Raw genomic sequence first — 70,106 nt, forward strand, 5'->3', positions numbered from 1 at the left:
ACATGATGAAATCTATTCCTATACTGACTGCCAAAGCAATCATTTTGATAAGAGAAATATTAAGATTAGTGTTGCAAAATTAATTTATAAAATGATGTGTTCAACTGTTACTAATTATTGTACATGGCTCAATTAGTTAAACACTTACTTGCAATTCAACACATCACTTGATAAACTTATCTTGCGAACCAATTCTAGCAAAACCCGGCATCGATCTTTTGATAACATGCTTAATTCGTAAATTTGTGGGACGGGGAATCTTCATCTCATAATAAGGAGGGTGTGATGGATTCATTGGCTATGGCTCGGAGATCCTCTCATGTGACAACTGACAACTAGAGCTTGACCCGGACATTCCAAAGGGAGCGAAACTCCTATAATAATAACGTCGACTGCAACGCTGGTTGCCCCTCCCGTCTCTCTTTTAATAGATGAAAACAAGACGAGACAAAACAAAACACAAGTTCTGTTTTCTCCGCGAGCAAGGTTCAACCAGCATAACCTAAAGCCCCAACACGTCTAAACACAACCTTTGAAAAAATTGGCACCTCAGTCCAAATCGAACAAGTTAATAAATGAACATTAAATCCTCAAACAAGAGGAAAACGAGCAACCGCTATAGACAATAACCCACCTTTTCAGCACGCCATCTTCGGGTGGTTCGCAGTTTAATAATTCTCTCCTGCAATTTTTTTCTTCTTCTTTGGTAAGCATCTTCATGAGTATGTATTGAGACCATTCAACGGCATATATACGAGGAATAGAGCTCAGCCCAGTTCGGGCTCTTCCTACTTGTCGGGGACTGTTAGGGAATCACGATGAAATTGTCATTGGATCATGGGGCGGTTCCTGTTTTATTCAATGAACCTTTCCTCGTTCCGAAAGCACGTGCCCCTCCATTAAACTAAAGGGGAAAAAACAAGCAACATACTTGGTTTAACAATAAATCACGTGTCTTGCTAGTTGTACTCACGATGTGAAAAATTATCTGACAGCACGAGTAGGCGATTCCCTGCTCACGAGCCGGGGGAAATTCTCCATGTATACGGAAAAGAAGGGAGTCATAATTGAGGACTGAGATTTCTTTAATTATGCGATTAGACTTTGTCTTAAAGATTGTCCGTGTCCATGTCTTTTCATATTATCCACTTTGTCATGCTATTGGGTACGAATCTTTCGGCTCTAACAGCGCCTCGCAGCGCAACTTTTCCCCTAACTTATAGAAACCCTAATGCACGACTCGGTAAAGATCGCGCTGCGCCTTTTTGAAGTCCATTGCTTTACCGACCTTCACAGCATACACATGGAGGCGATGCTTTTTAGACTGTTCTCGAGGACTTTTTTTGGGTACTCTCACCGAAAATAGTGGAGTTTGACAAACGCGGTTAACACCCCCTAGACGAGTGATATCCTTTTGATCAAACATATCTATTCGGATCATATTTTGAACGTCAGATTTGAGAACTTTCCTTTTGTAACTCTTTTTCTTTTCTTCTTTTTTTTTGGAAAAAAAAAAAAAAAAAAAAACTCAGGGGGCCACAAATGCAGAAGACCAGCTATTTGGAGGCCCATAGAACATCTAATAAGCTTCGTGAATTGGACCTGAAACAATATGTACGTAGTTCTTGGTATTCGAACAAGCAATATCCAATTTCTATGCCTAGAATTCCCTCACCCACAATGTCAACCCTGAGGGATTCCTGTTTGTAACTTATCGACAGGTGCAATGCTTTACAATCGGAGAATGATTTGAGGATCGTGTTAATTTTGGCTTGAGTCCCATTATTTTTCTCATATTATTACGATGGCATATCGCCCCAAAAATGTTTGTGAAAATTATCTAAGAACCTTGGATAGTAATTGTCTTAATATCAACCCTAAAGTAAATTGGGTTCCAATATCTACTTAGACATCCACCAAGTATCACTAATTGAATTGCATATCTATATATATATATATATGAAAGATCTTGCCAATGAGTACCCCCATGGCACTAGTTAACCATATATATTAAGAAAATGTTTCGATTTCCAATGCATTGATAATACATAATATGAAAATGATGCATTGAAAATCACAAAGTTACCTATATGAAAATTTAATAAGTGCCTAAGGGCACTGGTTGACAAATTCCATTTCCATCAACAAAAGGGCTCATACGTCAACCTACGTGGGCAAGGTCTTGCGTGCTTAATATTTATGTACACATGTTGCGTATGTGGGGAGGTTGATAGCGATGCGAGCGATCAAGAAGTCATGAATGGTGTGATGAGGGGAAGGCTTCGGTTTTGATGGTTGTGTTGATGATTAAATGGACGACTCTTTTCCTCCACTCCACATGTGAATTAATGGAGGTCCATCCACTATCGCACAAAGCTAAAAGAACAACAAATAAAGAACAACACGACATGGACATAGACGCTCCCTCGATAGTAGCTACTCCCCCCACACAAACCCGTTTCTTTTTCTCTCTTCTTTTTCTGCCTTTCCTCTATACATGACCTTCAATCGGCATCCAAAGAGATCAGGCCTCTGAGTTGTAAAGCCAATAAATAGGGCTTCCTCCTTCGGCCAAAGAGACTTTTGTTTTGTTTTGTTCTGTTATGTTCTGTTATGTTCTGTTTCGTTTTGTTTTGTTTGTGTTGTTCCACTGCTTTTTTACAAGCATTAGCATAGGTTTAAACATATGCGAAACCATAGACAAGATCCGAATTTGGTCATGTAACAATGATTGGAGAGGGAAGGTAATACGGAGTCCCGTCCATTCTTTCCGGGTTTTTATCCTATGATTTTAAACATATGATATCGAGATTGAAGTCGGCACAGTTGGATGAGTTGTTCTTTTTAAGATGCTAGTTTAAAGTTTGGGTATCACAAATAGTTTAAAAGTAGAAACATGTGGCTTTTGGATAGATTAAAGTACGCACGCTTCATGTTTAGCCTGAGTAGGATGGATAAGATGAAAGTAGGATCTTTCCCACTCTAGCTGTACTAGAGAACTAGAAAAGGAATCTATGCTGAATGTGGATGCATTAGCCCTGACTAAATGCTGAAGATTTAAATCCTTCAAGGGTTGAATGTAAGATATGATAAAGAAGGATATTATATTTAAATGATGCAGCTAATAGCCCAGATCGATTAATCTGAACGGTGGTTCGGGCAGGTCTACGTCCAAGAGCAGAAATCTTGCCAATCAAAGAGACAAAATATTGATCTCCCCCGTTTCATGTGGGCGTTGGCATGATGCTCATAAGATTTTCTTTTTTCACTCGCCTTTTCCTTTTGAAGCTTTTCCTTTCTTTTTGTGATGAAATTTGACATGGGATGGGGAAGTTGGGGGACCCCGCTCTGGCTACAGAGTCGGTGCTGCCTTTCGCATTCAGCATGTAATCAAGAGATGATATCTCTGAGGAATTCAGAATCATTCCCTCCTTTGAAGAAAAAGAGAGAGCCTTTAGCACCAGGGCCTATGGATGATACTTTTTGCAGCTATCAAAACCCCACGAGCATATGGCCTGGGCAAGTTAAAAATCAAGTTCAAAAGCTGAATTTTTAATGGGTCCTTTCTAATGTGTTTTGGCCACCTAAAGTCGAAAATTTCTTGCAACCGAACAAAGGTGAGGAATAAGCCTGGACCCTGCTCCCTACACACCCCTAAAGAAACCCTAGTTTCATTATCTTGGGATGTGGAAAGAAACTTTGGCTTTTAGGTTTTATACTTAGGATTCCTAACTTTAAAGACCATTTTGTCCATATATTTAAAAAAGAGAAAGTGCTTGGAAAGTGGCATTGTATACAACTAGCAACTTCAGAAATTTGGGTCGATTTCGTAACTCGTTCAAAATTAATCGGCTCTTTTCATACTATCCCTTAATAATATTCTTATCTCAGCAAAGTTACTTTACTATATAAATAAAAATGGAACATGAACGGTAAAACACCATATAGTCCTTTTTGGTTAAAGACTACGAAACGTGGCACTTTAAAAACAACCCAATTTTTTTTTTGAAAGTCGTCCACATCCATGGCAATTTTGCACGATCAAATAAAAAAGCACCCTTTTGGTCACTTTTGTCACACCTCGTCTTTCTTTGTGGAATGAGATATCTCATTTACTTTTTTAAGTAACACTCATCAAAGTTTTTCGGCCATACTCTTCTTTAGTGCAATTATACCTGCATTATGTCCACCAGTTACCAAAGGTGTCCGAAATTTTTCAACCCTAACTACTGTGATACTAATATTTCCTGGACTCTTTTCAACAGATTAGATTCGATTCTCAAAGCTCATTGCGGACAAAGATTTGCATGTGTCCCACGGTCCCAGCCAAATCACCACTTTTTGCAGCCAATGAGAAGGGGTCACGTCGTCACCGATCCTAATTTTGTTGGCTTCATGGCCACCCTCCAAACGGATTATACTAGTGCAATACCTACAAACTAGTCACTAATTGCGTGTTTTCTTGGAGACAAGACAATTTGTATCCAATGCTCATCTTTTGTAGGTGTTGGAGTCTTGTCGGATCTTCTACATCAATCCCATAATTTCCAAATACTATCGTCGCGCACGCACTTTGACTTTACAACAATTAATCACAGTTCACTAAGCAAAGAATGGACTATATATAGCATATGTCTAGATTTAAGGATGGGTATTTCTCTTCTTTACGACCAACATGCTGAATTTTATATGGTCGATGATGGACTGTGGGGAATGTTGTTCTCATCACCTATTCCCACGTACGAACCGACGGCCATGTTATCTTATTACATGGACACCGTTTTTGTCTTCTTAATTTCCAGCTTTTTTTCTTCCTCCCCCTCCTTCGCTTTTCCTCTTCTACCCTTAATGTGCCGATGGTGTCCCACTCACGAGATGAGTTCATGTATGCAGAACTCGTGGAAAGTAGCAATCCGAGAGGTGGGCTATGCACATCTTTTTTTCTTAATGAGTTATATATAATTTTTCTCGAAGTAGTTGATTACCAAACCGAAGTCCCATTTTGTTCAATGTGATCCTTTTCAGTGGGGAAGAGGGGTGACATTGATTGGCGATATAAGTCCAAATTCCCAGAGGCTCCGCTAAGTCCCACCACGATGGACTAATAAACAAAGGCCACATCACGATCCTCCATCTACTTCCACAGCCGCTTCTTTAGATCAACTGAGTCCCAGATATCAAAATCCTGATAAGGTAGATTGTGGGAGCCATATGATCGATTAAAATAAAATAAAATGAAGTATTTTGTTAAAAAAGTAATTCCGGTTATTCTCAAACCCTTTTTCGTATGAACATAAAGGCAGAACGAGAAACCCATGTGAGTATCTCCCATGGGGTCCTCACTCTTTTAGTCTTCTCCATCAATGGCATATACGATGATGAAGAGAAAACATACTAGATCAAAATCATCGCCATGCATTTCTTACTATGCGGTGGTCCACCCGACCAAGTTCGACATCTGTGCGAATTAATATGCAAAAAAATAAAAACAAACAAACAAAAACTTATGTGACCCATGATGTTCGCCTAGGGCTTAATGTAGATGGCACATATTGCTGAAACGGCGATGACAAGATGGCACGATCATAATTGCCCCAAAAAATGGTTACCTTTCTTCACCACCCAATGAGTAGAGAGGGCCATTTGGGTGGTACTTTGTTACCATGCGCGTGAAGGAAGAGAACAGCACAGGCTGCGTCGGGGATACAGGGCAAAGTGACCACACTGATGCCGGACATTGTCCTTACTGTGCCAAGTGCACAAAAAAATGAAAGAAAGGAGGCTTGAAAAGCCTTGACCTTTTCCTATAATGAGCTTCATTCATCATTGTGTTGTGACTTAAAAATTCAGCTTTCTCTCACTCATGACGTGTTGTGACTTGTGTGAGTTGCCATACCGCTCGGCTCGGCTCGACTCAGCACGACATTAGATTCAAAGATGAGTATAGGGAGGAAATTTCCTGCCCCGTATGGTTGCTATGTAACGAAAATGGCCATTTTAGTACTCCCTCTCTCTCGCTCTCTCTCTCTCTCTCTCTCTCTCTCTCAATATGAGAGGAGAGGTGGAGTTGGGGATTGGATTGGAAAGAATATATCCGAGCGCATATGGATGAAAAGAAGTCATGGGGGGGCGTCACGGGAGGCAATTCGGCCATTTAAATGAGGAGGACATGGAGTTGGTTTTTGATTGGATTGGTTCCCCAAGCCTCCCGCCTTTATTGCGAGCGGGACCAACCAAGAGTCCCCTCCTCGCTCTGTTCACCGAGAGCCATCGCCCACGCAAAATTCCAAAAGCTCCCTCTCTCGCAAAAGCTTATTTTACACGTACCGACGATTCAAATGGAAACAAACGGCAACGCTACAAATTCCTTCGTGGTCGATCACGTGCCATGCACAGAGAAAGAAAGAGAGATGTAACGTTTTGTGGGTCTAAGAAATTTGAATGACATACAGTCTGTTTTATTACACGGGTCGATGGAAACCAATACAAGCACGCATGAAAAGGTCCCAAAACCTTTCTACGTTCGCCAGGGCCGAACGTCGGCCGGTGCCCTCCCTCCCGCCTCATCGCGCGGGCCAGGGGCAGCATGGCCTCAAACCAAAAAAAAAAATAATTAAAAAGAATTAAAGTATTTTTTGTCCGCACGTGTGTCCTTCGCACGTATGGACGAGCACTCAAAAGGGATTTTTCAGTATAAGGTCAGGCCGAACCCTAGGCCATTGGAAAAAAAAGGGGAAGGTGATTCCCGCCGAAAAGAAGAAAAGGCACACCATACAACAATCACTCTTTCTCAGTCTCAAAACTCTAGTAACATCCAAGGAGGAGCCGCATCTTATTCAGCTTTTGAGGAGTAGATGCGGGAGGCTTGACTTTGAATTACTTCACCACCACCACCACCACCATATTTATTTTATATGTATATATGCATGACCTTAGGCTTGCCAACCCGAGGACCGTAAGATGTCTCTTCGCCCCTTTCCCCCTTTTCTCTAAAAACAAAATTCTATACAGTCGTGAAAGGTCCCACGATCCCCCTTCCCCTTCCCCTTTTCATTCCACAATCAATTCAGCCTTTGAATTCAAACCCCCACTTCTTTCACACTCCATCAATCCACCATTTCAAAAGCCACCACCACCTCTCTCCTCCTATGCTTTTCATAACCAAACATCATTAAACAACTCCCCACCTCTTCCCTTGGGAATCAGCAAAGCTATAGCCCCATCAACGTTTATGGCAATGCCCCCTCCTTGAGAGAAACCCAAAAGAAAAAGAATTTAAGAAAAGCTCCAAAAGCACCAACCCCCCTCTCATACGTACATACATACATTATTTACTTATGGTCTCCACATCACTCACTTCATCAACTAGTCAATCTGATCAACCCAAGAAAACCCCTCTCAACAAAAAAAACATTGAGGCTTCTAACTTTCTAGACAGCTTGGGGACCACCCGGTGTCGGGTTTCTCGCTCTCTCTCTCCCTCTTTTTTCTTGCTGGTTTTTCTCTTCCTTGGTTATTCTATTTCCCCCTGCTCGGAGCTTCCTTTGTCAACATCTACCCATAAGCTGTTATTTAATTTCCTCCTTTTATTATCATACGATGGCGATAACGAGGACGAGGATGATGAGTCACTAAACCTCGCCCTTGCCTGAGTCGTCACTCTAAACTGGGGCAGCACTTTTGGGGGCTTCCTCTTGCTACTACTGTGCACCAGTTTTTGCATTAATCGGTAACAGCTGATGATCTTCTCCTGCAAAAAGAATAAAATTGGATATGGACTCGAGTTTTCAGTATCTTTTTCCCCTTTTATTCTTTGTTCAACACTGCCCCAACCATAGTCACGTTCAGAAGCTTACTTTGCTTAGCCCATCGCACCATGATTCCGCGTTCTCGGGATTACGGAGAGACAGACTCGGGATATCACTAGCAGCGGATAGCACGGCTGCCACGGCGATGCAGGACGGTCGATACTCAAGGAAGCTAGTTTCTGTTACATCAGCAATAGGCGCTGATTTCAGTTAGGAAACAAATGATTCATTCCAATTTTTTTTTTTTTTTTTTTTTTTGGGTGGAGGCATTAACAATATGTACTATAGACTGGTACCGGAATTACCTTGGATGTTAGATAAGATTACGTCGGTCGCCCGCGAGATGAGAAACCCAACCCCGGTGCCGGTCGGATCGACCTTCCACGCAAAGAAACTGATGAAGGTGAAGGGTGTTATGGATCGGAGCCTCCAATCCAGGACGCTTAGAACGAGAAGTTCCATCCTGCGGATTGTCCTCGGTTCAAAAACGTATTTGGCACCTTCAGTCTGGTCAAAGAATCGGAATTATTTCCATAAGGAAAAAGTAAACAAGCAGATGAACAAAATAAATAAATTAATGAAAGGGCCCAGCAGTTTCGTCGAGGAAAATAATCAAAGCCTAACTGGGTTAGGTACAATTAAGTCTTTGAGACATGACAAATTGACAAGGACCTGAAGATCCAGAAGAGGAGGAACCAAAGGCTCCTCCATCTTGGCAGCTAATGACAGGCAAGCCACCGAGAGGAGCTGCATCGGCCACCCATTTGGTTGCTGGAACAGAGAATTTCAGAAAGGATCAGTAATAATTCATGGGAAAAATCCAGACTTTGGACAATAATTGCGCATAGGAAATTTTGCAAAAAGTGATGACGAAAGGCTCGTAGGAATATTACAAAAGTCAGCACAGAGCTAAAACGCAAATGCCGTGATAATCAATAGCGAACTAACAAAACGTGAATGTACACGCACGCACCAACATTGCCAGCGCACTAAATGCGCTTGCCACTTTATACCAACAAAAAAAAAAAAAAGATAAATAAATTGTTAAATTATAAAAGACTCACTTTTGCAATTAAAGCAGCCCTACAAAATGAGCATTCAATTTGTCCGTATTATTTAAGGATAACGATTTTTATGAATAAATCATTATTATAACAATGACCCCTGTAGGTTGATGGGGGAAGGAGAGAACAGCCCCACGGGGGCAATTGCGTCATTTCGCCGTTTTTTCCTAAAAGGTCGAGAATAATTACTCGAGGTAATCAAATAATTGTTACACGATTTCCGAAGGGAAAAGAGAGGAGAAAATATGAAGAAAAGAGAAATCAATTATTATTATGGACGCGCCAGTCTAGACGACGCAATATTCACGCAAGCCGCGAGTCTCGAGCTCCCGGCGGGCATCAAAAGGTTCGACGGGAAAAAAGCTTACCGGCAAGCTGCGCGAGTAAAGGAAGCGATCGAAGTAGTTGACGGAGAGGTACGCCGTCAGCGGCCGGAATCCGTAGAAGGCATGCACCTGCGACGGCGAATTCCACGTTAAAACAAAAAGCGCGACGTCATCTAAGAATCCGATTTAACGAGCTCTCGAGCGAGCGCCGTCGGTTTCGCGAGCAGCCATCGGGGCTGATACGCTCCGTCGCCGATCGGATCGCTCAGATCCGCATGCGCCGATTCGTGGTCGTAGGCCTAAAAAAGGCGACGATCGCACGGCCGTGGCATTATCGTAAATATCGCGCGGGCGGCTCGCGTCCGATCGCGAAGACGGGAAGTGACGATCCGTGTCGTTTATCGAAGCCGTACCTTGAGAATCCATGCAACGGACTCCTCCCTCGCGGAGGCGTCGAGCGGCTGCGATCGGAACCGGGCCGCGTAGTCGAACCCGGGCACGAAGCGGTCCTCATCCTCGATGAACCCGGCCACCGACTCGTCGGCGCGCGCCGGGGAGCCCAGCCCCGACGAGGAGCGCTCGGGGGAGCTGTCGTACAGGACCCCGCCGGAGTCCTCCTCACAGAGCAGATCGGAGAAGCAGTCGGAGCAAGAGAATGACATGGTCGGCGGCCGACGCGTCCACGGTTTCTCATTCTCTCGCCATGTCCGGAACGGAGGGGCCGGGGGGACGGCGGCCGGAGCTCCTCGTCGGCGGGGTAGGGGTAGGGGCAAGGGGCTGCGCTCCGGGCGTGCTGCGACGGGGAGGAGGAGGATCGGAGAGGGCGTCCGGCGGACTGGAGTGGAAGTGAGGCTGGGGCGGAGGAGGGAGGCGAGGAGGAGGTTCTTGAATCTATCTGTTTGTCAGGGTATAAATATAAGGCTGTTGATGCATTTGGGATATTTATGTTTGTTTTTTTTATTTTCCCCCCGTATTTTGCGTATATAATTCATTTTTATTTTCATTTATTTATTACTAAGGGCATTGATTTGCCATATCGGGACGGTTCCCTCTCGCTCGCTCGCGGGGAGATGATCTGATTCGCAATCGCCTTAAGTACGGATTTTCAAAAAGTTTATCTCGTTTCGAGGGATTCGAGGGAGCGTGCTTGGTACCGCGACGTGCAGGCGCAGTGCATGCGGGTGGGGCGCAGCTCGTGACAGCCGAATCTATAGGTGACACGTGGTTTTGGGGCGGGGGGGGTCCCCACATTTTTGTACCATCTTGAGTAGACATATCAAAACCCATGCCGTGGCTAATTATATGAATTAATTATATTCGATAAATAGATTTTACATAAATTTAGGTCCAATTATATGAATTAATATTAATGTTAAATGGGTTCATATCTTACTTCCAACCAACTTTTATGATTTTTCTCTGAATCTCACGTTCGTTCACTCTGAGTTCTTGCCTCAACTTTAGTATGAGTTTTCCCATATATGATTATTCAATAGATATCGAGTAGAATATGGATCATTACATTTATATTGTATGAAAATAAGTCGATTTTAGTATGAACATTTTTTACCTGGTTCCAACCAACCCAATGCACCCGTTGGACAAATCCAATTTCGAGGCATCTCGTCGAATTCAAATGTAAACTGAATAAGAGATGATTTTATATCTTTGAAGTTCAAATGCCATAAAATTATTAAATGGGATATGAAATATAATGGATTCCATAAGCAGAAAAAAATGTGTTCATATGAATTTTATAGTATCTAATCATATCATGTTGACATATAAAATAATCGATATATTTAATTAAAGCGTGTCTAAGCTTGAAAGCTAAGCCATTTATAGCATCAGCACGCATAGCTACATGACGTGTAATTCGGTAATGCAAAAAAATTGCCAGCAAATAATTAGAATATATACTCGTTCGATATTGGACAGCGCGACATGCGGGGAGGGAGGAGTCACGTCATGGAGTGATGTGGCTACAACGATCCAGTCCGATGGATCTAGAAGTGGTCGTCGAGCCGGAAGCCTACACAAGGGATACACGAAGGAGTGGTCAGACAGGATTTCTAGGATGGTGAAGGGATAGTAAGGAATGACAAAAATTATACACCGAAAGGGATGGAAACATTTTTGAATTTTATTTATGAAAAATTGAAATTAACTCATAATAGGCGTTCTTTGACGTAAGTGTACTCAGACGAGAGCACTATTGTGTTGGATGATTTCCCATGAAAGTATTCATCTTTATACTAGAGGACAAATGATGAAGTTCGATATGAGGGAGATCAAAGCAAATAATACCTTAAGTGAATTATTGTAGAGGTATCAAGGTCCATGTGCCTCTCTTTTCATAAATTTGTTTATTTAGAAGCACAAGAGAGATATAAAAACAAAGATTGGCAAATCCAAAAGAATTTTATCATGTTCTTAAACTACTTCATAAGTTTTTTTTTTTTTTTTTTTTTTTTTGGTTGAAAAACTACTTCATAAGTTGAGCATTGAAACTTGTGTCATTACTTGTGATGTGCTAAAAATTAGGGAAGAACATATTGGACTGCCTGGATGAGGAAACACCCTAACCGAATTGGACTGGACTGACTAGTTTGGTCCGATTCCTAGGGGCATCAGTCTAATTCCCAATGCTGGATGGGAATCAGAACGACTCTTTTTTTTTTAAATATATTTTTTTATTTCTTAAAATTAGCAATAAACCTTCAAATTGTAATAAATCCAGTATTTTTTCATTTTTTTTCTAAGTAGTCGGTTCCATTGGATCGGACCGAACTAGACCGGTTGGTCTAGTCCGACTCCCGATCTTAGAACTGTCCAATTCGGTCCCCAATCCTAAAAAATAGCAATTGGACTGGATCGATCACCTTTATTAGAAAAAATAATTTCAAGCATAACTAGTATATTTTTCCTTAATCAAGTTCCCAATGTGGGGACTACTCAACAAAATACCATTTTTGAATATTAATAAGAATCCAGGAAGAGGGCAAAAGACCGCTGAGATGATTTTCTACCGCGCCCCGATTCCCACGTCAACACATGGCCGACGTCCAGTCGGGCAGCGATGGCGTAGTTTCCTTTTTGGCCTCTTGCAGTGCGCGCGGTGCGCGCGTCGACCCGGATGCGAAAGGAAAAGAACCTCTGGAAAGTTCCCGCCTCTGCACTGCAGAACAGAACTGGCGGTCGAGCTCAGCATGGTCCCCGCCGGGGGGGCCTAGGGGTAGGGGCCTAGGGCCTCGGGGACGAGCCGGGGAGCGTCGTTAAGGACCCCGCCGCTCTTTCTCTCTCTCTCTCTCTGCGTTTCTCGCTTGGATCTGCTGGCCAACCTTGACATCCGTGACATAACCTGTCCGTCCGGTACGAGAGCTAATTTGGTGATTTCGAGTCGAGTTTTTGTCGCGCTTTGCTCCATAATTGTACTGGCCGGTGGCCAGGTCGATGCCATTAGTGAACGCGTTTGGGGATCTAATCTGTGCGATCCCAAAGTTAAGTCGCTTGACCTGTTCTCATGAAAAGAATCGGTGAATTAATGACCCTTTAGAGTAGCCGACTGGATAGCCAAAGCCCAGCGTATGGGTTGTCTTCCTAGATACTGGGTTATTATCTCTCTCGGCTCTTTTGGATTTACTATGTATTAACGCTCTTGATGTATATGATTAGACTCTCTGTTAGTAATAATATCTAGTTTACTTGTCCAAAAAAAAATTAATGACCCTTGACCCTGACCAACTTAGCTCAAAGTAGATAAACATGTACGGTCACTTTTAGAAATGAATTCATGAGAGGAGACTATTCATGGTGCTGAGCATTCTGTTCATTACAGTTTTTTTTTTGGATTTTAGCTGGAACAAACGTTTGATATTTTTGTGGGTAGATTAGAAAGGGGATCTGGGTAAATATATTTTATTTTAGTATTTTTTGCAATTATTTGGTTATGGCGTAACTAATCAATTCGAGCGAACTCAATCTCGTGTTACTAACATTTACCTGATAAATTATTTTCGGTTGTATGTGTCGTGTCTATATTGAACTGACTTTTTTTGAGTTGATTGATTGAACAGTTCATACAATTCATGTTAGAATTACTTATTTACGAATGGGTTTTCGTTTTTGGTAACATTTTGGGACTTGATTATCAAACTTGTCACGTTTAAAGTAAACTTTTTTGACTGTATATCTTAAACTTGACACAATACAAACATGACTCGTAAGCACGAACTAACACCACTTGCTAACTAGAACGTGACAATTGTCTCAGTAAGGGCATGTCGCACTTAATAAAACAAGTCATGCAAAGAGAGAATATCAATGCGGTTATTCAATGAATTGCCATATTGGGCATCAACTAGAGGCGAGCACTGTGTCTAGTTCAACTCAATTGCCAAACCTAACCAACCAACTCAAGCCCATTTCTAGGAGAATCGGTTCAGTTCCCAATTTCAAGGGCAAAAGTGTTGTCTCTGGTTGAACTAGTTTGGAATCAATCTTATTAGGGAAAAATAAACATCTTTGAGCACATGGAGAATAAAACCATGGTCTTCAACATGAATAGATAATAATATAATCACTCGATCAACGTATATTTTTGTAGTGAAACTATGCAGTGTTTATATTTGTTTATAAATTTATTTATTTTTTGCACTAAACAAAAATCTCAATCGACTAATTCAATTTTTTGGAACCAGAAGTCACGAGGTCAATTCCTAGTTATAGGCCACGAACCAATCGCCCTAGTGTTGACACAATACAATACATCAACTTGTTTACAATGATGAACACACAAAACATGCGTACATACGCTAACCTATATGAACACATCTGACATGTTTTATAGGCGATGTATACATGTTATATCTACAATGTATTATTGAGTTAGGGATTTTTTTTTTCATGCCATAGGACTTATGTAACCCTAAATTCATTTTCTTTTATCCTTTATTTCTTAACATTGGTGCTATTTTAATGTTTTTTTTAAATGAAGAAAAAATATTTGGGTATCGAGTACATGTTAAAATGAGTCTAATCATATTGTGTTAAGAAGACGACCATTTAACTTCATCGTGTTACTTCGTGTTTAAGAGGTTTAAGTAGGTAAACACACTAAGGCCTTTCGACCCAAAAAAAAAAAAAAAAAAATACACACTAAGGCTGACGTATTTATGACATGAATTCATTTAAGGTAAATTGATACTTGCTTAACTAACGAGTCAGGTTGAGAACTGCCATCCTAATCTTATCCACCACACTTATATAGATCAGTTGCCTAAGGCTAGATTCGTACACCGAGAATTTAATTTTCATTCAATTGATGCGTTTGAGTACACTCAAAGACTAAAATTTTCAAATAACGATAAACGGTAAAAATAATTGCAAACTTGTAATCATCGAGAAATAACGACAAAAGCTGAATTCGGTATTAATACCAATTGGCAGGTGGGACAAGTCCAACACAACAGTAGAAGCGAGAAATTGCTTGATTCTATGGAGGGCGATTTTAGGGATTCTCGAGAAATAGATGGCAATTCCTCGATGACCGTCGGATTAAAAAGGTGATAAATCCCGTCTTCTAATCGTAAAAACCTTCAGACTCGTGCAGACGACAGATATCTACACAAAAAAGTCCCGAAAAAATCACAAGGAAGCAAGGTTCGAGGATCTGTCTTTCGGTGGACCATGTAACTGATCTCGAAGCCGATTCATAAAGAAAGAAAAAAAAAAGGGGGGTTGTGCAACATCACAATCCAGAGGACGAAGGGGTCGCGTATTGAATACGGTAGCTTAGCTGGTCAGCTTTCTCCCTGCTGGGGAACATGCCCCGTACCAGATTGAAATCCTTTGACATCCAGCAGTCCGATTTCCAACTGCTGGTCTCTATCTCCACCACCACCAACAAACACTGTTCACAGACACTAGACTACCCTTCAAATGTAAACTTGGCCTAAAAGCTGTCCACAAACGTACCCATGTGGAAGCATTTAAGTTTGGATATTTTCTGCAACGACACTCCGTATTAAGCTGTACTTCAAAGCCTGCATATATATCGTTTTCATGTAATTATATATTAAGGAGAAATTTCAAAAAATCATCTCCAATTTTTGTCCCCATTTCAATTCGCATCCTCAGCTTTGGAATAATTGGCATCTCTAATACAAAATCCACTGGCAAAAAGGACTAATCTACACCTCAAACACATCTAGGCCTTATTAGGAGGACACAACTTCAAAAGGGCAAGGTTGGATTGGAAATGGCAAGTGAAGATGCTACTTGTAAATTTTCCGCCCCAAGGATACAAATTGAGATGTGTGACACGACGGCTTTATTAAAAAATTTCCAAAATTAAATGGACAAATTATATATTTCAAGATATTTCTCTTCATCCATTGCGTTCAATAAAAATCGACAAGAGATAAAACAAAGGAGTGACAACGAATTGATTTGCTTAAATGAAAATTTCACTAGATTTCTGTCCAGGATAAGAAGTAAAATTTCTTATGGACATATGATATTAGATTATGAATCTGGACGTAATTTCTGATCAAAAGCCTATGTCCTATAGGGAGTGTTGGGCTTTGATTATGAGTTATCATTGAAGTTTATCTTAATCAAAGTTAATTTTTTCACACGCATGCTTTCCCTATCAATTGATATTTGAACGATATCTAATCCCCCTCAAAAGGAAATTAAAGGAGCCCAGTGAGCTTCGCGACCATAAGCTGAAGCTCACTAGGAATTAGAAAAATTCAATCATCGTTCATCAAAACAAATCATTCCTTTTTTGGACTATATAATTGAACAATTATTGTCTTGTCAATATGGACGGGCATCCTAAGTTAAACGATGCCGGATGAAAAGGGAAATTAAGGACAAGTCCACATCCTTGGGGAAGTCATCGCATGTTACTGGGTACAATCGGGGCGTGAGATCAAACGCGATCAAGAAAGCAAAAGAATAAAAGTAAATGATTCCTGAAAAGATAGATCCAAGCTGGTCTATTTCGCGAGTGTGCACGATCTGATAAGAGCAAAAGCTCCTTCTCCATAAAGTGGCGTACTCCGGTTTTCCAAATTCAATGATAACGTCTAAGATGCACAGAGCCTAGCATTGCCATCGGACCTTATAGTATATGATTTGCAGCGGCTGAATTCAAGCATCGCATCATCCGCCCACCCGATTCTTTTGTTATTCGAGGCTTGCGTGTCGCAATCGAGCACTTGTGCATGCGGGGTTCAGCAGTTTTGTTTCATCGGTCGGATCAAGCACCGGACCCTGCTAAGAGGGCCCCAACTATATTGAATATCGATTGCCAATTTGACGATGACACGTTCCATCCATCCTTCACAAGACCTCGAAAGGGTGGGTCGCACTGTGCGTGAAAGAAGGGTGACCTCACGACAACGTGTGTAGGATTCAAACGACCAGATTTGACTATGTATCATAATATCTAGTGAGGGGCGTATGTATCATTTGATTATACGATGCAAACACTCACGCCTATCCCCGGGATCAGAAACGGGGATGTGCTGGGGGGGGATTCCATTATCTTATTAGTTGCCAATTGCCATGAGGAGAATGATTATTGGGATATCCTTAAAATCGTCTAATGTGTAAGTAAAGACACATGAACGTTAAGTACACGGGATAAGTTTAAGAACAGCATCGTGCTCTTATTTGACGAATCTTATATTTTTGTTTTGGACCATAGGATTCTGGTATCAGTTCCTATCGCAACTTTGCCCAGACTCTGAAAATTTAACCCCAATCGGACCCCATTGACAAGCTTTACATTTATGGTCGGCGAGCCAAATGATTGAGACATCTTCCCCTCTTTGTTATTGACATTTCAAGGTCTCCGCCATTGAACCCTAGTTTTGAATATTAGGTGGCGAGGCTTTGGCTTTTGATGCATATAATGATTGTCCGAGCTTCAATTTCAATGCGTTTCTTCATCACGCAATGACTAATGACTAATGAGGGCTTTCTCTTTTTTCCTTCTTTTTGTTATCCTCAATCGTGTTCCGCTCTAGCTATGTTTTATAGTGTGGTGGTAGCCTTGATTAGTGGCCGATTAGTTTTATTTGAGCGTGGTAATGCATCTTTTGTTGATAAACCTTAGTGGCTACGAGCCTAAAGATTTGACCGGTGGTGCAATAGGCAAAGGCAGCAATTTCCGAGGAGAAGCTTAGCTAATTAGGGGTGCTTAGTGCTATGTTCCCATTCCTAACCCGGTTTGTTTTTTTGCCATTGATAGATCGAATCCATTCAATTTTCTAGAAAAAGATTACTAATTCTTTAACTTTTGGAGGAATGGCGGGAAAGAATTATTGACCTCACCTATCAAAACCGTGGTCCTTACTAGCATATACATATAACTGTGTGCAATAAATCGACATTCAAAGATAAAGCAAGATCGTTCAATTGAGAAATATTTGAATTAGTAACTAATGGAAAGAAATGATTAACAAAAATACACAACACGAAGAAATTGTACAAACATTTAAGATTACGAAAGAAAATTGAGATTCGAAAATTTGTTAGGAAGGTTGTTGTAGGAAAAAAAAATCCCAATTTTGATATTGGAAACTTGACGGATAAAATAAGATTGTGAAAACTAAGCATTTGTTTGTGGACATAATAGTTGCAAAATAAGTAATTGGAGAATTTTTAAGGGATTATCGGGATCGCTTAATATAACGGGAGACTCTCTTTACTTTATGTAATAGTATGGACAAGGAAATAATATCAACTCAGAAGTTTTTCTTACAAGAAGATCCTACTACTAAGATACTTAAACTTTGGTTACATATGAAAACTCATATTTTTAATATTTGGGACCTACTGAAATTTCAAAAAGTTGGGGTGAATAAGATCCCTATAAATGTCAGCTAAAGTCCCACATGGAGATCTTGTGTGTTGTGCAACAAGTCAATACATTTTAATTGATTCACCACGCATTGATATAAAAGTATTGAGTGAAAAAAAATTGTAAAATTTAATTTGTTCAAAGGTTGAAGGATTATTTTTCAGTTGGGTCCAGGAAGCTTTAATACGAGGGACACGTGTCTCTTCTCTTTTCGTCTCTCCAAGTTTTGGGGCCGAGGCATGCGATGTAGAGACAAGGCCACAATATTGCCTCGTGATCCGTCTCCTTTAGCATCAAACTAGGAGCCCATGAACGCGATTGTCTACTCATGGGATTGCTTTATGGCATCGCTAGAACTCGTGCATTTCTCGTTCCCGCCTTTCGAACTGATGTGGAATCATATGTGGACTCCTCTTCACAGGTGTACAAACTATGAAAAATGGTAAATTGCAGTTTTAAATTGTGTTCTCAAAAGTTAGACTTTTACACCCTGAAATTTGTTTAGCGATTCAAGGATTTTGTATCCTTTGGGTTGAGGGATTTCCTTGTTCTAAACCAAGAGAGGATTCATGGAATGTCAATAGGCATTCCACTCATTTGTGTGTTATAAGCCTCACTTAAATCTATCATCAATAATAATAATAATAATAATAATATGTAATCAAATCACGAGCCTAGGATGCAAAATGAAATGCCAGCAAGATAAAAAAAAATCTTTTAGCCTCAACGTTAATCGGAGAAATTGCGAGGGATAATTGGTGCACTTATGTTAGCAATCACAAAAGAAATGGAGTCATGTGCCATTCGTTGGAAAGATAAGGATGACTAGTCAACAAAGTCCAAACTTGGTAGGGAATTCGGCTCAAATTGATAAAGAAGGAAATAACAATTGTATTGCCTTTCCAATAGTTATTCATGTTTATCCTTATAAATGTATTCTATCTTATTTAAAGATAATTGAAATCCCCTAAGGTGAGAAGTAGAATTGGGGGTTTCCCATCATGAATGCAAGCTTCCAAGGATCCTGTCATTGGTTGACTAAATCACATTAAATCGTTTTCTCCTTCTTCATGCGTGTGATTACAAAGAAAACATTGTATCGAAGCCAAGTTCGAGCATGGTGCCTGTGCTAGCAAAGTCATTATTTGCGGCTTCATTCTACTTTTGATTGAGATAGGCTCTTGATCATCTCCTTTCTACCTTTTATAATGACTAGCTCTTCAGTCACCACTGACGTTGGTTGATCTAGCTCTAATAAGAAGAGCAATAGATTGACATCCTTTTTTTTTTTTAATGGAAGAAACTATCTTCCTTGATATTGGGCAGTTACAATTGCCCTTGGAGGACGATCCAAGTTAGGCCATGTTCATGGTTAGATAAAAGCCTTTTCATCCACCGATCCTTAATATGCCGAATGGCAATAAACTAATAACTTGGTCATGTCATGGATTTCAACTCCATGGATTCACAGATTTACAAAATTCTTGCTTACTCTGAAACGACGCGATCTCTATAGAAGTCTCTTAAAGACATGTATGGCCATGAAAATAATGCCTCTTGAATTTTCGAGTTGTAACAGGAAATTGCTCATACCGAACAAGCTCCTAATCAATCATTTATCGAGCATCTTGGAACTCTGAAAAAGAAATGAGATGAACTTCATCAATATCGTCCACCTGTGGATTCCGTGACCATTTGGCATTTACTCAACTCTCAAAGGAAGAGCAAGATTGGGTCGTCAATTATTGGCCAACATTTCGCCTGAATATGAGGAGCCGAAAAGACAAATCTTTAAGAGCCCGACTCTTCCACCTTTCGCTATTATTTGTGCCCCCATCTAACATGAAGAAACTCGATGGCGTGTTATGAATTCAGACTAAAAGTCCGGGGCAGAGACGACGGAGAGTTCGACTGATACTGTTTACACCAGTCCCAATCACCAAAAGTATTCAAATTAACAATAGTAATAAATCTAACGGTGGGAAAGGAAAAGGCAAGTGTCAAATTCTTAGCTTCATTGCACTCGTTGCAACAAGGATGGTTACGCTCAGGATTGTTGTTGGGAGTGGCATCCTCGTCTAAGTCGAAATAAAGGCAATGCTCTTGAAACTAAAAGTGGTGCTCCTAATTTCGGCCCTGATCTGACTCAGGAACATTGCTTATAACGCTGGTGATGCTTTTGCCTTATCTACATCTTCAAAATTTTATTTTATTGTTGATTCTACAGTGACGGATCATTTGTGCAGCGCGTCTCGATGGATTAAAAATATTTGTGATGCATCTAATTACCCGTCTATTACTGCTGCTAATTATGAGAAGGTTCTTGTTCAAGGAACCGGAACGGTGGAATTTCTTTCTACCAACTCAAATGTTTTATTTGTTCTAGCTTTATCATCTAATTTACTATCTCATTATTAGAGATTTGAATTGTATTGTTGTTTTTTCCATGGTAAGGTTATCTTCCATGACATTTTAACAGGGGAAAAAATTGGTGAGGATCGATTCCAACAAAGGCTGCACATGGTTGATTTACCCAGTGCAAAGTTTTACTGCTGGAAACAATAGAGACGGCTCATCTTTGGGGGTAAACATGACTATCTATTGGAATTCCAAAGCAAATACAATTGTTATTCCGTTTTTAACTATTTGAGCCCGATCTCCAACTAAATTTGAACTATGTCGACTTGTCCGTAACCTTCCAACAAAAACACTTTCCATCAAAGCTTTCTAGCGTGTGATGACCTAGCTAACCTTTGATCGCATCTTCACCCTAGCTTGGTGGGTAGTGTTGAAAAGATCAGGACAACTAGCCAACATAATAGAGTCCAAATTTAGAAGGAGAGTTGGCTCTAATCATTAAAAAAGGAAATAACAACCGTATTTGCCTTTTCAAGAAATATTCCCCAGAAACGTATTATGAAATCCACCAAAGCGATAAGTAAAATCAGGGGTTTCCCATCGTGGGATGTAGATTTTCAACAGTCCTCTTCTTGGTCGATTGGACCACCTTAAATCCTTTTCTCCTTCTTCACATGTCTGGCTTGAGAGTGATACTTGCATATGGGCACGTTGTACGTGCATGTAAGTGTCGAAGCTTGTCAAGGACGCGATGATGAATATAATCTCTATTTACTCGACACTAAAAAGCAAATGTAATTTCTTCCTAATATCAAATATCTACGACATTATTCACGTACTCCTCAGCCTTGACGTAAACACCACGCGATGTCGCATATCAGAGATCTTATGATGGATTCACGTGGCCCTTCCGGAGTGCGTGGGGATGCATAGTCCATCTTTTGAGGACCATGATTTGCAAATTGCACAAAAGGAAAAGACAAGTTTTGTGGGTTCTATATAGGGTGGAGGTCACCACACCATCGGTATGGCACCAGCTGGTTTTTGGATTTTCTTTCTTTTATAAGGAGCCCATCATCGATGGTTGCCTCGAGCGACAAATCCGCCTTCAAATGCTATGAACTTATTCACGTGGATGGTAGAATCGATACGGGAGTATGATTGGGTTATCGCACTCTAAAGTCTAAAGCAATTCGATTGATTTGTAAGTCAAGCACAGCGGCGGTTTACCACTATTTGGGTGAATTTAAACCCCGAAGCACGGTAAAAAATAAATATAAAAATCTGGAATACATAAGCATGGATGTGTGTTTTGGATTCTATTTTTTGGCCAAACCTAGTGGAAAGAGATGTGCAAGTTATGAATAAAAGATGGGCTAAATGCACTAAAAGTCTTAAAACTTATAATGAAAGTGTTATTAAGTCCTAAATTTTTTAAAAAGTACAATTAAGTCCTAAAACTTATCATGAAAGTACAATTGAGTTCTACAGCTTTGAAAAAATGTAATCAAGTTCTAAAATTTATCATGAAAATGTAATTGAGTTCTATAATTTTCAAAAAGTGTTATCACTAGAATGACTTAATTTGATCAATTTGATAAGTTTTAGAACTTGAATATACTTTTTAAAAATTTTAGGACTTTATCGTACTTTTGTAACAAGTTTTATGATTTAAATATACTTTTTGAAAGTTTTAAAATTAAATTGTACTTTCTCAATAAGTTTTAGCAATTTCAATGTACTTATCCCATGAAAGATTGAGCTATTGTATAAAATGGTGTGACCTAACATTGGAATGTGCGTCTCCACTTGGGTCACTTGTCGTGGGCCGGACCTATGTAAAGGTTTCCAACTGCAACACGGGTAGAATAACCAGAGTAAAGGGAAAAGAAACCCGCACACAAGTATGTTGCTCTGCCCAGCTGGGAAGTTTTCGGGTCGGATCCTATGACAAGCCGAATGTTTTTTTCCCCCATCTTTTAGTTACCCATTCTAATTGTTGTCTTGTTAGTATGTTCTCGCTATTTTCTTCTTCTTTTTTGGTCGGTAATAACCAACACCAATATTGACCTGAAAAAACTAAAACAAAATGACAGATAAAATATGTAGATGAAATCAAACAGAAAGTAAAACTAACCATATATGTGGTAATAACTTAAAATGATAAGAAAATTACATGAAAGATTGATACAATGGGACAATTACACTGAACTAGGGAATAAAGATACGAAGGGGTAAGGTTTAGTATAGTAGGGTATGATTTCTCATCCACAATTGTAATCGTTTTGCCTTTATGTGAGAGAACGGCAACCCTTTATAAGATGAATGGCCAAGGTTACTTGTGACCGTACAATATTTGCATAGTGATTTAACAATATCTTGTCTATCATGTTTTACTAAATAGGTTACTTGTGTTGCTACAGTTCTAACAAAGCATTTACTTTTAATAATAATTGACATGATATATAAATATATATTTTTATTATAGGGCTTTATATATATATTATATACATATATTATAGAGCTCCATCTCACAAGCATTTTATTTTCCCTACGGTACATCAAAAGAGGAAAAACGGATGACCATTTAAAATACCCGACCCATTTTCTCTTTTAGAGATGGTTTTGTTTTAAGTTGGCTGCTATGCAATCATAAAATAAATGCAATATACTTATCATGGGCCTTCAAATAAATGTCAATCATATCCGACCAGAAATAACCACGGAAAATTAAAAAAATAATAATAATTTGCAAAGGAGCAAACCAAAGAGAAAAGATGGCGTCGCCCGGGTTCGAACCGGAGACCTTCAGTGTGTTAGACTGACGTGATAACCAACTACACCACGACACCTTCTTGCCGTGTGATCTCAAATTTATTTTATTTATTAAATCATACGATGGAAATTGTTGTTTTTAAGGATGACCTTTTCCCCGGGCATTGCAACCCCCGGAAGTGGCGACGATGCTGACCGTAGCTCGGAATCCGAATCTCCCTCCATTTTCGAGCTGCAACTGCGCCTCCTCCTCAACCTCTCCATCGTTAGTCCTTTCAACGTTCAGGACCCACGTCTCCTATCGACGCTCGAACCCGTCGCCGTTCGCGTCGCTCTTCGCCGGCCCTTCCCATCGTCCCTTCCTCTCTTCTTCGCTGCGACTCCGACCCCCCGCCCACTTCGACGTCCATGTCGTTTCGGGGCGGAAGCACGGTAGGCTTGTTAAGGTTGGCGCCTCGCGAAGGCGCAGGAGAGGCGGGAGCTCGGAGGCGGACGGTCTCGAGAGGGGTGGTAGAGTAATGGGATATGGCAGCGATGATGATGATGAGGCGGAGGAGGAGGAGGATGAGTATGAGGAGGACGAGGACGAGGAGGACGAGGAGATGAATTCGCCGTTCGAGAAGATGACCAGGTGGCACGAGAACAGGCCGCCTGGGTTCGGGGTCGGGAAAGTGTACGACACTTCTGTTGAGGACAAGCTGCTCGAGGAAATGCTCCAGAGCCGGGTGGCTCAGGCTGCTAACATCAATAAGCTCAAGCACAATCCCATCACGCCCATTCCTCCCAAGAAAGATCAGCCTCACCTCAAAGGTCAGGCCTTGATCGGTAAATTCTTTAGTTTTTCTGTGTTGGACTCCTTGAATTTTGTGTTTTTCTTTTCTTTTTCCTTAAGTTGCTCTCTGTCTCTATCTTGTTCTTACGCTCACTTTGACTTCACACTTTTGTCGTGGAACATGGATAGAGAGCCTTGAATGATGTAATTGCTGCTAGAATGGAGAATAGCATATCTACCTTTAGCCCAGAAATGCAAAGGAACTCAGGACAGGGGTGCGTTTACCTATGTGTGTAGTAATGTCAAGGAAAATCGAAATCTTAGATAGTAAAAATAGCAGGGCCTTTTTGAGAAATCAGGTGCTCTTTTCACCGTGCTCTCGGGAATTATGGTGTTTGTCGCCGCTTGAGTTGAGCTGCACAACTTGAAGAGTAGAACTTGACCAGTTTGGTAATGGTCCTGTTGCATCTTGTCGATTTGGTTGCAGTACTCGGTGGACTTTATCAATGTAGAACAGGTGTCTCTCTCAGTCTCTCTCGCTTTCTCTTCAGATTGTGGAATTGGTCACTTCACCCTGATGTAATTGGCCCATGGGACTCTGTGTTCATCATGGATATATCAGATTTCTACCTTTGTTGGTTCTGGTGCAGAATATAATTTAGTTAGTGGTTTTACCTTCAAATTGATAGTTGAAACAGATTTTTGTAGCTTGAGGTCTTCTCTAGTATAGCGTTGCATCTCATTTGAATCTCATTTCCAACGTTGTTGAGTTATTCAGTGACAGAGGCACTTCCAAGCGGAATTCCTGTTCGTCTGGGCAACCTCCCTAAGAAGAAGAATATCCATAGAGATCTAAGATTGGCTTTTAAAGGAGTTGATGGAATCACTGTTATTCATCCAGCTGTCTCTGGAAACAAGAAAACAAGAGATCCTATCTGCACTGGATCCGCCATTGTATATTTTAAGTCTGAGGAGCATGCAATGAGGTACTAATTTTACTGGGAAGGGAATAGAGAGTCATTTCAGCCACATAAATATATAGATTAATATCCTGCTTTATATTAGTTGTGGTGCTATAATTCAATGAAATACCCTTTCCTATTTATCGTTAGACTATACTAGGGTTAGTTATGGTTGTTTTAGTTTAACAATTCCAAGAAAACCATAGGCTGAATATATTTTTCCCCATTTAAGTTTGTTTTCAGTTGCCATCAGTAACAATTTATGTGGCAAACTGCTTTCTATCAGTCTGTGTTTCGTTTTCCTTTTGAATGCTGAATATCTCTTTTCTTGCCAGTTTTGTTCGGACATTTTCTCGGCAGAGCTTAACATTTGGTAAGGTTCAGAGGCAGATCAAATGCGAGATAATGTCTTCACGTCTCCTTATTCATGCAAACACCAAATTGGCCAGTAACACCCTTGTGACTTCTCAAATCAGCATGCCTGATGTGGAAGGGGAGCCAGATTTGCATCCTGAGCCTACTTCAGGTTCTTTGGAGGATCTCACTTCTGAAAAGGAGAATGACTGGAATGATGAGATTGAACTAGATGAACATGAAACTGGAGAGGATATGGAGACTTTTGATGTGTCAGATCTTGAGACTTTCGACACCTTAGAATCAGGGACAAAGATTGTCACTGCTTCATCTTCAACCGAGGAGCAAGAGGAAGCAACACTCACCAGAGTTGCCGGAAAACAAAAAAAACCACAACCAAATCCCAAGAAGTCTCCTGGCAAAGGGAAAGCAGAGAAGGTTTTGAAACCTGAAGTCCCGGGATATGCTAGACGGTAATTTCTTGCGTGTTGCAGTGCAGTGGAGATGAGTTTAATATTTTGTTAGTGTTGCCAGGTGATATAAATGGTTCTACCGACTTCTTGATGCAGGTTAAAGATCCAGGAGAAGGCTGTGCTAACCGGTGTTTTGTCTAAATACGGAAGAAAAGCTGCTTTAACCTCAAATGACAAATCATTAGGTTAAATTGTTTAATCGATGCCCAGAGGGGCAAAATCATTCCATTCTGCATGAAGAAGATTGATGAATGGCTGAGTTATGTGTTTTTTTAGGCCTTTACTTTTTCTGTTTACGCTTGGTTGCTATCCTTCTTCCGGGAAAATTCTAGTCTCACCATATAATCCAAAGTGTAGCAGGGTGACTGTCTGGTTGAGCTCCGGTTATGGTAGTTGGTTGTGCTTGCAAGAGTCCCCATCTTTGCTCATTGCAACTTCCATCTTCATTAGAAAGAAGAGTTTTGATTTATGTCTATTGGAGGTGTCAAAATAGGTCAAAATTTCACTTTTGAAAGAAACAAAAAACTTGTATTTAAATGAGTTGGGCCGTATATGGTTAGCTAAAATTTAAAGAATGGAAGTTATGAATTTAGAGCAGCAAAGTCCAATTAGATATGGGTTTTAATAGGTCTGAACTATATTTAAAGAAAAAGGAATCTGAAGACTGAAAAAAGAACAAACGATAATCCTAATCTTGAAAGAGATAGAGAGATGGGCAGCAGTGTTTCGAGAATGGGATTGCACCGGTTGCCTAAAGACGGTTGCAATAAGAACTGAAGCAGCATCACTTGAACAAGAATTGAGAAAATGAGTCCAACTTCCTAACTAACAAACAAATTGATTAAGCTACTTTAGGCAGCTCAACATATGCATTGGCAGTAAGTCTAGGCACAAATCAAAGCGCGACAAAAGTCAAAGGCCAAAAAGAGCGGGCAGAATAAAGATGGGGATTGAAGAGAACCATCAAAGCAAAAAATAGTGAAATCCGCGATGTGAGAGATATACAAAGCAAACGGAGCCTCTGTCAAATTCGGTAAAGCTATTACTAGATCTTTCTCTGTATGATCTGAGCTTCAATATGGCTGGAGAATTTCAAGTCTTAGGGATATAACTCGTTGGTCAAGCCTGTCCAGACTCTACAAAACTTTGAGAATTGATTTTTTCTTTTTAAAAAAGTTTGATACCATGTTGATGAAGAAGGAGAAGTGATGAAAAGCAATGCAAGAAGATTAAGAAAAAGAAGGAGGAGGAGAATATGGTTTGGATAGGTGGTGTAGAAATCGAATGTTGATTGAGTCGAAAATGAGTGGCTAAAATTATATAAATAAAATAAGTTAAATTGATCAGTTTGGGTTAATCTCAATTTTGATCCACTCAAATCCAAACTATTGACCCATGTGATAGTCTAATGAGCAATGTGCATGACACAAAATTGAAGTCAAAAATAAAAACTATATAATTGCGATTATGACTTCATATACATAAAAAAAACATACTTAAATAATCTTTGAAAACTTTTGTGATGATAATAAAATATTTCTATTCAATTTCCAATTTCTATTTATTATTGAGAAACTGTTATGTGTCTTGAATGAACTTCAATTCCTTTTAAAAAGGGAAAAAAAATCTACTAATTATGACAAATTGCAAATTAATTGTTCAGATCACCACCACACCAAGACATTGACTTGGACTCACAGTTAAGAGTGTGCATCAATTCCAGTTCAACCTCAGAATTGGATTAGACCAAGCTAAACCGACTGCTTCTAGGTAGTTTATGAGGGATCGGTTTGCTTATCGGTTTCATATAATGAATCTAACCAATTGGAACGATCAAGATTTCTTAATTTTTTTTTATTCTAAAGCAAATCCTAATTAATAAATAATCTTTTTATGTTGTGAAACTCCCATTTGTAAGGAATAAAAGAACAACAATAATAATAATAATCATCGATTTTGAAACTGATCTTGAAATCAGATTGGACCAAAGTGGGTGGGCTGATTCTACTTTCATAAATTGGGAATTGGCCCTGCCCAATCGGGTTCCTAAACGGAAATCAACCACTTTGGAACCGACCGCTCTTATTACTCAGATCGCCCGCTCAAATCCACACACAAACCGTCATTCCGGTGATCGGCCGGCAACAGAATCTTCAAATTCAAGAGGCCAGGCGATGTCTCTGTTCTAGCGAAGCTCCGTCTGAGGTCTCGGCTGGCTTTTCGCTCGATCCGAACCGGACTGCGAAAAATCAAACACGCCTCGCTACCTTCTGCGCCCGATCAACTGGCCCATTTCCATCAAACCAAAACCCAGGACCTCGACCCCCGCTGCCTTCTGCGCCCTCCCCATGAACTGCCTGTCCCGCGTGCCTTCCTACACCGCGGCGATATGTAAGAGAGCCGCCCGCTTGATCGGCGGCCGTCCTTTCGTCGAGCGCGCTAGTGCGCCTGCTTGGGGCGGAGCGTTCCGGAATGCTGCTCTCAGAAGCGCGAAGTCGGAGCCGGTGCTGTGCAGGTACGGTGTTCGATGTTATTCCTCTAAGAGAGGCAAGAGAGCCGGGTCCAAGGCGGCGGCGGCGGCGGCGGTCGTCGATCCGGAGAAAGATTCCTTCTTCGTCGTGAGGAAAGGGGACGTCGTCGGTGTTTACAGGAGCTTCCTCGAATGCCAGGCTCAGCTTGGTTCGTCGGTAATAATCGTTTCGCCGCTTCGGTCGCGCTGAAGTTCAATGCATTCCTTCTCGTTAGTTCTTTTTTCTTGGGTTGAGGTTCTTGGGTTCGTGCGCTTTGTGTTGGTTTTGCCGTTTAGTTTTGTTCTGCTGTGTTTTTCTTGATTTTGTCTGTTCACACCATATGCCGTAAGCTTTGTTTAAGAAGTGAATGATCGAGGTGATGTGGTCAGACAATGTGATCGTGATGCTCTTCTCCTCAGTTGCTTCTGTTCTTGCTTTCTATGCACTCGAGCTGAGATGGTTCGTGCTTTCTATCATTGTGTTGTGTTGTTCGGTTCATCCGTGATATTCAAGGAGATTGGCCGCTTTCAGTTACGCATATTACCTGTTGAGTTTTGCTCATCTCATGATATGGGATGAAAATTACATTGTGAAATGCTTATGACTTATTGCACGGTTTCTGTCGGTTCAAATGATTTGGCTGACAGATGCCGGCATAGTATGCGTCTGTTGACATTATGTCTCAAAACTACCCAGTAAATAATGCTTCAGAAATTTTGACACGTTTATGGGTGCAAGTTTTGAACTCATGGTTTGACTTATTTTTTCCCATGACAGGTATGTGATCCTCCTGTCAGTGTTTTCAAAGGTTATAAGATGTCTGCAGACTCCGAGGATTATCTCACCTCCCGTGGGCTTAAAGATGCTATCTACACTATCAATGTTGCTGATTTGAAGGATGATCTTTTTGGAATGCTTACACCTTGTCCTCTTCAGGTGAGATATTCTTGCTTGGTGAAATCGCTAATGGACTAAGCTTGTCTGTCGTTTTTAATTAATGTTATCTTATGGCTTTTTATACCACTTAGGGAAACTATAAGCTTAAACGTCATGCATTTCTCTATGCTTTCTGAGGTGCTTGAGGAATTTTTGCATTTTCTGTCTATGAACCTCCTGAAAGAGCCCTCATGTCATTCATTATTAAAGAACAATGAACTGTATCACTTCAAACAGAATAAATGAATTTTGCCCTTGCATAACTCTCTGATTGCGTTTAGCCCCGAGACCAAGGGACCGTTAGAAATTGAAGGGGTAATGGCACTAATAGTCTTTGAATGTTGCACATAGTTTAATGTCATCTCATCCATACATTTCTATTATGTTCAGTGTTGTCTTTAAACTTTTTAAAATGGTTCAATGTGGTCATTCCGTTAAGATTGTGCTGTTAAGATTATCGACAGAATCGGTTGACGTAGACGTGATATTCTCTTTAATTTTTTACCTACCGTTATTTTTTTTCAATTTTGTCCCCATGTCTTGTCTATTTATTCAATTTAGTCCTGAAATTATTCTTTCATACTCTCTCTCTCAATTGCACCTTGATTAATTCCCAACACAGAATGTTTATTAATTGTGTCAGAACATTTAAATCCAAACATGTTATGTTAATTTAAATGGATTACACAACACAAAACATTTGAAACATGAATTCTTTATGTAAAAATGTTTACTTGTGTTTACATATTGTAAGAATGTCTAAACGTAAATAAACATGTCATGCTAGCACAAGGATCATATTTCAAATTACTTAACTAAATGAGTACAAGCACGTTGTAAAGAGATAAAAGTGTCAATTTATACCTGACATGTTTATAATCATTACGATTGAGCTTATGCGAACACATTAACATGTCCAGTGTGTATGTCTTGTCGAGGGGTTGTGTTGAAAATTACTAGTCTTAGATAAGGGTCGTTGAGGTTTATCTTGTTGAAGATTTGATGATGTTCACCATACTTAAGCTAAGATTGATAGAGAAAAAAAATCAAAATATAATAGTTTAAGAAAGAAATTGGACAAAAAGAATGACAAGTCAGTACTTTCAATGGCCACATCAGCAAATTTAATTCAATTTTTATTGGAAGAACCACGTTGAATAAAAACTAAAAGTTCAGAGATGACATTGGGGAAAAAAGGTACAAAAGAGGTGACAGTAAACATTGAGGAAAAGTTCGAGGACTATTGGTGTCATTATCTTGGTATAGAGTGGAGACTGGAGTCAAATTGAGAACGTGCTAGTAGTAGGCATTTCTAGGGGGATTGGTGCAGCGATCAATTAAGCATGAGGTAGATGAGTGAGGGCCAGAAGTTACCCATAGAGGTCACAAGGCATGCTTTTCAGGATCACTTTTTCGTTCTCTCTCAATGAAATTTTTGTTGAGTGATGATATCATAAGTAGTTTCTTTCTGTTGATCATTCATATCGTTGAGATTTTTGTCATCCCTGGGTGGGTTGAGATCTATCACTGATTGAATTGCTTTTGGTCAGGAGCCTGCTGAATACAGAGGTGAAGATACAGAGACTATTGGACCCAAAGAGACATCCCATGATGCATTGGTAGATAGATGCATTCAGTACATTGATGTGCTTTCTTACTTCTGCATAAATCTCTGGGTTTAGTTGAATTATGAAAATTTCGTATATGGCACTCAGGGTCAGGGGCCATAATCTGAAGATGGGTTGCTATTAGGGAGAGAACCTAGCATAGTTTCTCTCCACCGTTGACTTACTATAATTATTTGAAGATTAAGAGTCTGTGATTCGTAGTAAATCTTTGTCCTTCCTTGCTTTCATTTCTGGCTTATTGAAATGGTCCTTGCAATCTAGCCAGGTAAGTTCATTCAGTAACTGTCTCATTCTTTCAGGAGGAAGAAGTTTCTGTGACTGTTTCAACTGATCCATCTGTAAAGTATGTCAGCTCCAATCTCAATTACGAGGGGGTGCCGACATCTTTAAATTGCGTGAGTACTTGTTCTGATGCACCATATATAGTTTATGTTATGTGGGACATACCTGATAATGTTTCTGGGCTGAGTCCATAACATTCACAAAGCTAGTTTCTTTCCATTCTAGTGGTCTATCAAAATGGCAATAAAATCTAATCGGTTTTTTTAAATGTGTTAGTACTTGTACTGATGCAATGTAATCATTCATAGCAATGTCTTTCGCTAAAATGAAAGTAAAAGTGATAACATTTGCAAGACATGATAATAGTTTCTGTATGCAGAACTCCTGTATTCTTGAATTCGATGGTTCATCAAAAGGTAATCCGGGGAAAGCTGGGGCAGGAGCTGTATTGCGAGCGGAAGATGGAAGTGTGGTATAAATTTAGCTTGTTTGCATAATTTTGCTCATTTGCTCATGCCTCTCTGACTTCATATGTTCATACAGATATGTGTATTGCGTGAAGGTGTGGGTACAGCCACGAATAACGTTGCTGAATATCGAGCTGTTATCTTAGGACTGAAGTATGCCCTGGAGAAGGGGTGTAGAAGTATTCGTGTTCGAGGTGACTCCAAACTCGTCTGCATGCAGGTTGCTATCCTTCAAAGTGCAAATGTCATGCAATTTTCATATTTATCTAACATCTAAGTCGTTAATATTCTTGATGGACTTTGAATCCTTTAAGATAAGTAGGGATTTCCAATAGGTTGTCCTTCTGAATCTCTGAGTCATTGTAGTGGCATGTTGGACTCCTGTGTCTGAAATATAATAAAACGAAACTAAGGAGTGGAATGCCCCACAATTTTAGAATTTGACAGTTTCTCTGGTAGTGCATAAAAAATTCATGTGACAATATGCATGATTCAGAGTAAAATTAAATCACCGTAGTCATAGGCTCTATTATAACTGTTCTTTATTTATTTGGGTCTTAAATAACGTACCTGACGTTGATGCTCTGGGTATCTTTTTCTCATAGTAACAGCATAATTGAACTTTCAAGCACTCTCTTAGAGTAACAGACCATTAGGGTTTTGGGATTTGTTACTTTTCTATTTGCATGTTCTTCTGTTTTATTCCCCTTGTTATTCAGCATATTGGTTGGCAAATTTGGGATGACAGGTTCAAGGCTTATGGAAAGTCAGACACAAGAAGATGTCCGAGCTGTTTCAAGTGGTCAACAAATTGAAGCAGAACTTTCACTCGTTTGAGATCAGCCATGTTCTCAGGGTAACTAATTTTGCTTTTGCATCTTGCAGTTAAGTTCATTCCTCATCTTCTGCGACGCCATCTGCTTAGGACTTTTATATGGCACGCAAGCCATGTATCTTTTTTTATAACCCAATTTAAATTTATTATCATCAATTTGGGTGTTTGATCAATTCCTAAACAATGAATATCATATCAATAGTGATGGAAGTGGCATGTGCAAAACAATAGTATGCACCCTTCAATCAAAGATGATTGCATTATGGATTTACATACCAACCTTTCACAGAATCAATCTGCTATATGCTATTGCGAAAGGCGATTTACTTGCTGCCTTTGATGATCCAGATGTTTATGATTTCTTAAATGTCTGTCAGCCATTTCTTTCAAGCCTGTTTGGTGATAGCAGATTGATTCTCTCTCTCTCTCTCTCTGCACCTTCTTTGCGGCTGCTGAAACTATGACTTGCATCTGAATTTTTTTTACCTCATGGCCAAGATGGCAGAATTCCTTGCTAGAACTCCAAAACATCCTTTATTCTATGTCCAGCTTTAGCTTTTTTCAGTCGCTGTTTCTTGTTGCAATAAGAAAGTGGTTGCTGTTTCTCGTGCTTTATTGGGAAAAAAAAAAGGTTGCTGTTTCTTGTTATTTGGGACCTTGCCCCCTGCTTCGATAGTAATTCAAAGCAGAAATTCATGTGACCTTCCAGAGGTGAAAGCCCTCCAAAAGGCCCTTTTGTGTTGCCCATAAGAACTTTCTGAGATACATATCATACGATGGTTACTTACAAATCTAGTATCATCAACTGCTGCTTTTTGCATTGTGGAAATCTGTCATCTTTAATCTTTTCTACCTTTTTCAAGGGCCTAAATTCTGACGCCGATGCTCAAGCAAACAAGGCGATCCTTCTCGCTGGTGAGATTGACTAGCTAACTTTCCTCTTAAATTTATAATGATGATCTTTTAATTTGGCATGCTTCTTTTGCTGGTGCAGATGGTCAAATTGAAGAGGAATGTGTGGAGATGGTTCAGATGGCTTAAGACTATGGACCATGTTGGGTATATATCTGGATAAAATTGGACTGTGCCATTGTGACACGATTAGTTTTCTTACAATGTTTCCTCTCAGGTGTGTGACTCTGCGGGCGACACTCTTAGAAGGATTTTGCCTCAAGCTCCGGTTTCAGGGCCACATATAATGTGCTGTAATATTCTGTTATTAAGGTGGGTAGATGCCTTGCCATCACGTGCTTGGCACAGCATCAACAATCCAGCAAGCACCAGATGAATCAGAACTAGCTTTTTGGGTTGAAGAAGAAGAAGAAGAAAGACAAGTAGGACGAGAAGAAGACGGTGATGATGAAGGAGGTAAGGATGGAATTTGATTGGGTCTTACCACATTAACTGACAAAATGGAAAACATTGGTCGATATTTCCCTCAAATGGGGATGCTTTGCTGATACAGGAACCGAGCAGACAGAAGTTCTCTTTTTTAAGTTCTCAAAGTAAATTGAAATTTTAATGACCTTGGCCATGGGTGTCCTTATTATTCTTGGGTTGTCCACCCCGATTATGTCAAAACTTTTCGTTCAAGCTTGGAATGCTGATGTGAAATGAACATGTAACATGACCAGTCAATTCGGACTGTGGAGGAGCTCCCCCGATTCGGAGATGAATTACCATGTGATTGTGCAGGTTTCACCATTGAAACCGTGTACCATGAGTAGTAAGGTCTCAATGAAAGAAAATTGCTTTGCTTATGCTCTTCATTGCCCACCATTCTATTCCACCGATGCCGTCAGTGAGCATCGGTCGGCATGGATCACCGCCACTGCCCGCGCATCTTCTTTGCTCCTACCACTCCTTTAAACTGGTGACTCCCTGGCTTTGTACCATGAAAATCATTCTCTTGGCGGGAAAAAAGCATTTCGACGGAAGACATCTTTTAATCACGCACTGCCTAATTTGAACCTAGGCTAGGCGGTCGGCTCAAGCGAACCCAACCTCTCCCAAGAGCGAAAGAAGAGAACGAGAGAATGGGACGTGTCGCCCTAACTCGAGTATTATTACATCGTAATTAGTCAGCAGTGACAGACAGGACAACATTCGTTAGCATGTCCCACGGTATATTCGTTGGAAAAAATATAGGTGGAGGCGTGGCAGGAAGTTATAAAATGCGAAACGCACCGTCGTTTCGTCAAGGAAATGGACCTGAGAAGAACTTGGAAGCCAAGCAAGGCAGTGTTCCTCCGCCCAGGCGAAACGATTCCCGTGGCTTCGACGACCGACTCCGAAATGCGACCCCTGTTCCGGGAAACGACGGTGATCTGAGCGACGGATCAGGAGGAGCTCTGGAGAGCTGAAGCCATGTCGGCGATCCTATCGCGACTCGCCCGGAGCTCCGCCGCCGGCGCGGCCGGATGTCCGCTTCCTTCGGCCGCCGCCGCCGCCGCCTCCGCTTCTCTGCTGCGCCGCCTCTCCTCGCCGCCCCCGCGCCGCGCCGTCGCGGTCGCCCGGTCCGATGTCGCCGCCGACGCGGACGCGGAGGGGGAGGGCGTGCTGGGTCTTCCCGCGGCTTCGGTGGTCATGGCGGCGGATCCGACCGTGCTCCAGCCTCGCGTGGTGGTTTACGACGGCGTCTGCCATCTCTGCCACCGAGGTCCGAACGTCGACACTCGTTTGCCTGTTCATTCGTGACCCTGTGGAAATTCTTTCTCTTGGGGTTGCGATTTTCAAAATGCGCGCCTTCTCTTCTTCCCCGCTTTCTCAACATCCTGCTTTTTTGGTGCTTCGCCGAAAGCGTGTGCGTCCGATTACTCGTTAACTTCATCAAGAACTTGCTCTTGAGGGGACCAATTGTCATCTCATCACGAGTAATAGGATGTGGCCTCGTGCTTTTGTTCTTATTACCGTGTTAATCGTGGGCAATGAGGTTTTTTGTTCGCAATGCTGATGAGGGTGGGAGATTTTGTTGATCATCTGCCGAAACTTTGCCTGAGAGATGCTGTTCAAGTGAGAGATTATGGACATGTTTGGTCCGTTCAAGGAATGGCCTTTTTTGGATTCTGTAGCAGTAGAACTACTCCTTGTGTAGTCTCATTTGTTACTTGATTTGCATTCATCATAGTTCTTTATCTGTCGGTGTCGTGCTTTAGTTTTGCATTTTCTTTTGATGGTTCCAACTGCTTTTGGCTTGTCCTTCACCGATTCTTGGCGCTTGGCTTGGAGGCCTAGTTCGATGATTTAATTAAGTTTCCTTTGTTTGTCTTGATTTTGGACTTTCAGGGGTGAAGTGGGTAATCAAAGCAGACAAACATAGGAAGATTAAATTCTGTTGCCTCCAATCTAAAGCTGCAGAACCGTACATGAGACTCTGTGGTCTCGAAAAAGAGGATGTCCTTCGTCGCTTTCTGTTCGTTGAAGGGCCTGGAGCATACCACGTAGCTTCAACTGGTTAGAGCCCTCTTCCTTTTTATGTACACAATGTAGATTGACTTCTCCTGGTCGAGAGAACTGACTTTGAGTTCCGTTTGTTCTTTGTTGAATGATGAGAGTTCTTTGTGAGTGTTGAAAATTCCAAGTCACAATAATGATCACCAAGTAATGTAGTCGCTCGAGGTTTCTGGTGGGCAAGAGTTGCACATGCTAGGATCACTGTTGGTGAGATGTGAGAAGGTCTAGCACCAAGCAGAGAGGAAGAGAGCAAAACCGTGAATGGTCACTCATGACGTCATATTTCACTTCTTGCTGGAGGTCTTTTTTGTGGTTGTATCCTTGGTGATTCATATCTCTATCTTAGCCTTAGTGTGCATGATTGCTGGGATATTTTACCCCCTTCCCCTTCAGACTTCAGTCTATCACTTTTGCACCTTATGATTCTTGTTTTGTAAAATCTCCATATAGCATGCAAATCCACATCTGTAGCCTTAAGAGATTCTCAGTTTCTTCTAGATGATCTGCTTCTCCTCTATCAAGATACTGTAATTTTCTCCCTGTGCCGTGTCCCTTGGCATGCCCAGTGAAAACTGGCGAGATATTGCTTTGCAGAGTAGATGGATTTGCTGTGGCTCCTGTCTGTCTGTATCTGATCTTTGAAGGTCTATCATCAATCTTATTAGATTTTCACCTAGTAGCTCATAGTTCAACCCATGGATGGGGAAGTTTGGGGTTTCCATCTATGACTTCCAAAAGTTATTTGAATCATCGATTTTCAGTACCTAATTGACAATAGCTTGTGTTTTTGGTCCTGTTCAGGACATATCTCAAGCTGTAATGCCACATGAAAGGATGTGAGGACACAATGAAAACTTTTATGAAATTGTTGGCTTCAGGCTTGTCAGACTTTGCTAACTCTAACAATCCAAAGCATATTGGTTGCATTCCTAGAAAATTGGTTGTCCATGCGAGAACATGGGCAAGAACTTCTGTGAATTTTGCATTTCTCTATGCTATAAATTGTTTTGTCGATATTTGCATCTCCCCAAATGCATGCTGAATGACCAAAAGTTCATTTCTAATTCCTTTGATCTAACTACGATCATGCAGCTGCTTTAAAAGTGATGTCCTACTTGCCGTTGCCATACTCTGCTCTTGGTGCACTACTGATGGTACCGACACCAGTTAGGGATGCAGTTTATGACTATGTTGCCAAAAGGCGATATGATTGGTTTGGAAAGGAAGAAGATTGCTTGGTTCTACGGGAGCAGGATATGCTTGAGCGCTTTATAGACAGGGATGAGATGTTGGATCGAAGTCGATCAGCTTTGTGAATACTTTTGCTTGCCTGGCATTTACTTCATATTCAAGTTCCCACTTGTAAATGGTTTCCATCATCTAGTTCTCTCTCTTGATTGAGTTTCCAATGACAGAACATGACATTGCAACTCAGGAAATTAGACTTAACTTTTTTCTGGTTGGAGTCATGAACAATACAAATAGCATCAGTTAAATTCAATTTTATATCATCTTTATTTATTGTATTATTCCTTCCTCCAGTAGTTAATTTTTGCGCCATACTTTTTGAGTGACCTCAAAAAATTGTAACACCCTTTCCCCCTCTTTGTGAAGGTTTCCCTGATCAGTGCATCTATCATACGAGCCGAGAAATTTAAACACGAAACCTCTTGTTGCTTAGAAGAGGATTACAGGCCGTTTCTTTCTTACATCTTTCGATTGTGAATATGAACCTTAGACTATCTACCGTCTCACAATAATTTTTTTTTTCAAACAATTCAGATAAAATTGGAGAAGGTGTGAGCAGACAAAGAAGCTGCTGTAATTTTTTGTTACCAATAAGTAGGGGTGTGCAACCAAACTAGTTTTACTAGGGAACCAAACTGGACTGCCTTAGTTTCTCAAGCAAATTTAACCCTGTTGTACCTGTTGTTTGTTTTGTTTTCAAATGGTTAAAATTTAAAATAATATTTTTATCAATGAATGAGAAATACAGTTTTATAGTCTTTGTTTTATATTACATGTCTAAATTTATTATCAATTATAATTATATGTGACTATGTGTTCATTGTATGAATTATTGCTTTTGGCAAAAATCTATTTCCGTTGTTCATCTTGTACTTTGAAATCATTTTATTACTCAAATTATTTTGCTGTAAAGAATGAAAAAAAAAAAGAGAACAAAAGAAAAATAGGTTCTTGAGTAGATCTACAATTGATTCCACAGTAAACAAGATAGGTTCCTTTAAAAAACCGGGAACCGATTTTAACATGGTAAGTTCTAGGTTCCAGATTTTAGATTTGGGACCTATCAACCCTGGAACCGATGACCATTACCAATGAGTTCTTTTAACAAGTCACTTTCCTTTCAAGAACAAGAGACTAGCTTCCCCACTACTTGGCCAACCTAAACTTTGAGGCCCATTCAATCTCTGTAACATCTCTGAGGCCCATTCAATCTCTGTAACATCTCTCACTACGAAAGAAATGCTCTCTCAGAATAAACACCAGATACTAGCGAGAGATGAAAAAGGCGAACCTAAATACTACAAAAACTTGGGCAACTCCATTTCAACTGCTATCCTCACCATTCCATTCATTCCAGTCCTTGTCAACATGAGCTTGAGCCCATTTGACTGCTGCCCGAGCAGCTTGTGGTCCTCCAGGAAGCCCTCGTTCGTTTATGGTATCAGCCATGTCGATGAAAGGGATGACCAACAATGTCCCAGGTCCCCCATATTCAGAATGTAGGAAAGTGCTGAAGATCTGCAGAAAAAGATCACATCTTGCATAAGTTGGTGGCATCAGTGCACCTACGAACGGATATACCAATGATGGCAGGATAAGTAAGGGATTGTTATTGCGCATACAATCAGTGGAAGTTGGATTTACATAGACTATTCTGGACATATGGCAGATAACTTGTATCTAAAAAAGTTTATTCTGATTCAAATATAGCTTTCAAAAAACACACGGGCTATGTAAGAAATGAAAATCCACAAGGAAATCTCGACATGATACATGAAGGGTAGACAAGTATAACAGGGAGTGTAGATATATACAAATTCATATATGCCAGAAATTGGACCATATCAACTATTGTAGATCATAGTCCAATTAGAATTCCCAGGTGCATTCAACTGTCAGGAAATGAGATGCTTTGAATTAATTACAAACAGAAAGACATCTTGTTCTTCTCTATTAGAATGCCCAACTAGATTGACTTAAATGGCAATTCATTCCCTAAGCCATTAAAAACTTTTATCTTCCAGAGACATAATGAAGAAACAGACTTAAATGTAGAGTAGCATAGATAGAGGAAGCTCTACTTTTCACGAGGGTAAGTCATTCAAAGAAAATCTTATCAACCGTGCCCGTACGGCATGAAGATCTTCTTTTTCTTTCCTTTTTCTTTCTTTTTTTTTTGGTTTGGGGGTAGCACACAGAAGATGATAGCATTTCTTCAACATGGACAACCTTTAAGAAGCAACGACCTTTCAAGAGGTAGCAAATCGGATTCTACACTGCAACCTAAAGATAGTTTGTCAAAGTAGAATTCGAGACATACAAATTGCATATGAAATGAAAATCCCCAAGGAAATCTCAACATGATACATGAAGGGTAAACAAGTATAAGAGGGAGTATAGACATACAAAGTCACGTATGCCAGAAATTGGACCATATCAACTATTGTAGATCATAGTCCAATTAGAATTCCTAGGTGCATTCAACTGTCAGGCAATGAGATGCTTCGAATTAATTACAAACAGAAAGACATCTTGTTCTTCTCTATTAGAATGTCCAACCAAATGATTTAAACAGCAATCCATTCCCTAACCCATTAAAAGCTTTCTTCCAGTCTTCCAGAGACATATAATGAAGAAACAGACTAAATGTAGAGTGGCATAGACAGAGGGAGCTCTACTTTTCACAAGAGTTAGTCATTCAAAGAAAATCTTGTCACTAAGATCTTTTTTTTTTGTAACACACAGAAGATGATAGCATTTCCTCAACACGGACAACCCTTAAGAAGCAATGATCTTTCAAGAGGTAGCGAATTGGATTCTACACTGCAACCTAAAGAGAGTTTGTCAAAGTACAATTTGAGAACATAAAAATTACATATGAAAAAATAAAAGGGAAGGAGCTGTGCTATCAAAGCTTGTAAATCTAGCAACAAGTTCATGTATATTGCCGTGAGGTTTGACCCCCGAAACGCCAGTCCACCTAATCTGAGGGATCAATGATAAATGAAGCGGTTGCTTCCGTGTTACAAAAGAAAGATGCAAATGAAGGGCTCAATCTATGAGACTGTACCTCTGTACGGTGGCTATCTAGCAGAAACTTATGCACTAGACAACAAGCCATTCAAGTAACAATATATCATGTGACCTCACAGCACATTAGTTACCAAAAAGAAAGTAATTTACATCAATATAAACATCTACAAATTCAGACATACCAACATTCACCAGCACAACCTAACTGACCCAGACCAGAAGGGAACGTTCTTCTTCCTCAGAATCCGTTGAGTTAATTGGAAGAGCAACAACAGTAAATAAAATGCATAAAACTGCAGGGCAATCTCGTTCAATATCAACATCCAGCAGAAAATCGCATGAACCCAAAAAGGAAAATCTCAGAGAGATATCACACGACTCCAGTCCAAGAGATCAGGAGTTCCAGAAAATTACAAGCAGGAGTTAGCAGACCTCAGTGCAGATTCCCACGACTTCGTCAACGGAATCGCTAAACAAATCCTTCTTCGAGAGCCTCTTCAGCATGTGACCCCTAAACTTCTCCGTCTCCTGAAAATTCACAACACAACGCAGCACACAGCCCAACCCAACCCATCCTTAAGCACTCTAAACATAAAAATAAAATAAAATAAAATTCGAAACGAAGAAAAAGAAGCAGTAGAAGGGCTGGAGCATAATCGAACTCACTTCATCGGCGAACTCGGGAATGGGGTCGGGGAATTTATACTCGGCGGCTTTGCAGATGTGGTTGCCGCGACGAGGCTTCGACGCGAGACGATCGAAGGAAGGCAAGCTTCGGGTTCTGCATAAAGCTTGCAGAGCGTGCGTGCAATGAGCTTGAAGAGAACACTTTCGAAGAAGGAGGAGGAAGAGAAGAGTGAAGTGTAGGGAAGGAGGAGGAGGAGGAGAGTGGGGAGAACGATAATGGCGGAGGAGAGATGGTACAAAGCATCATCGTTGTTGCTAGCTCCTCTTGCAGAAGTCTATCCGACCGAGAAAGGAGACCGCAGGGTTTTAGCTAACCCCAAAATCAGCTGTCTCCTAGAAACATCCCCTCATCTATGACTCGTTCCTACTATTTAATTTTGGAAACAAAATTTCAAATAAGTCAAATTCCCCGGTTTTATTTTGGAAAAAAATTCAAATAAGGCATTAATATTTGGTCTTTTTTTTTTTCCTTTAATTGGCTCAAAATAGAGTTTATCTTAAATAACGCTTAATGTAGCGACTTGGTATCAAACAGACTCTTAAAGTATTATCATTTTATTAATAAAATGATTGAAAATGGAATTTGTTTCGAATAATGATATAAAGTAGTCAATTTAGCTTCAAATAATAGCCCAAGCTCATTGGCAAGCCATACCTTTGCCAGCCGATTTGCATTTCGGTTTTTCTGTTTTTGGAAACACTTTTTGCATGGACCGGACCGTTTGGTCCTAGGACTTTTCGTCCGGTCCGGTCCGGTCCAACAAAATCGGCTCTAAGAAACTTTTTTGCACTAAAAAGTTGCTCCGGACCGATCAATCCAAAACAAAACTAATCACACATGTTTTTTCTTGCAAAATATTCAAATGTGATTCTTTTTTTTTTTTCACACTTTTTTAACCATGAAAGCCGTGAATAGTTTGGCTAAAAGTTATGCATGGCTTAGATTTTATAGACAATCTCTGCTCTTTAAATGTTTAGTCAACGTGGGACTCTTGGAGGCTTGAAGTGCCTTGTGGGTCTCTTGGAACCTTAGTCCCACATTAAGTAGAAGATGAAACTGATAGAAAATGAGAAAGAAAATTGACAAAAACTGAGAAGGAATTGGAGGAATTTTTTGTATTGTGTATTGCTGTGTTTGTACATGTATTACACACCTATTAAGAAGAAAAAAAAAAGGAAAGAATATACAAAATATGTTGTTTTCTATACTACTGTAAAAATAAAAATATTCAAAAAATTAAATTTAGATAATTAGAATAAAAAAAAATCATATTTCCAACAAAAACTAACAAGGAGATTTTTTTCTATAAATAAAAGAATAATAAAAATAGTTTTAATGGTCTCTTGGCCACATAAGATTTACCTCAAATTGCAATTTTAGTTGCAATAAGTTATCATGTTTATATATTTTATTAATTCTATGTATATAAATTATATATAAAAAATTTGTTTCGGAAACGCAAACAACCGGACTTAGCCACCGGTTCCAAGATTAGAGTCCAAGCTCATTGGCAAGCCAAATCTTTGTCAGTCAGATTTGCACGTGCGGCTCCATGCTTATTCTAGCAACAACATGGTGCAAAGAACGACGAATATGATTGAAATAGCGAAGCTTTGTTAATAATATTACCAAAGGAGAATCGGTCGTAGAAGAACCCTTTTTATTTGGGTCAGAGCAAAATTTCAGACAAAGTTACCTCTAGGTTGTCCCTAGAATAAGTACATGAGTCGTATGTGCAAGTTGGCCAGCAACGATTTGGCCGACCAGTGAACATAGGCTTTAATTAAAGACTAAATTGGTCATTTCATGCTTTTTTTAAAAAAAAAAAATGCCACTTTGAACCCACTTTTGAGAAAAATGGTTCACTTTAAGCCCTTAAGTTGACTCTTTTATACTTTTATTTGAAATTAAGTTGATTACTTTATACTTTTATTTAGGATAAGATCCGCTATGAGCTTATCTTTTAGAAAACGACTCCACCAGAGTCTGTTATTTGAAATTTTCTCTTGATAGCATACAAAATTGAGAACTCCTCTCAACTTTGAGGTGGTAAACGTTCATTCTTGAACTTTCAACTATCACACAATACCCCCAAATTTTTATTTTATTAAAGTTGTTAAGCCTCTTATTTAAGGGAAAAAAGTATGTTTTCTTCTCATTTTAAAAGGGAATCTCTTTTTTTTTTTACTGCTAATTGCTGTAAAAAATATATATCAACAATAGGAGGAACTAAATTAACTGAAATACAATATCAATAATAATATTGAACAACAAAAGTTTGTGAAAATTTGATAAACATAGTTATTTTAATAGAACTGAATAAGATATTTCAAGAAAATAATAAATGTAACTCATATAAAAAGACAAAAAAAAAACATCACCAATAGAAAGGCCATTAAAAAAATTGATTATCGCTGTGTATTTATTTAAAGATTCAATTAACCTCCGTTTGTTTTCCTAAAAATGAATAAATTGAAAATCATTTTTCTAAAAATGTCTCAATTGAATCTTGAAACAATTAGCCAACAAAATTTTCTCATCACTCTCACTTATTTATATTTATATATTTTGATAATATGAGCAATATAAGTAATCATTTTTGAAAAATATTTTTTAAGTTATTCATTTTTGTTAAATGAACGGGGCCTTTACATACTTTTTTCACTCCTCGACAAAGTAACATCCAAATTATCAAGTTGAAGAGAACTCTAGCAGCACGATGAACATTCTGGGAGAGCAGCATTTTCGGAAAAAAAAAGGTTCACCATCTGCAAGGATATTGGCCGTAAAGCATCTTGCTTCATGTTTAGGCCGTGGTCTTCAAGCTCCGAGGGAAACATATGAATTATAATTGCCTCCTGTCCAAGTTGAGATCGGAATAGAAGACACAAATTATTTACGACTTGAGAGCAAGAAATCAGGGAAAATCGGATTGACATGAAATCCAGTAAAGCCTTGGCTATACAGCTGAGTAAAGTTTTCATGTCAGTCCTTGTATTTACATCTCTCCCTCCCTATCCTTTTAAGCCTCGGCATCCTACATATGTTCAGCCGAAGAACGACCATCCGCCTTACTATAAGTTTCTTTCGTGAGGTTCCAGCCAGGGGAAACCCAGGAAATCAAAAACCTCCCTCTCTGTATACAGTTTTATGCTGGTGCTTCCCCTTGAACCCTGCAATACAAAAAGGCATGCCATGCATGAGGAACCATCGAAGGAATCACAAACCCCCATATGAGGGCGCAAAGACTTAAGACATTACCCGTTTTCCGCCCGAACCATGAGTTGCAGGAAAGAGTCCAGTGTCATCAAGTCTAAATCCCTTAGATTCTGCTAGCAACCTCAACCTGCACCAGAAATACGAATCAAACAGCAGGCATCATTATACTGGTTGGAATCAAGAGTGTGCTGTTTATATGAAGTAAATAGCATATTTCTCTATGATCAGATCATCATATCAGCGTCAAATGCTTTGGGATTCTTTGGCTGTACATGAACTGATCAGAGAGATAACTTCTAGTGCTTGCTCTAGATGACAAGTTTATTTGCGCGGTAATCATGAACAGAGGTTTAAGCTGTCCTGGTTCAACCAGGCACAAGTCCAGCTTCGTGTACTGTTTTTATCTGTTTAACTAGGTAGCAGACACCAATCCAGTTGATCGATGATCCAGTTATAGAAACATTGGTCAACCATGGATCACTAATCTTGAATTACTTGACTGCTTGAACACTGTTGGAATCACTTCAAAGAAAATTTATAAGAGTTTGACATTAATCCAGGAGTACAGTAGATGTTCGTCTTCAGATGTCAGTCCAACTAGTTTGTGCTTGCTGTCATGCAGGCAACAGCTCTTCAATAAGCTACAGGGACATCCTTACAAGACTCAAAAGCTTGGCTCAATTGATGTTCCTTTCTCAGTTAAGTTTTCACATGTAGTAGATTTTAAAATCTCAGAGATAGTGTTGCATCTTCCCAAATTGCTGACCATACCTCCTGTTTAAGACGTCATTCCCCGTCCAAGCTACCAATCCAAATGCATATATGTCCTGGGGATATACCTAAATAAATGAACAAAAGGATATCCAAGCTCAGATTGTACATAAAGCCATGGCGAAGTTAAGAATTTCAGACGATGGAAGATCATAAATGAAAAGCAAGGGAGGGTTCAACCCAGATAAAATGTCAGACAATCCTTTCATCCCTCACAAAGTGGCACTTTGGAAAACTGAATCGCCTATGTGGCAGTACATTAAACATGGCCGAGTAGTAACTTGGGTGCCTCATGTGTTCTTGATCTCCTATTCTAGATAATTATCTCAGACTTCCTCGAATACATGGAAATCGGGATCATCATTCGTCAAGTACCTTCAAATCTATTCGATGACGCAGCTCTCTTCCTGGATAGGTGCAGAGACCAAAATATGTATCAACACCCGAGTCAGTACCCTGTCGAGATTACCGAATAAGAATATTTGACAAGCGTGATGTTGTGAAAAGAAAAGAAATAGTACCGAAAGAAAGTATGAAAGCAGGTGGTGCAGAAGACATGTCATTAAGTATGAAACATAGAAGGCTAGCTCGGACAAAGAAATAAATCATACATCTGGAAGCATCACTTACATCTGAAAGTTCAGCCAAGAAAGTCCATTCTCTCCACTTAAATTTTCCTTCTCATCAAAATTCTCTCCCTAACAATCACAATTCTCTCCACTTAATTGTTTTGAGTCTCTTTTCTTCATAATCACAAAACAAGAATTCGACCAAAGATGAAAAATGCTTGAGACTGCTTTTAGTTAGGGTGCTAATTTATATGAAAATGCACTTGCAGAAGTTAAAAAATTCTATCAGTTTACATGCTTCAAACTGGTTTTAGTTAGGGTACTAACTATGCAAAAAGCAGTTGCAGAAGGTATAAAATTCTACCATTTTATATGCTTCGGACTGTTTTTCATTAGACTACAACTTGACTCACTGCAAAAAGATACCAATTAAGTTAACTTCATATGATTAGCGGTTATTACATGCCTCAGACTTCAGCATTCTATAACTGGCATCAAGAATTAGCTTAATTTCTCCAAGGTCTAGTACCTTACTAGCATGTCCAGACACTTTAGAAAAACATACCTCCTCACTGTGAGTACTAAAAATTAAATCCTCTCTTAGAAACCCCATATCCTTTAAATGCTTCACGTACTTCTTTAGAAAACCTCTGTGGCTGGAAACAAAGAAAATCATATCAGCTTTCAGAAACAAAGCCAGAATCATACCTACCACAGAGCATGACAGCAAGTAAAATTACAATGTCAACAGTAATACAATCAAGAGAGAACTGGACTTGAATTTCAAGCAATCACTGTCATCAGTTGACAGACAATATACAAGCTATCCCTATCATGAGCCCTGACTAATAAGCTGATGGTTCTGTCCATTTGTAATGACAACCCAAAAAAAAACATATCGCAATTGATTTGTAAGAAAGAAATATTCGGGTTCTAGAGAAACAGAGTCAAAGTCTGCATTTTTTTAAAACACTTGAAGACATAATTTCCTCAAATGCATTTTTACACCCTCACAGAAAGGCAGGGGAGAACTTTGAGGTTTCGGTGAATAGTCACCAAAAGTTCAACAAGATACAAATAAGTAAATCAAAAGAGAATGTTTTCTGCAACCCTAGACTGTAATAAGGTCAATTAGATACATGATAGTTCTTGGTTCTTTGAGATGTGGAAACATGCAAATTCTGTAGCAAACCCAAATGACCTTGAATTTGATACCTCTTTCCATCTGGATGAGTAATTACAACATCCAAGTCGCCACAAGAAGCTTTCCCACGTCTATAGGATCCTCCGCACACAACTACCACCTTAAAGTATTATACACAAAGTTAAACACAAATATCAATTTCTGCCTATAGCTTTGGTCAAGTACAAATGTCTGGTAAGACATCATCCAGTAGAAACGATGAACCTGCAGTGCAACAAGATTTGGCACAAAACAAAATACATATAAATTCCCACCAATCAAGTATATGTGCTGCATGAAGATAAAATAGTAATATAACTAGAAAATGCCCATGCGATGCATAGGTAAGCAAATAGCAATTTCATTATTAGAAGTGTAAAATATGTTAATCCAAAAAGCAGGCAACTGTAAGGGGGTTGAATTGGTTGAAATTAAATTTCACTCTTTTTGGCTAACAGCAGGGAACCCAAGGCTATGCAAGCGGCCAATAATCCGCATTGGTTGTGGCAGTGCCCACAGATCTCACAGCTGATAATCATCAAAGACTCACAGGTGTTTGCTCCTGGAGCTAGTCTAGGAGAATGCACCAAACATGATGATTCAAACTCAGGCCTTGAGCAACAAAGGTTAACACACTTATCACTAATGCAACCCTTTGAAGTTCAAAATAAATTTTAACACTTATTGCAACTAGTTCAGCACAACAAAAGAAAATTGTTTGTGAGTTCATTGTATATGATACACGTTCCAAATATACTGTAAGGTGCATATCACCTAGTCACTTAGGTTGCAAATAATAACAAACAAAATTAAAATAAGATCTCTTGCCTAGTTAATATGATGAGAAGAGTTGCAAATAATTATAGTCACAAGAGTGTCCTATGTGAGGCTTCAGTACTAGACTATCTTCATGTAGTTGGTTTAAACTTTGACTTGTTCAATTCTTTCTGTCTAAATAAAATATCGAGTCATTGATTCCAAAGTAAGATTAGATTTGCTATTGATATATGACTGACTGCACATCATATATATCCTAAGCTTTTATTTTATGGTAGATCATGTTTGTGATATTTAGCAATGAAAAGAACCTATTAAATATGAAGTATCGCATTAACAAACAGATAAGGTCATCATATGCACAAGTCTAACATTTTTATAATGTGGTTGAACGAGTAACCTTTTAGGTACTGTGGAAGTGGCATTGAATTAGACTCATGCCATGTTTGGGAAATGGAGCAAAATGGGGGGAATGAAGGTCTGGACAAAAATTGAGGAAAATTTCAAATTTTTTAAGGGAAGAAGAGGAGGAAATTTTGGAAAATTTTTGTATTTTCTCCCCAAATTTTCCTCACCCCCTCCTCCCAAGTGAAGCATATAAAATTCATGCATAGTTTGTTAACCAAACATGTTAAAGTATGCATCTTAATCACATACTTGGCTGAAAGGTGTCAGTGTCACAAATCATACCAAATTGGCAACATGACAAGTATTTTATATGAATACGTATAAGTATATGCATCCCTCTCAGAAGAAGTAAAATCCTGAAAGGTGTAAAAATTACACGACCTTGTTGATGTGAATGATGTGATAAATTCTTTATATACATAATTATGCAAGCACTGTGATGTGTGTGTGTGTGTGTGTGTGTGTGTGTGTGTATCTACAGGCACATGTGCACAGATTTGGAAAAAGAAAAACAAAAGCTCCTTAAACCTTACCACAGGTAAATATTGGAATGAAAAAGGAGGAAGAGGCTAGCAAACTGCCCCATTTACATCGTCACCCGTTACAGTTCACTTAAATGAGCACATATTCTCATGCTAGTCTCTTGATATTATACAATCATGAATTGATAATAAGAAATCCAATTTTAATATACTTAAGACTAGTTTGGTAGGATGCCTCCAACATCAATCAATCTTCAGTCAAACTGTTTACCAGTTCATTTGCTTTATGAAATCTAATAATATGAAGAACACAGGTATAACATGGGAGAGAAGAACATATTAATTGTAGCCTACAAAGAAGTTTTTAACTCTCTGATACAAAGTAGTTCGCAAATGAAGAGCAAAAGAACTGTGCCAAGCTAAAAAGGGCCCAGAGTTAGCAGTTTAAGAAATTATTTTGACACTGGGCATGAATAGGAAATCAACGTCACCAGAAGAACCAATTTCCAACTGAATCAAAACCTTCTCAACGGTATTATATTTCCGCATGTGAAAGAGATTCTTCCTCACTAAATATAAAAAGAAGCCCTGTTTAAGCAGTCGCACATTAGGGTCAGATACAGAGGCTATTCCAGAATAATTTATACACATCCAGTTTAAAACTTAAATTCCTCAGATATGAAAATCAAGCAGTTAAATTATTGTGCTCACCCCAGGCAAGACATCTTCACCTGCTTTCTGAAGAAGTTGGTCCATCTCTTGAACCTAGGAAATTGGGGAAATGAGTAGCAGATAAAGTTAAACCAGAAGTTCCGACTTTAATATCCAACGTTCTACATATTTTTCTCCTTTCCTAGTCCCTTTAGGGGCTCATAGAACTTCAACTTTCAGGTTAAATGCCACCTATCATACTCAAATCATTCTTTCAGCAGGAGGTGCTGGGATTGGCAAAGATTTTGGGAAGAATACCTCATCACGTGGAATCCTCTGCTTTATATCATCAAAGTATTTCAGACCTAGCCTCTGAGCATGTGTTAATGACTCCTCTCTCTTCAGGTCATCAAGTGTACGGTATCCTTTTTCATAAAACTTCAGCGCAGTTGTTGGACCAATCCCCCAAACTTCGCCAAACAAACTGATTGTCCGCACCTAGAATCAGATGAAACAGAAGAAATTCAACCACATATGTACTTCTCTCATGTGACCAGAGCACAGAATAATATCAAAAGGAAAAGCCCTAGCTTGGCGAAATGTATGTGCACGATAGATGCGAAAGAGCAAGTAATAGTTAACTATGGAAACAACAACACAGTACTTCAGCTTCATGTGCCAATCCATATATCTATGAAACCAAGGGATAATATCTCGATACAGAAATTCAGTCAACCTATTTTGGGTTGCTGCAAATGTTGCAATACAGTGTCTGCATTGATGCACCCCATGACCGGAAACAAGGAAGGGAAACTGCTCCAATATGCGAGCATCAGGATTTATTGAGTGTTACCATTTCACTGGCAGTGCAGTTAAATGTAAATGTCAAACTTTGGATAAACTCTCTGTATACCTTTTCATCTGTTTCAAAGTGCTCCAACTTAGACAACTTGCCAGTAGTCACTATCTCCTGAATCTGCAAGTTAGAACTATCAGTGTCTGCTCTCTTTTATAAATAAATGAAAAATCAATGGTCTAGAAACAAGCAAAATACTCAAAATAACAACGCCTCGCCAATAGATATAATCTCTCTGGTTTGAAATGGCTGTTGAATTCAGCTACATTGATGGTTTACAAAATTCAACAACCAGATAATCACTCTCCAGTTTTCAAAAAAAAAAAAAAAAAAAAAGGAATAGAAATAATCTCAAAATACTCAAAATAACAACGCCTTGCCAATAGATATAATCTCTCTGGTTTGAAATGGCTGTTGACTTCAGCTACATTGATGGTTTACAAAATTCAACAACCAGATAATCACTCTCCAGTTTTCAAAAAAAAAAAAAAAAAAAGGAATAGAAATAATCTCAAAATACTCAAAATAACAACGCCTTGCCAATAGATATAATCTCTTTGGTTTGAAATGGCTGTTGACTTCAGCTACATTGATGGTTTACAAAATTCAACAACCAGATAATCACTCTCCAGTTTTCAAAAAAAAAAAAAAAAGGAATAGAAATAATCTCAAAATAACAATGCCTCGCCAATAGATATAATCTCTCTGGTTTGAAATGGCTGTTGACTTCAGCTACATTGATGGTTTACAAAATTCAACAACCAGATAATCACTCTCCAGTTTTCAAAAAAAAAAAAAAAGGAATAGAAATAATCTCAAAATAACAATGCCTCGCCAATAGATATAATCTCTCTGGTTTGAAATGGCTGTTGACTTCAGCTACATTGATGGTTTACAAAATTCAACAACCAGATAATCACTCTCCAGTTTTCAAAAAAGAAAAAAAAGAAATAGAAATAATCTCTCTGTTTAAAATTGGCAACTCACATGCTCTTGCAACGCCTTCCCTATTGAAGGTAGGTTTTTCACCTGGTCCCCGCTTTCAATCTTGAAGGGCAACTTCTCAATAACAGGTATAGCTTTGTAATAGCTAAATGACCTCCGATCATCACCAAGTGCTGCAGGTAAACCAACAGAGTCGTTAGGTTCTTCAAGAATGTCACTGATGAAAAGACATGAGAAAGTTGATGAATGTCACCTCTATATATATTGATGAGCTTCCCAAAAATCTCAGTTACATTCCTGTTTAGATTAGGTGGACTGTATATCAAAGAAGACTGCTGCACCCCACCCTTCATTGCCACAAAAGAATTATTCAGCTCTAAAAAGGATTAGAGCAAATTTCTTCATGATTATGGTTGTGATTTAATTCATTTTCTATCATTGTTTGAACCTACTTAAGATGGACGAAAACAGGGAGGGAGCATTGTTGGATTAGCACATTGAGATCATTGGCTTCTAGAACTTACATCCTTGGATGTAATGTCAGAGAGGCCTGGGCTGGTATTACCAGGGCTCAAAGAGTGGCCCGAGTCATAAGAAAGTCTGGGGCTACTTATTGCCTCAGACGGGTCATTGTCTTTGGCAATTTCCTGAGGAGGAGACCTAATACTTCCTCCTTGTGATGATTCATCGCCATTATTTACACTTCCATCAGCTGGTTTAGGAACTGAAGGCGTCTCTGGTGTCTTCTCCTTTTCTAAGTCTAACTTCAGATCATATAAATCCTCAGAAACCTTCTCACCTGATCTCAAACTCTCCTCTAGCCACTGGTAAAGAAGAATTCTCTGCACAGGGGAGGGGCATTAAGTAAATCTACAAAGTGCAAACATCTGATATGTGGATCTAGTGAAGTGATTCATGTGCATGCCAATTTCTATAGTTTGAAAGCTAGCAACATGGGAAGCTTAATTTGTGAAGGAGACTGAAGCAGCATTTTAGCTTATTTCTATTTGACAGCATAGTGTGAAGTGTTTTCAAAGGAGATACAACTTCCAACCATTTGTTCAATTGCTAAATCCTCGTGGTGTTCAAATGGAGCAGCTACATCTCTTTGTTTCTGAACAGAGCATTTGCACCATAAAAGATGAGCAATGTTGTGGAAGTTCAGGAATAAGTGCCGATGGCAGATTCTTACTGAATGCTCGAACATGTCCAGTTCACATCACTGGCAAGTAGTTTTGTAAAACCCCCCCTTTTTGACTTTTTTTCCCTCGTTCTAGGTTCTACAGAATTCAACAGAAGGCGGACCCGCCCGAATCACTTTCAAAGTCTTCGTTCAGTTGCAAACCAATTTTAAGAAAATCTATGAATAGTTCAGACCATATTAGGACCTTGACACACAAATCGTGCAAAATTGGTCCAGACCTTGTCCATAATTCTTTGATGAAAACTCCCCAGAAATGAGGTGCGGTACAACCTGGTGGAACTACAGGCATAAAAGTAATGAACGGCATTTTGTCAAAATGCTTCCAGTGATAAATGTTTTTGCAGAAAACTAATTGCTGCAAATTCTGTTGAATTCAACACGTTTTGACCTTGATTAGGAACAAGCATCCAAATCCCGGTTCTGAAAATGTAGCACATGACTTCTTATGCATGGTACATCAAGTACATTGACCAAGAAGAAGAAAAATGCAACCTTGCACTTCCAAGCATATCTAAAGGAAGCAAGCAAAGCACAACCCCACTGAAATGCCACCCCTGAATATTGTGCTAAAACAAGATGAGCAATGCTGTGGGAGTTCAGCAAGAAGTGCCAATGGCAAATTCTTATTGAATGCTTGAACATGTCCAGTTCACATCACTGGCAAGTAATTTTGTAAAACCCCCCTTTTTAAACTTTTTTTTCCTCGTTCTAGGTTCTACAGAATTCGACAAAAGGCGGACCCGCCCGAATCGCTTTCAAAGTCTTCGTTCAGTTGCAAACCAAAAACAAAAGCGAAAAACCGAAGCGGGTCGAGAAAACGCCGGGTCGAGAACGAAATAGATCGAACGAACGAACGAACCCCTTTGAAACGCTCCAGCTGTCGCTCCCCGAGTTGCCGCCGCAGCTTGTCGGCGTCGATGGCGAGAACGTGAGTAACCTCTTTGGACGGCTTCTCCGCTACTTTCGCCCCCATTTGAGCGAGCTTCTGCTTCCAAATCTGCAGCCACACGCTCGGGGTCACATCGACAGGTGGAAAATTCACGAGGGCGGAGGAAGAAGAAGAAGAAGAAGAAGAAGAAGAAGAAGAGGAAGGAACTGAGACCTGCAGACGGCGGGGCTGAACTCCGGACTCGACCAAGAAGACGACCATCCCCGAGAACATGCCGTCGGGATCGGAGGGTGGGGTCCCTTCTCTCTTCTTTCGCTTTGGCGCCATTTTTCCCCGACGTCGTGCACGGCTTGCAGTCGCCGTCTCCTTCTAGAACAAGCTCCCCAGGCGAGGGGGAAAACTGCTTTTCCACGTGTAATTCGCAGACAAGTTCCTGGAAAATTTCGACCGACCGAGACATTTTCGGTTTCTCCGGCATAATAATGCCGACGACCAGAAACTCATAATAGGGTTACCACTAGGGTCGCCAGCACGAATAAATAACATAATCATTCGATCAACATATGTTTGAGTAAAAGAAATTATGTAATTTTTATGTTATTAAAAAAATCGATTTTTACACAAATATATAAGGCAGACCACTTTTTAAATAGAATCAAGACCAGGCCTTGGTTCCCAATTCCAAAATTTTAAGATCAGTTTTGAAATAAAAAATCTCGAGCTAACATATCCATATAATATCTAACCCAAACTAATTATATCTTGATAAATTGGTATCCCAAATCACATGTGGCATGTGGCATATAACTTGGATGATCGAGGCATGACATAGATTCCACATGAAAATTCTAACATAAATAGGTACCCTCAGTGACATTTTTTTATTATACAAAATTTAATTTGGGATACATATGGTATGTGCAATTTTTGTGAAAATATAATTTAGTTAGAGATAAATGCGACACGGATGCAGCGCTTTGAAATTTGGTGATATTAACCTAAACTTATAAAATGGTTCGCTTTAATCGTAAAATTCTTTTCATACAATTAAATTTCAATCTCTAATTTTGCTTTTCGGAAAAGTTCGAATGGACATTCTTATTCAGCGGATATCCCTTACAACCCAAAACGGGATGGTAAAAAGAAAGTGGACTGGAAATGAAGGAATAAGGAGGGGGGCTGAAGAGGGGGATTGGTTCCCCCCTTGGAGATGCGGGAGGAGGTGGCGCAGCTTTGAAGATTCATTTCATTTGACCAAAAGCTCCCGTATTTGGTAACAATAATGCAGTCCGTAGAAAACTTCCACCCGTCCGCCACTACCTTCCAAAAAAGACGATGGAAAGTTCGGAGCACTGCGGGGCGATGCTTCCGGCATAGTCGTCATTCGTCCTTGCACGTCTCGTCACCCCCGCGGCTTCTTCTGACCTCGCTCTCGCCCCCACGGTCCCCCATTCGCCCATGGGGAAATCCCGACCGACAGTCAACCCGATGAGGCGGACCTCTCTCCCTTGATTTTCGATATTTCTCGGAAGGAAAGATGACCCGTCGTCGTCGTCGCCGCCGCCCACTCTTCCCTCCAACGCTGCCTCAGAAACAACGGCGTCGTCCACCACCACAGCTCCCATACACGCTTTCGCACCCAAGAAAGGTCAGGCAACACGAAAGCTCCCCCCGGAACAAGTCAAAACTCGAGGCCCCCCCTTCCTTTTCTTCACCCGTCAGGCGCAGCCACGACCCGCGACGAAGACCTCCATTTTTTTATCCCGCTCCTGATCGCCGGCTTCGACCCGTCTCTTCTCAATTCCCCTCTTTACCATTTCCCCATAAGAGACGCCCCGATCTCTCCCCTCCCATCTCAAGTTTCGATCTCTCTTTCTCTATCCCACCAGCTCTTCAATTACAGCCAATTGACATGAGGTTTCTTCAGCTCTTGGCGACGGTGGTGGTGGTTTGCCTGGCCCTCGCGCCGCCCCCGTCGGCTTCGGTCTCGGCCTTTTTCCTCCCCAACATATCCTCCATCCCGCCCTCGCTGCTCCCCAACGTCTCCTCCCCCGCCTGGAACGCCTTCCGGAACTTCTCCGGCTGCCACGCCGGGGAGAGGCGCGACGGCCTCGCTAACCTCAAGAAGTACTTCCGCTACTTCGGCTACATCCCCGAGACCCCCTCCAACTTCACCGACGACTTCGACGATGCCCTCGCGTCCGCCATCAAGACCTACCAGCACAACTTCAACCTCGAGCCCACTGGCCAGCTCGACGACGCCACGCTCACGCAGCTCGTGCGGCCGCGCTGCGGCAACCCCGACATCGTCAACGGGTCGACGGCCATGAACTCCGGCAAGGCGGAGTCGCTCAGCGCGACCCACTTCCACGCCGTCGGGCACTACACCTTCTTCCCGGGGACTCCCCGCTGGCCCGACGGTAAGAGTGACCTGACCTACGCGTTCCTGCCGGCCAACCAGCTCTCCGACGACGAGAAGGCCGTGTTCTCGCGCGCCTTCCAGCGGTGGGCGGCAGTGACGCCCCTGACGTTCACGGCGACGGACTCGTACACCGCCGCCGACATCAAGATCGGGTTCTTCAGCGGGGACCACGGCGACGGGGAGGCGTTCGACGGGGTGCTGGGGACCCTGGCGCACGCGTTCTCGCCGCCCAGCGGGAGGTTCCACCTGGACCTCGATGAGAACTGGGTGGCCACCGGGGACGTGACGACGTCGTCGCTGTCGTCGGCGGTCGACCTGGAGTCGGTGGCGGTGCACGAGATCGGCCACCTCCTCGGGCTCGGGCACTCGTCGGTGGAGGAGTCGATCATGTACCCGACCATCACGTCGCGGACGAAGAAGGTGGATCTCGCGACGGACGACGTTCAGGGGATCCAGGTGCTCTACGGCGGCAACCCCAACTACAACGGCTCGTCGTCGACGCCGTCGACTTCGCAGGAGAGAGAGACCAGCGACGGCGGCGAGCCCCGCGCTCCGGGGCCGCGATGGGCGGGAAGGGCGATCGTCGCCGTTGGATTGGGAATGTTGCTCTTGTGACCGTAGGATGAGGTTCCCCCCGAGATTGTTTTATTAACGTTGATTTTTTCTTTCGTTTCTTCGGTAGTTAGGATTGGTGGATGTCGCTGCCAGATCTTTTTTTTTCCATTATAGCTTCTGCCCATCATCGAATCTGCACCGCAGATGCAGAATCGATGAACGGCTGCGATGTGTTTAGGAGCAACCCCGTCTTGTCCGTCTGACGAGAGGATGCTGGGCCCCTCTATTAATTGATTTAGTATATATATAATACAATACTCTCATAGACTATTCTTTTTTTGTCATCATGCTTTTGTCACGGGCGACACTTTTATAATTCTGGTTCTGGTAACAATTCTTTTTTCTTTTTTTTTTTAATACCAAACTAGCTGGTGAACACGCGTCTGTGATCCCTTTTTAGTTCTATTTCAATTTTTCTTTGGAATAAAGGCTAGATGCATCAAATGGACAAATAGAACTGGTCCTCACGGTAGCCAAGTACGATTGTTTTTACCTAAGAAAAAAATTCAACCATGTTCACTCCTCGAAAAAGCCTGGCCTTTGATTGGCTTCATTCGTATCTCCATCAAAAATTTACCAAAAAGCAATACATGGTGACCAGTATGATGCAATTAATTTTGTTTCGCCATATGGATTTATTAATATATTTCATGGGATTATTATAATAGAGTGACTTATAATGGTGAATATCCTTAGTTGTCTTTTTAAATTCCTTTAGAATTGAAGAAAGAAGAAACATACAATTCTACGCGAACTTCGAGAGGAATGTCAATTATTCAAAGGTTTGTGGGGCCTATAATTTTTTATTTTCATTAAAAAATAGATAAAATTTTGTCAGTATACGTTGATCCTCATTCGTTATGCAAGTCAATAATCCTTTGTAAATGTTTTAATATGGCCTTAACAATAGAAAAATGGTTAACGTGATTTATCGAAGAACATTAAATCACACGTTCCCAATTGTAGAAGTAAAAAATTGTGGTGCAAATAGTCCATCCATAGTGACTTATTTATTTATTTTTCAGATCTTGTGGCACACATATCTTAATCTCATCTTAAGCACCCGACATTTTTAGAAATGTATAAATATTGATATAGATCCACATATAATTTTTCCATACTTTCTTAAAATTCCATGAAAGTAAAACAGACCTAGCTCCAAATGAGTATAACCCCAACATGAATGAATTCAGACCTAGCTACTTCCAAAGCCCCCATGCTCGATGCAAACAGGGACAGAGCTAAAACATACGGGCAACGGGGCTGTAATATAACGTAGTGAAATTGATATCAATACATTTTTCTTTTCACTTTTCCATGTACAAGATATGTATATTTTTTTAATCTATAGAAGACACAAGGGATAATGATAGCAAGATTAAGTTCACAGAAAAAAAGAAAACACAAAGTGCCAAGCATTTTTGATATTATCTTTGCAAAAAAGAAAATAAGCATAATAATCATGTCTTATAATCTTGAACATGTATTGGCAATTTAGCTAGAAAGGTATGCGCTTTCTTGGACAATATTTCTTATTTTTCTTGACATAGATGACGTCACCTAATCTTATCATTTACAAGCAAAGGACATAAGGTAGCAATTACTCTTATTTAACCCTCAACCTGTTTAAAAGGACTATTTATTCATCACCAAATATGTAAATTCATGTTAAATAAGCAATGTAAGACTTAACATACTTTGTGAGTTTGAAATTGAAACTAATAATGCATTTTCTAAATAAGGGGTACAAAAATTTCAAGGGGTCAAAATTAATGAGTTATTTTTTTTTAGTCAGTTCTATTTTACTCTAATTTTAATTCTCATTTTTAGACTTGTACTATACCTTATTGCATGGTGTGAAAGTTAAAATTTACATTTGAAATTAAATTATCACCACCCAAACTTCCTAAGAATGTGGGGATTCGAACCCCCCACCTTTCTTTTCTCACATGGAAGGATGACCACTAAAATTTGCCAAATGGTTGGATTATTCTACTTAGTAAAGATCAAAGCCTCGTATTTCAAAGAATAAATTACTTTTATTTTCAAGAAATAAATAAAATAACATAGAGCGCTCAAGTGCCCTACCCTTCAAGCCTAAGTTGAGGGCAAACTATGGACCTCACATCACCGCTTTTCAAGAGCCCCGTGAAAGATTTCTTTTCTTTTTACCTTTGCCCAAAAAAGGGTCGATTCCTTTTGCGGTTTTCTAATCAAAATTCTCGTGGTCAACATGGAGGAATAGAAAAGTAAAGTTCTTTTTGAGTGAGTTGTAAAGATTCCGCAACATTTGTTGATTGCCTTTGATTTTAGGGACTTTGGACTGCAAGTATTTTTTTTTTTTTTTGGTAAGAGTAAGAGATTTATTAACTATTGCAAAACGCTATATAGCTATACAGCAAGGGGTGCCCCGGCACCATCTTGCACTCAGAGAGAAAATTGCAATGAGTGGAGGGGTGCCGGGGGGGGAAGAAAAAAGAATCTGCGAAGAGGATACAGAGCAAGGGGACCACAAGCAGCGGAGAGGCAACAAGGAGGCCAACAAACAAGAAAAGAAAAAGAGAAGAGCACACAAACAATTGTGGCTCACACAAGGAAAGAACTACAAAAAGCGGGTCAACACAAAGGACCTAGGAGCCTCAGCTAGGCGGAGCGTCGGGAAGGAGGACGCCAAGGCACCCCTTTAGCCACAAAGGGATGCACAACGAAAGCCTTGAGAAGTCTGGCATAAAAAAAAACAAATCGACAACCTCAATTAAATAAGGAAGGGTGAAGGCCCCAGCTCAATTGAAGTCTCCTATCAGAGGGAGTATCCGGGACCTTGGAGAAAGTAGAAGCCTTGTCTTTAATGGCTTTACGGAGGTGCTCTTTTAGGCCCTGCATGGCTGCACCTTATTTACATTCCTAAAAAAAATTTCTGTTTTGTTCCCAGGAACAAAAAGGAAAAAACGCGTTTGTGTGCGTTTCTTTTTCTTTTTTTCTTTTGTTCCTGGAACAAAAAAGAAACAAAAACGAGAAACACAAATTTTGTGTTTACTCGTTTAAACATGAAATGAGAAACACTTTTTTTTTTTTTTTTTTTTCTCTTATTTTCTTGTTCTTCTTTCTTTTGGCGGTCGCCGCCGCCTCGGCCATGGCCGGCGGCCGGCCGATGAGGGGCCGCGGCCTCGCCCGGCCACGGCGAGGCTCGCCGCCCGGCGAGGCCGACGCTCGTCGTCCCCGTGGCCGAGGCTCGCCGTAGGCCGGGCAAGGGTCGGCCTCGCCATGGGCCGGGCGAGCTCGAGCTCGCCCGGCCATGGCGAGGCCGACCTCGTGCCGGCCCGGGCGAGCTCGATCTCGCCCGGATCCGGCGAGGCGGCCTCGCCGCCGGGGCGAGCTCGGCCTCGCCGGATCAAGGCGAGCCGACCTCACGCCGGCCGGGCGAGCTCGATCTCGCCCGGATCCGCCTCGAGCTCGCCCGGGCGAGGCCGAGCTCGCCCAACGGCGGCGAGCCTCGGCCTCGCCGGGGTGGCCGGCGAGGCCGCGCCTCGCCCACCGCCGGGCGAGCTTGGCCCTCGCCAAGGCCTTGGCCGGCCAAAAGAAGAAAAAAAAATGAAAAAGAAAAAAGAAAAAAAGGAAAAATAAGAAAAAAATAGAAAAAATAAAAGAAATAAAAAAAATTATCCAAATTTACCAAACATGTTTCGTTTATTTTTATTCCCTAACAAGTTTACCAAACGCGTATTTTTGTTCAAAAATTGTTCCTCGGAACGAAACACTTTTTCTATTTCTGTTCCCTGGAACAATTTTTAAACAGAAACACAACCAAACGCGCCCTTAACGCCTAACCTTTGATTGCGAAATAGAATGTTATTCCTCTCTTTCCAAATGAGATAACATAAGGCATTAAAGGCAAATCGAGCCAGGGAATGGTGGAAAGTAGCATCCGAAAGGTGATCAATAACCCACTGGAGAGTTTCCTTTGAAGATTGATTACTCCCAAGTAAGTTACAATTGGCCGCCCAAAAAGAGGCAAGGATGCTAGTAATAGGGCAATCAAAGAAAATGTGGTCCATCGAATTCGGCCTAGCCAAGCAGAATGCACAAGAAGCATTCAGTATTAGCAACAACACCTAAGTAGGCAAGCGATTGCGAGCTATCAACCAAAGGTGGGACTGGTATCGAGGAATAAGGGAGGAGTTCCACACAAGTCTCGATCGGGAAACCGTAGGACCCCTTGGCCTTAGCAGGCTCCGAGCTGAAGTAGTAGAGAAGACTCCTGAAGAATGGCCAGTCCAAAGGAGGTGGTCATTAGCCTCATTGAGGCTCGGTAGAGGATTATCCCAATTCACAATGGAGGTTGCAACAGCAGAGGGTAGAGGCAATGCTGTTAAGGCAGCCGCAACAGATGCGAGGCGAGGAATTCCAGAGCGATAAATTTCACGATCAGAGAAGAGTTTATAGAGAGGTCCACGAGGGTGCCAATAATCGAACCAAAAGGAAACCGAAAGACCATTTCCAATATGCCTCTTAAAATGATTCTGAATAAGATCACAGAGGCCAAATGACTTCTTCCACGCCAAGAGCATGAGGTAGGTCTTGGACTGCAAGTATTTTCATTCTGATAATTTTCAAAAGTGCTTCTTGGAGTCGTGGGAAGTGCACTAAGGTAACTGGCGATGTACGTTCGCCACAAATCGTGAAGCCTAGCTTATTGTGGCGAAAGTCGGGATGAGGAGTTGATCACTAACTAAATATTATTGAGGTGGCTGAACGAATTGATTAAAACTTAGTGCACTTGAAGCCTCCAATGATTAGAGGTTTGACTCCTCCTATCAAGCGATTGGAGGAAATATTGGTTCATTTGTAGTGTAGGTTTGCCTATTTGTGTGTTGGGCATAGGGATTATTCCAGTTTTATTACATCTCACGTTTAATGGCACGTCGATGATGAGCTCGCTCAATAAATTGATAGTATCTTTGGATGAAACGACATGGAAGAAAGAAAAATTCTCCTCACAACCATCGGAAAAAAGAGTTGAAAGGGAAAAGAAATTGCAGAGTTTTAAAAAAATTAGCTTGTGCATGAATTAACTTTTCATAAGAGTGACAAATAAGATAGGCCGGCTCGCAGAATACTTTTGAGGACCAGTGCCATTGAAACGGGCCTAGTCCCAAGCACGACCCGGCACAACATGACCACCATCGTAGCAGGTCGTGCCAGTCTAAGGTAGTGAATGGACCACTCTATTCTTAGGCGGTTTCGACCCATTTGCCACCTCCTCAGATCCCTTCGAACCATTCCTCGTTATTGGAGGGACTAGGAGAGACGACAAGGCTCGGTAAAGAATAATTGGTTTAGGTAGGGACCGGTCCATCGAGAGGAATGTGAACGGAAACACCGAGAGCTGAATGATGCCTTCGTAATGGAGTAAAAGTCTTTCCAAGCTTGAAATGGCCTGCGAGGGCAGGTGACAAATGGGACCCAGAGAAGAGTCGTTCCGCGCCTAAGTGTGGCATATTCGAGTACCAACAAGGGTTTATCACATAAATTCAAAAGCCAATTTCTTGAGTCAATTTATTGTTTTCGCACCATAGTGCGATCTATCCAATGCAAGTACGAGGGGGCTTTCTATGAACTTGTCAAAGAAGGGCACGCGAGTCGCTATCGTCGCATCTGATCAAATTCAAATTGACCCGTCATTAGTGAGTTTTCTACTAACAAGCCCATGCCTAAGTTCAATGGTTTAAGCTGACATCGTCTTCGGATTTAGGTGCGTGGGGACCATTCTTTTGGGCCCAAGCCTTGAAGGAAGTGCCAAGGTGGAATAATCTCACGCACGCGCATCTATTCCCTATCACATGTCCTTCCTATAAAAGTTGCTGCTCATCTTTATTGTCCTAACGCTCCACTCAATTTCAATACGTGTATTGAGGAACACGAATTGGGCATCAGCTTAAAATAGGAAAGAAGAAGAAAATGTAGCGGCTGACGAATTCGTAAAGGACAATGTACTGTAGCAACGCTTGCCCATTTCATGTACTTTTTAGTCAACCATGAGATTTAGTCTATTGCTATTTAGATATAGTTGTCCATGCGATAACCCATAGTTGTTGGTGGTATATGAAATAGATAAGAACAAATCCAGCTGATGAATAATTAGAATAATGCATCCCATATGATATCATAGTTGTTAGTTCAGAGCGTGATCGACAACTGATTCCACACAACGAAATTGCATCATTCATGGGTGAATCAATGCAACACAAACTATGGTCCCCCATGAAATATATATCACATATTGGTTCCATTAGGTTCTATTACATTGCAAGTCTATTACATATTGATTGTCTATGATAGTGTTTCCTTCCAATAATAGTTATTAAAGCGTAATCTCTATTACAAACAAAACTGTAATAGACTGCCTCTTTAATAGTAATTACGGCCAAATTGTAATAACTATTCTTAAGATTCCGTTTTTTCCTCATGCACTTGTGGATGTCAGATTAGTATGTATGATTATAATATTGTAGCACTAACTAAGTCTAGTTTGACCCCATTAATGCTGCGCAAAATTTCCATATTGACCGATTGATGATGATGATGGAGATGATGATCGTAAATTGAATTATCATACCTTATCATACCTAATTCCGTATTGAGTATGATGACCGATTGATGATGATGATCGTAAATCGATTTATCATACCTAATCACGACTTTGTATTGTGTGAAATCTCTTCACCTCCCACTTAATTCTAAGATGTTTTAGGTTTTCTATAGAATATAATCCACATATACTTGTGGGTGTCACTCCTCATCATAAGATGACAAGAAATTTATTTTCGTTTTAAAAAAGATCATATAGGCATTGAAAAGTGGAAAAGGGGAAAAAGAACAACTCAAGTGTCAAGTCTTGGCACGATGAGATATTTCATTACTAAAAGTTACTAAAGTGACATTTAAGTGCCACTTTTTTTTAAAAATGGGACACTTAAATGTCAAATCTAGCAAACTCCACCAAAAATCCTATATGGCAATTTTTATTTAATATTGCTAGCCTACATGGCTCACCAGAGAGGTGACTCAGCAAATAAATGCCAAAATGATGTCATTTTAGGAGCGAATTTGAATATAAATATTAATTAAATTAAATTTAAAATCAATTTTTTTAAAAAGGACAATTGCAGAACGGCGAGGGTTGAGCCCTCGCCTTTTGCCTCCTCCTCTTTTTTTTTTTTTAATTAAATATAAATATTTTAATATAAATATTAATTATACTAAATGTCCTCACCGCTTGCAATCTCCATCTTGGTTTTTTTAATATTTAAATTTATTTTAAAATTTAATGAATTAATATATATTAATTATTTACCCACATCAGTAGTAAAACAATGTCGTTTTTGCACTTATCTAATCATGTCGGCGTGTAAAATGACATCGTTTAACACTTGCTTCATCAAAAAATTGCGACATTAACATTTTGGTTGGATTTTCTTACTATTGGCACTTAATCGATCAATTTTGCTTCAATTTTGGCACTTAAGTACCATTTTCATAATTTTTGACACTTCAATATTCCCTCATGCCAAATTTTGATACTTCATAGAAAAGGACATCAAGTAAGTACCAAGAGAAAGGAACACATGAATAATGGTCCACATTTTAAGAAACTGTATACATGTGTGTTTTTCTTATTTTCTTCAAAAGAGATTTCATATATATGCTCATTAAAAAAACTAAGATTCCATCTATTTTGCAAAAAAGATAGATTTACAAAATATTTCTTTAAAGTGGTTGCTTATATCGTTTAAAATAATTAGTTAATAAAAAATATTTATATTATCAGCAATAATTTATGTTTAAACATTTTCATGGACGCTAAAAATATTCTTTCGCTCATTATTTTTGTAAACAATACAAACAATCATTTTTAAAAAAATAATTTTTTGAAGAATTTGTTTTCAAAAACTAAATGGAGTCTAAACACAACATATACACTTCAAAACCAAAGGATAAAAATAAAATAGCATTTCAGTGGAATTGGTAACCCATTCTGTAGGTTGTTGCCATGACTAGGAATATTCTTTATAATCAATGTTCTTCGCGATGGAAGTGATAAATACACATGTTAAATGAACCAACGGTATAGACCATGAACTGGCTATTTGTGGGCATAAAGTGTACTAATATATTACATAAATGGCTAAACAATCGTGTTTGAATAATTTAATAGGAATATCCGAAACATATAATTAATTTAAGTAAAGAGGGCTTTTGTCCATTCCTAAATAACTTAGTGCACGTCACAAGGCTTTTTGCTCGAATCATCGCACGTGAGGAGTTCCAGATGATACTTCGTAGGAGTTTCCCTCTGAATATATTCTCTGCAGCGTGCTGCTTTCCTGGACCTCGGCTTTTCTCTTGGCTTTCCAGGGCTCGCGTGCCTGAAAGGCGCGATTCTCTGCGCTCTGCCTCCGTTCCTTGGCCTTTATGTTCTCTGTCTGTCCTTCTAATCTTTGACTCTGTCTTCAGCATCTTGAGATTCCCAAACCACTGGCATGCATTCTACTTTCTCTGTCTCTGTTTTCTTGATTCGGACAGAGTAGGGGCTCTGCTTTGTGCCCTGTTGCTAGGTCATTCGGACTGTTTTAGTGTTGTTTATCGACATCCCTCCTCCCGCCGGAGTCCTGAGTCCTGAGCATCAGCTGCCCGCGGCTCTCCTGGTTTTTCAGTTGATGTTTTTAGTGAGACACTAGAGATCAGGTCCAAGCTTAACTCTTAGCCATCATCTAATCCTAGCACCAAACTTCGGTTCATCTGCGGCAGATGCATCCATTCGAAAAGTTTAGACAACTTGAGTGTCATGGATTCCATAATATTTAACACGGGAGTTGTGGTTTAGATGACTTTTGGTACATAAACCCTATGGCGCACTTTAATCAATTCTCATCATTTTTCTTCCTTTTTTTTTACTTTTGTTGACACAACAGTAATTTGACAACATAACTGTCGAGAGCTTTGTGAATGCTTATGTGAGCCGACTTTCCAAGTAGTAACAGTCATGATTTTTATTTTCTTATTATTTGTTTCAATAAATTTGAAGAGTCTCCGCCAACCCATTATCTTTGGCTAATTAGAAGCTAAGTAAGATGCAATCTAACTTTTCCACACAAAATGGTGCCTAAGTTAGGAAGTAATAGGCGAAGTTTCAAGATTCCATCGCTTTAATGTAATGATGTGAATATTTATGGTGTTTGGAATCCGTCACGTCTTTCTTAAATGATATTGACTGGACAACAAAGAGAAACTTAAAAACAAGAATACCGACAAACGAAAGAGAACATGAAAAGACCATAGAATGACTAAATCTGAGACTTGATAATGCCCCCTCAATCAACTTGTCTCCTTTCTTCCCCGTGAGACGCCAGATGCTCCACAAATTCATTGATGCACCGGTCAGAGCTCCCGCCTTCACTGATTGCTTCCTTAGCCAATTCCATCCATTTCCTTCCATTCCTCTCGATCTCATCGCTTCTGTCTCCTCTCATCACCTCGTTCAGACACTTCACAACCTCCTCTCTCCTCACCACCCCCTCCTCATCCTCCTTGGGCCTCACTCCTACTCCCCAAATCTCCTCCACATACTTGGCGTTGGTAAATTGGTCGGCGAACCGGGGGACCCCGACCATCGGGACCCCTGCGCTCAGCCCCTCGAGGGTCGAGTTCCACCCGCAGTGTGTCATGAAACAGCCCGTGGCTCGGTGGGCCAGGACTTCCAATTGGTTGCACCACGTGGCGATCATGACCTTTTCTTGAACAAATTCTCCGAACCCTTGTGGCAACTTATCGAGCTCGGATGGCCTCACCACCCATAGGAAAGGGAAGCCGCTTTCCTTTAGCCCCCATGCTATCTCCTCCATTTGCTCCGCAGTCAATGAAATCATGCTTCCAAAGGAGACGTACACCACCGATTTAGGAGGCTTCGTCTCGAGCCAATGGGCGCACTCGATGTTTAACGGCTTCCATAAGCTCGCGCCGTACGTGTCGTCTTTGTCTATGCGGCAGTCCAAGTATGTAGATGGGACCATTGGACCGATCAACTTTGCTGGCCAAAGATCTGATATGCTCTTTGCTTCCTAGCATTATATGCATCATGAAGAACTTAATTAGAAAGATAATTATCTGGGATGCAAAATTGATTGTATCCAAGATTCTAAGCATTCCTATGCGTGGTGTGGCCCAACATCTTCAGCACTTTGTGGGAGAAAATACATCTTTTGATAGAAAATCTAAGGGTTTTAAGGAAATAACACTATACTTCATTTCGTGTTGTGTAGTGTCACGTCCACAATTCATAATTGGAATAGATTTTTCAATTTAGGAGATTAGATGATGGTTTTAACTGTTGAGACTCGCTCTAGTGACCCTACAACCTGATCGACCACCATGAGGAAGATGAAACTCAAATCGATGTGCAATAGAACTAAGAGGACAATAGCAATGTTTATCATGTGAATTTCCCATACCTCATATTCTAAGGCCTCAAAGCTGTTTCCGAAAATCCAATCAGCCTTGTCTGTGTTAGTGAACTGTCTCAGCTTCATGGCTAAGTAAGCAGGGTAGGTTCCAGGCGACTGAAGAAAACTCGGGAGGTCCCGTGAGTTTAGCGGAGGCAAGCCGGGAACCAAAAGCGCCTCATCGTGGAATTCCAGCGGCAATTTGAGCAGTCCACAGTGCAAGCGGTAGAATATGTTCGAGATCGCGACTGAGTTAGTGAAGAATGCCGCACCGAATATGCCATGCTGCTTAGCCACATTGAGAGCCCACGGGAAAAAGGAGTCGTAGACCACGCAAGTGACGGGGGCATCGGTGCTCGAGTACTTCTCGATAACTTCAGACAATGTTCTCGAGCCGTGTTCCTCAAACGACTGGAGGAAGACGGCTTCGCTCCCGGCTTGAGCGAACCCCTTCTCATCGAACCCGTCAGATATGGGTTCGACCCCGACGTTCGGAGCATGGATGGATTTGACCGTGTAGTGAGTTGTGGCGAGTGTGGCCTTGAGTCCTTTGGAAGCCAAACGCTTTGCGAATTGGAGGAGAGGGTTGATGTGGCCCTGGCTTGGATATGGAAGAACCACTACATGGGCTCTGCGTTGCTCAGCCTCCATTTTCATCGGTATACTGAATTCCCACAGAAGAAAAGGGTCGTAATTGATATAGGCCAGCCCTTCTAGAAGAAAAGCATTGACAGGCGAGCGACCATCGTACGATTTTTTTTTTTGGAGATCGACTTGTCCGGGCTTTTTTTAGCACCATAACTCTATAAAATACTAACGCGTCAGCCTTTGGAAAAGTGAATTTATTGAGCATAGATGATGGCGCTTGAAATGATAGTTTTAGAACGAAGAATTTTATTACGACTGTTCGTTAGGAATTTATAAATATTATCCAGATTAATTAGAAGGTGTGAAAATACTAGAACCGGAATGTCAAAAGTATGAAAAAGCATCTCATGATTTGCACTTTTCAATAATATTCTTATATCATGATATGTGTTAAATATTTCTCAAGTTTGAGTTCGTTAGACAAATACGCATAAGTCTGGCCAAATAAACAAAGTTCAGGGGAGACTTTTTGATGTCTTCGAATTTTGTTCCGCCATTAATCCTATCTCCATGCGTAGAAGGAAGAAGCCGAAGAAAGCGGCACGAGTGCTTTAAGTTTTTTAAGTCTCATGCGGGCAAAGCGAAGTCAGAGAAGAGAGATTTGCCTTAGCCGAAAAGGAAGGCATCCGCAAACTTCTGCATTAAATAAAGGGACCCACAACCTGTTGTAAATGCATGAGGAAGACCCCTGTAGCGCTTGCTTCTCTCCAGGAAAAAGAAATTCGAAGATGGTGGCCCACCTCTTTTCACTCATTTCTTCTACATCATTAAATGCATGCCCACGCACATGCACAATCTGCACGCATGCCGACAAATATGGTGGGCGTCGGTGCCAATTGGGGGCTTGTCTTGTGGGCGCCTGTGTTGCATTTAATGAGACCGTTTACTTTCATTTTTTATCTTGTTTTCTGCCCTTCTCCCTATAGAAGGAGAAGACGTTTGAAGATGCAGGCAGAGAGAGTGAGAGAAAAGAGCTCGAGAGAGAGTGAGAGGCGTGAGCTCCGCGGAGTTGAGTCCATTGAATTGAGTTGTTAAATACCGTGATTATTGGGTATAAAGTAGGGCTGGGAAATACTTGAGTACATGAGTGATTGTAATATTGTAATTCTCCGATTTATAGTGAATTATTTTGTTGGCTCTCCTCGTGGATGTAGGTTCCAACATTCGGACCAAACGACGTAAATTTCTGTTGTCCTTTTATTATGCCTCGTTTTATTTCTGTCAATTTATATAGCTCCCGATATAATTGCAAAATTATGATATGCTTCCATTGCACTGCTAATTCCAACAATTGGTATCAGAGCTAAGACTTTGCAATTATGTCCAAAGCAAAAGTAGAAATTGAGATATTTAACGGTAGGAACTACTTCGGGTTATGGAGCGTGTCAAGATGAAGGCTCTATTAACAACTTAAAGATTAGCCAAGGCATTGGAGGGCAAGGCTAAGTTGCCTGAAACAATTCGAGATGCCGAAAAGGATGAGCTAATGGAGTTATTGAATGAAGTGCTAATAGAGGTGACCGAGGAGAAGGATGCTACGGTGTTATGGGAAAAACTTCAGGCTCTCTATGTAACGAAGGGTTTGAACAATCATTTATATATGTTGAAGAGAATGTTCTAGTTTCAATACACTAAAGGTACATCCATTAGATCCCACCTAGATGAGTTTAATAAACTCATTATGGACTTGAAGAATGTTGGTAAGATTTTAGATGATGAAGAACAAGGCATGATGTTGTTGGCATCTCTATTGGAGTCATGGAGCACTTTACCGACTCCTTATTATAGGGGTGTACTACGACTACCTCAGAAGAGGTAAAATCTGCCCGGTTTTTAAAAGAGTGGCAGAGAAAGTTGCGTGATGACAGTCTAGTGCAAGATGTAATGCGTAGACTAGTGATTCAAGGTAGAGACCAACATTGGAGGCCCAACAACAGAAGCAAAAACAAGAGCAAGTTGAAGTTGCGACATAGAAAATTAAAAGGTCGCGTGAAGTGCTTTGAATGTCACGAGGAGGGGCACATAAGGAGAGATTGTCCAAAGCTAAGAAATAAAGGCGGTTGGCAAAGTGCCACAAGCAGTGCGGCGAATGTTGCCAAGGAAAGTACCGGTGATGCCAAGGTTGTCTTATGTATATCTACAAGTTCGTTAGGAGATGAATTGGTGCTAGATTCTGGATGTTCCTATCACATGACTTCTCATAGGAACTGGTTCACTATCTATCGGACTGCAGCAGGTGGTAGAGTTATTTTATGAAATAATGCAGCTTGCAAGGTTGTAGGGATAGGAACAATTCAGATCCGAATGCACGATGGCATAACGGACATTGACAGACGTAAGGCATGTACTGAAGCTCAAGAAGAGCCTTATTTCTTTAGGAACACTCGATGACATCGGGTGCAAATACACAATGGAAGGTGGAGTACTGAATATCTCTCGAGGTGCCTTGATAGTGATGAAAATGAATAAGGTGAATTATCTCTATCATTTATTGGGAGAAACCGTGACCGGAGTTGCTGCAGTTTCATCAAGTGAGTCAGACTCAAATTTGACCCAGTTATGGCATATGCGATTGGGACACATGAGTGAGGTAGGTATGAAGATGCTGAGTGAGAAGGGGTTGCTGAAAGGTCAGAAGACAGGAAAGCTGGACCTGTGTGAGCACTACATCTTCGGGAAGCAGCTTCGTGTTAAATTTGGTACAGCTCTACATTCGACCAAGCAACTAGTAGAATACATTCATTCAAATGCTTAGGCACCGTCTCTAGTTCCATCAAAAGGAGGTGCTCGATATATGCTGGCATTCATCAACGATTACTCGAGGAAAGTATGGGTATACTTCCTAAAGCACAAATCTGAGGTATTTGATCAGTTCAAGAATTTTAAGGCATTGATTGAGAAGCAGTCAAGTAAACAAATCAAGTGCTTGAGAATTGATAATGGCATGGAGTTCTATGGTAAGGACTTTACCAAGTTTTGCCAAAAGGAAAGGATTGTGAGACACCACACAGTTCCTGGAACACCACAACATAATGACATAGCAGAATGGAATAATAGAACTCTACTTGAGCGAGCTCGGTGCATGCTTTTGCATGCAGGACTGGGCAAGGAATTTGGGCCG

At 40.5% G+C, this 70,106-nt stretch overlaps 7 protein-coding genes and 1 non-coding gene across 12 annotated transcripts; 3 read left to right on the top strand and 5 right to left on the bottom strand.

The window, feature by feature from the left end:
- Positions 1-6,427: 6,427 nt before the first annotated feature.
- On the bottom strand, positions 6,428-10,094 carry LOC104432921 (cyclin-D1-1). The gene is made up of 6 exons (XM_010045513.3): positions 9,612-10,094; positions 9,241-9,327; positions 8,481-8,579; positions 8,114-8,315; positions 7,857-7,987; positions 6,428-7,750 (listed from the first exon to the last, which is right to left on the bottom strand). The coding sequence occupies exons 1-6, from the start codon at positions 9,858-9,860 to the stop codon at positions 7,514-7,516; spliced, it is 1,005 nt and encodes a 334-aa protein (XP_010043815.2). The 5' UTR covers positions 9,861-10,094; the 3' UTR covers positions 6,428-7,513.
- Positions 10,095-23,209: 13,115 nt separating this feature from the next.
- Positions 23,210-23,283, bottom strand: TRNAV-AAC. The gene has a single exon. It is a non-coding gene; the product is annotated as a tRNA-Val (tRNA).
- Positions 23,284-23,385: 102 nt separating this feature from the next.
- Positions 23,386-26,178, top strand: LOC104432922. Of its 2 annotated transcripts, none has more exons than XM_010045514.3 (4): positions 23,386-24,031; positions 24,757-24,964; positions 25,276-25,767; positions 25,864-26,178. In XM_010045514.3, the coding sequence occupies exons 1-4, from the start codon at positions 23,395-23,397 to the stop codon at positions 25,955-25,957; spliced, it is 1,431 nt and encodes a 476-aa protein (XP_010043816.2). In that variant the 5' UTR covers positions 23,386-23,394; the 3' UTR covers positions 25,958-26,178. The 2 variants fall into 2 exon arrangements, with proteins under 2 accessions (XP_010043816.2, XP_010043817.2); XM_010045515.3 differs by having other exon boundaries at positions 23,386-24,016.
- A 1,654-nt stretch (positions 26,179-27,832) lies between these two features.
- LOC104435391 lies at positions 27,833-37,404 on the top strand. The gene is made up of 13 exons (XM_039307098.1): positions 27,833-28,454; positions 29,055-29,213; positions 30,764-30,832; positions 31,141-31,236; positions 31,503-31,595; positions 31,667-31,810; positions 32,339-32,446; positions 33,289-33,340; positions 33,420-33,463; positions 33,555-33,649; positions 34,756-35,084; positions 35,711-35,878; positions 36,971-37,404. The coding sequence occupies exons 1-13, from the start codon at positions 28,116-28,118 to the stop codon at positions 37,192-37,194; spliced, it is 1,920 nt and encodes a 639-aa protein (XP_039163032.1). The 5' UTR covers positions 27,833-28,115; the 3' UTR covers positions 37,195-37,404.
- Positions 37,405-38,077: 673 nt separating this feature from the next.
- On the bottom strand, positions 38,078-41,089 carry LOC104432924 (protein PLASTID REDOX INSENSITIVE 2, chloroplastic; the record flags this gene model as incomplete). The annotated part of the gene is made up of 3 exons (XM_039307099.1): positions 38,078-38,644; positions 40,592-40,687; positions 40,826-41,089. Coding segments are annotated over 3 exons (555 nt in total), but the record flags the coding sequence as incomplete, so codon positions are not given.
- A 2,537-nt stretch (positions 41,090-43,626) lies between these two features.
- On the bottom strand, positions 43,627-53,311 carry LOC104432925 (DNA polymerase lambda). Of its 4 annotated transcripts, none has more exons than XM_039307850.1 (14): positions 53,015-53,305; positions 52,772-52,909; positions 51,233-51,550; positions 50,962-51,055; positions 50,793-50,881; positions 49,821-49,883; positions 49,226-49,405; positions 48,968-49,021; positions 46,622-46,710; positions 45,972-46,062; positions 45,213-45,293; positions 44,838-44,905; positions 44,109-44,193; positions 43,627-44,020 (listed from the first exon to the last, which is right to left on the bottom strand). In XM_039307850.1, exons 1-14 carry the CDS (start codon positions 53,126-53,128, stop codon positions 43,922-43,924), a joined length of 1,563 nt encoding a protein of 520 aa, XP_039163784.1. In that variant the 5' UTR covers positions 53,129-53,305; the 3' UTR covers positions 43,627-43,921. The 4 variants fall into 4 exon arrangements, 3 of the variants coding, with proteins under 3 accessions (XP_039163784.1, XP_010043820.2, XP_010043821.1); XM_010045518.3 differs by having other exon boundaries at positions 50,751-50,881; positions 53,015-53,303; XM_010045519.3 differs by lacking the exon at positions 51,233-51,550 and having other exon boundaries at positions 50,751-50,881; positions 53,015-53,300.
- A 778-nt stretch (positions 53,312-54,089) lies between these two features.
- LOC104432927 (metalloendoproteinase 2-MMP) lies at positions 54,090-56,122 on the top strand. The gene has a single exon (XM_010045520.3). It carries the CDS (start codon positions 54,339-54,341, stop codon positions 55,836-55,838), a length of 1,500 nt encoding a protein of 499 aa, XP_010043822.2. The 5' UTR covers positions 54,090-54,338; the 3' UTR covers positions 55,839-56,122.
- Positions 56,123-65,043: 8,921 nt separating this feature from the next.
- On the bottom strand, positions 65,044-67,006 carry LOC104432928 (UDP-glycosyltransferase 74B1). Its single transcript, XM_010045521.3, has 2 exons — positions 66,347-67,006; positions 65,044-65,956 (listed from the first exon to the last, which is right to left on the bottom strand). Exons 1-2 carry the CDS (start codon positions 66,992-66,994, stop codon positions 65,210-65,212), a joined length of 1,395 nt encoding a protein of 464 aa, XP_010043823.2. The 5' UTR covers positions 66,995-67,006; the 3' UTR covers positions 65,044-65,209.
- Positions 67,007-70,106: the final 3,100 nt, after the last annotated feature.

Source organism: Eucalyptus grandis, chromosome 2 (genome assembly GCF_016545825.1).
Source record: "Eucalyptus grandis isolate ANBG69807.140 chromosome 2, ASM1654582v1, whole genome shotgun sequence".
Classification (NCBI taxonomy): Eukaryota; Viridiplantae; Streptophyta; class Magnoliopsida; order Myrtales; family Myrtaceae; genus Eucalyptus; species Eucalyptus grandis.

Bases quoted from the DNA above. Each gene is read 5' to 3' on its own strand.
- LOC104432922 (XM_010045514.3), top strand. From the start codon at position 23,395: ATGCTGACCGTAGCTCGGAATCCGAATCTCCCTCCATTTTCGAGCTGC. The intron at 24,032-24,756 runs GTAAATTCTTTA...TGAGTTATTCAG, and splicing joins CAAAGGTCAGGCCTTGATCG to TGACAGAGGCACTTCCAAGC. The intron at 24,965-25,275 runs GTACTAATTTTA...TTTTCTTGCCAG, and splicing joins TCTGAGGAGCATGCAATGAG to TTTTGTTCGGACATTTTCTC.
- LOC104432925 (XM_010045518.3), bottom strand. From the start codon at position 53,128: ATGGCGCCAAAGCGAAAGAAGAGAGAAGGGACCCCACCCTCCGATCCC. The intron at 46,063-46,621 runs GTATCAAATTCA...CTTTGTTTCCAG, and splicing joins ACTCATCCAGATGGAAAGAG to CCACAGAGGTTTTCTAAAGA. The intron at 44,021-44,108 runs GTAATGTCTTAA...TTTGTATTGCAG, and splicing joins ATGGTTCGGGCGGAAAACGG to GGTTCAAGGGGAAGCACCAG.
- LOC104435391 (XM_039307098.1), top strand. From the start codon at position 28,116: ATGAACTGCCTGTCCCGCGTGCCTTCCTACACCGCGGCGATATGTAAG. The intron at 31,811-32,338 runs GTTGCTATCCTT...TTGGGATGACAG, and splicing joins CCAAACTCGTCTGCATGCAG to GTTCAAGGCTTATGGAAAGT. The intron at 35,879-36,970 runs GTTAGAGCCCTC...ACGATCATGCAG, and splicing joins ATACCACGTAGCTTCAACTG to CTGCTTTAAAAGTGATGTCC.
- LOC104432927 (XM_010045520.3), top strand. From the start codon at position 54,339: ATGACCCGTCGTCGTCGTCGCCGCCGCCCACTCTTCCCTCCAACGCTG.
- LOC104432921 (XM_010045513.3), bottom strand. From the start codon at position 9,860: ATGTCATTCTCTTGCTCCGACTGCTTCTCCGATCTGCTCTGTGAGGAG. The intron at 8,316-8,480 runs GTCCTTGTCAAT...TTCTTTGACCAG, and splicing joins CTCCTCTTCTGGATCTTCAG to ACTGAAGGTGCCAAATACGT. The intron at 7,751-7,856 runs GTAAGCTTCTGA...TTCTTTTTGCAG, and splicing joins GGTGCGATGGGCTAAGCAAA to GAGAAGATCATCAGCTGTTA.
- LOC104432928 (XM_010045521.3), bottom strand. From the start codon at position 66,994: ATGAAAATGGAGGCTGAGCAACGCAGAGCCCATGTAGTGGTTCTTCCA. The intron at 65,957-66,346 runs GTATGGGAAATT...ATATAATGCTAG, and splicing joins TTGAGGCCTTAGAATATGAG to GAAGCAAAGAGCATATCAGA.